Source organism: Salmo trutta, chromosome 15 (assembly GCF_901001165.1).
Source record: "Salmo trutta chromosome 15, fSalTru1.1, whole genome shotgun sequence".
Taxonomy (NCBI): Eukaryota; Metazoa; Chordata; class Actinopteri; order Salmoniformes; family Salmonidae; genus Salmo; species Salmo trutta.
Window position 1 is genome coordinate 51,336,370 of NC_042971.1, and position 72,089 is coordinate 51,408,458.

A 72,089-nucleotide genomic window follows, 5' to 3' on the forward strand; every position below is an offset into this window, starting at 1 on the left:
GCCTATATACATAATTACAATAATAAAAACAATACAAAACACATAACATAGAACCCAGACAACATACAGAACGATATATAGGTGTCATTAGAGGTCCTTCAAAGCTTTTCTGAACAGCACGGTCTTGAGCTGTGGTTTAACGAGAACAGAGACTGCAGCCCTGATCGTGTCTGGAAGTGCGTTCCATAGCCGCGGAGCCGCGCAACTGAAAGACCCGTCACCCATAGTTTTTAGTCCGCTGCTGAAGGGAGACGGACCTGGAGGAGCGAAGGGTGAGTGTGGGGCAGGAGTGAACCAGTAGGCCAATATTGCCGTTAGAGAGGTCTCTAAAGGCCAGAATGCTCCGAATGTTAAAATATTTATTTGATCAGCAAATTTACATTTACATTTTAGTCATTTAGCAGACGCTCTTATCCAGAGCGACTTAGCAAATGAGTAATTCCTACTATGCCATGCCTTTTCTGTCCCCAGGAAATATCACATCTTATTTAGTGTAAAATGTGGATTCTAAAATGATTTAAATATAAGGGCAGGTGTCATTTATCTTAAAAACACAAAAATGTGGCTCTAGAAAGGTCATTTTATGTATTTTGAAAACTGGATGTAGGCGTTTTTGCCATGTCCCCGGGTGTTATAGAGAGCAATAGTAATGTGTCTTTTTGCAAGCACTAACTCTTATAGTTTGTTGCAAAAATTGGAAAATACATGGAGTTTTGTAGGGCTTTTGGATAAACGCTTTAAATAAGGTCCGTGGTAAACACAAGCATATGAGGTTTTATAGGCTTACATTTTGTTCTATGAGATAATCTTGATCAGCTAATGTCACTTGTGAATTTTGAAGCATTTATGTAATCAAAGGCACACAAAGGCTTCATAATTCATATCGGCTGGGGGCGGGCAGGTAGCCTAGTGGCTAAGAGGGTTGCTGGTTCAAATTGCTGGCAAGGTGGGAAATTATTGGTTCTACCGTTGAGCAAGGCATTTAACCCCCACCAACTGCTCCCTGGGTGCTGATGACATGGACCTTGATTAACTCAGCACCTCTCTAATTCAGAGGGGTTGGATTAAATGCAGAAGATGCAGTCAGTTGTGCAAATGACTAGGTATTCCCTTTCCCTAAAGGCTTTAAAATTGGTAAAAGTCATGTTAACTGACTGATATTATCTCATAGAACAAAACATATAAAATCTCCTAAACCTGTGTTAACCTCAGACCTAAGCCTTATATTTATCCCTTAGGAATGGCTGAACGAACCAGGGGGATGACTCATTTCCGGGTTTTAGGACTACAAGCTGGCGAGCTCTATTCATCAACTTCTACAAGAAGTAACCAAAAAAGTGTTAAACAAATTAAAATATATTTTATATTTGAGATTCTTCAAAGTAGCCACCCTTTGCCTTGATGACAGCTTTGCACACTCTTGGCATTCTCTCATCCAGCTTCACCTGGAATGCTTTTCCAACAGTCTTGAAGGAGTTCCCACATATGCTGAGCACTTGTTGGCTGCTTTCCTTTCACACTGCGGTCCAACTCATCCCAAACCATCTCAATTTGGTTGAGGTCAGGTGATTGTGGAGGCCAAGTAATCTGATGCAGGACTCCATCACTCTCATTCTTGGTCAAATAGCACTTACACAGCCTGGAGGTGTGTTGGGTCATTGTCCTGTTGAAAAACAAATGATAGTCCCACTAAGTGGCAGGTAGCCTAGTGGTTAGAGCGTTGGACTAGTAAGCGAAAGGTTGCAAGATTGAATCCTCGAGCTGACAAGGTAAAAAAAACATGTTCTGCCCCTGAACAAGGCAGTTAACCCACTGTTCCTAGGCTGTCATTGAAAATAATAATTTCTTCTAAACTGACTTGCCTAGTTAAATAAAAACATTTTAAAAAGTGCAAACCAGATGGGATGGTGTATTGCTGCAGAATGCTGTGCTAGCCATGCTGGTTAAGTGTGCCTTGAATTCTAAATAAATCACAGACAGTGTCACCAGCAAAGCACCCCCACACCATCACACCTCCTCCTCCATGCTTCACGGTGGGAACCACACATGAGGAGCTCATCAATTCACCTACTCTGCGTCTCACAAAGACATGGCTGTTGGAACCAAAAATCTCAAATTTGGACTCATCAGACCTAAGGACATATTTCCACTGGTCAAATGTCCATTGCTTGTGTTTCTTGGCCCAAGCAAGTCTCTTCCTATTGGTGTCCTATAGTAGTGGTTTATTTTCAGCAATTTGATCATGAAGGCCTGATTCACACAGTCACCTCTGAACAGTTGATGTTGAGATGTGTTTGTTACTTGAACTCTGTAAAGGATTTATTTGGGCTGCAATTTCTGAGACTGGTAACTAATGAACTTATCCTCTGCAGCAGAGGTAACTCTGGGTCTTCCTTTCCTGTGGCGGTCCTCATGAGAGCCAGTTTCATCATAGCGCTTGATGGTTTTTGCGACGGCACTTTCAAAGGATACTAGGAATGACCCAAATATGAAGTTTCGTTGAGCAACTATCTTCATTTACTCCCATTACGGCTGGTATTAACTTCCAAAAAAGGTCTAAATCAAAACTTACAAGCAACCGCACAGGTCAGAAGTCTACAACAGCTCAATACATTGCAGGTACCGTACATAAAGGGTTGAGAGAGTTTGTTGATGCTGAGAATGAAATGTATATGTTTTTCAATAACATTTTTAGAATGTTCTTTGAAAGTTACTAATGTTTTCTTGTGGTTTTTATGGAACTTTTGTGGGAACATGACTTTAAATAGAACCATGAGGAAACCTGAAGGAAACGTTATGCTGAAGTACTGAAATTCCCACAGAAGAATGCCGTTTCTTAACGTTCTGAGAACATGACTTTAAATAGAACTAGGAGGAAACCTGAAGGAAACATTATGCTGAAGTACTGAAATTCCCACAGAAGAATGTCGTTTCTTAACGTTCTGAGAACATGACTTTAAATAGAACTAGGAGGAAACCTGAAGGAAACGTTATGCTGAAGTACTGAAATTCCCACAGAAGAATGTCGTTTCTTAACGTTCTGAGAACATGACTTTAAATAGAACTAGGAGGAAACCTGTAGGAAACATTATGCTGAGGTACTGAAATTCCCACCTAAGCAACATATGGTTTTCAGAATGTTATGTGCTAGCTGGGTATCAAGCACCATTCCCAGAACATTGTGCGTAGGTTGTATGCAAAATAACCATAGGACAACCACACTCTCACCAAGCTGTAAAAAACATATGGTTGTCAGAATGTTATGTGCTCGCTATGTTGGGTGTGGTGAGTGACAGTCGTTTTTGGTCTAGTAGATGGCTCAATGCTAGAAGAGATCCAGCTTTTGCATTTTAATTAACCCAAACCCTTCCTAATCTTAAGATAATTATCATAACCTGCTGTGTAAGTTCTCCTAACCTGCTATGAATAGTCAAATCTGACGTTAATTTGACAAAAGCTGGATCCCTTCTAGCCATGACCCAGTTGATGGGAGATCAGGATCTAGGAGGATCTTATCTGGTGTTTGAATCCAAACCATTAGCTAGTTGATTGGAAAGTTGTCAAATATGTTAACAAATTTTACACTGAACTAAAATATAAACGCAACCTGCAACAATTTCAAAGATTTTCTGAGTTACAATTCATATAAGGAAATCAGCCAAATTCATTTGGCCCTAATCTATGGATTTCACATGACTGGGAATACAGATATGCATCTGTTGGTTGCAGATACACTACATGACACAATCCTTGAGGGGCAATTTATACCACAGCGGGGGAGAAGTTGTCGAGCTAAGGAGAGGGTGACAGAGTCCAGGGTTGGAGCCTCCCAGTTGGCTCATTGATCCCCAAGGAGGCTTGTGACTTGGAATACTTGGTGTTGTTGTGCCAAGCAGTCTGCTGCCATTTTTATCTATCCATGCAAAGGTGTTTTGAGTGTGCAGTGCATTCGGAAGTATTCAGATCCCTTCACATTTTCCATATTTTGTTACATTACAGCCTTATTCTAAAATGGATTAACTTACATTTTTTCCCTCATCAATCTACACACAATACCCCATAATGACAAAGAAAAAAACAGGTTTTTAGAAATGTTTGCACATTTATTACAAATAAAAAACAGAAATACCTTATTTACATAAGTATTCAGACCCTTTGCTATGAGACTCGAAATTCAGCTCAGGTGCTTCCTGTTTCCATTGATCATCGTTGAGATGTTTCTACAACTTGATTGGAGTCCACCTGTTGTAAATTAAATTGATTGGACATGATTTGGAAAGGCACAAACCTGTCTATATAAGGTCCCACAGTTGACAGTGCATGTCAGAGCAAAAACCAAGCCATGAGGTTGAAGGAATTGTCCGTAGAGCTCAGAGACAGGATTGTGTCGAGGCACAGATCTGGGGAAGGGTACCAAAACATTTCTGCAGCATTAAAGGTCCCCAAGAACACTGTGGCCTCCATCATCCTTAAATGGATGAAGTTTGGAACCACCAAGACTCTGCCTAGAGCTGGCTGCCCGGTCAAACTGAGCAATCGGGGGAGAAGGGCCTTGGTCAGGGAGGTGACCAAGAACCCGATGGTCACGTTGACAGACCTCCAGGGTTCCTCTGTGGAGATGAGAGAAACTTCCAGAAGGACAACCATCTCTGCAACACTCCACCAATCAGGCCTTTATGGTAGAGTGGCCAGACGGAAGGCACTCCTCAGTAAAAGGCACATGACAGCCCACTTGGAGTTTGCCAAAAGGCACCTAAAGACTCTCAGACCATGAGAAACAAGATTCTCTGGTCTGATGAAACCAAGATTGAACTCTTTGGCCTGGATGCCAAGCGTCAAATCCGGAGGAAACCTGGCACCAACCCTACAGTAAAGCATGGTGATGGCAGCATCATGCTGTGGGGATGTTTTTCAGTGGCAGGGACTGGGATACTAGTCAGGATCGAGGGAAAGCTGAATGGAGCAAAAAACAGAGAGATCCTTGATGGAAACCTGCTCCGGAGCGCTCTCGACCTCAGACTAGGGTGAAAGTTAATTTTCCAACAGGACAACGACCCAAAAGCACACAGCCAAGAGAACTCTGGAGTGGCTTCGGGACAAGCCTCTGAATATCCTTAAGTGGCCCAGCCAGAGCCCAGACTTGCACTCGATCCAACATCTCTGGATAGACCTGAAAATAGCTGTGCAGCGACAGTCCCCATCCAACCTGACAGAGCTTGAAAGGATCTGCCGAAAGAAACTCCCCAAATACAGGTGTGCCAAGCTTGTAGTGTCATACCCAAGAAGACTCAAGGCTTTAATTGCTGCCAAATGTGCTCCAATACAGTACTCAGTAAAGGTTCTGAATACTTCTGTAAATGTAATATTTTATTTATTTTAAATTTTTTATACATTTGCAAAAAATATCAAACCTGTTTTTGCTTTGTCATTATGGGGTATTGTGTGAGGGGCAAAACCAATTTAATCCATTTTAGAATAAGGCTGTAACGTAACACAATTTGGTAAAAAGGAAGGGGTCTGAATACTTTTCGAATGCACTGTATATAGTGGGCATACTGGATTCCTAACGTGCTGTACCTTAAAAATTAAGTAGGGGAGTGGATCAGAAAACCAGTCAGTATCTGGTGTGACCATTTGCCTCATGCAGCACGACACATCTCATTTGCAGAGTTGATCAGGCTGTTGATTATGGCCCATGGAATGTTGTCCCACTCCTCTTCAATGGCTGGGCGAAGTTTCAGGATATTGGCAGGAACTGGAACACGCTGTCGTACATGTCGATCCACAGCATCCCAAACATGTTCAATGGGTGACATGCCTGGTGAGTATGCAGGCCATGGAAGAACTGGGACATTTTCAGCTTCCAGGAATTGTGTACAGATCCTTGCGACATGGGGCTGTGCATTATCATGCTGAAACATGAGAATGGCGGCGGATGAATGGCACGACAATGGACCTCAGGATCATGTGACGGTATCTCTGTGCATTCATATTTCCATAGATATGCAATTCTGTTCGGCTTATGGTAGAGAAACAAACATTCAATTCTCTGGCAATAGCGCTGGTGGACATTTCTACAGTCAGCATGTCAATTGCACGCTCCCTTGTGGGAGAACTGCACATTTTAGTGTGGGCTTTTAATGTTAATTTTTCTACCATAAGTCACCTCACGTCGTTTTAGAGTATTTGGCAGTATGTCCAACCGACCTCACAACCGAAGACCACGTGTAACCATGCCCGCCCAGGATCTCCACATCTGGCTTCACCTGCAGGATAGTCTGACGGGGGAGGGTGTGTGTGCTGAGGAGTATTTCTGTCTGTAACAAAGCCCTTTTGTGGGGAAAAACTCATTCTGATTGGCTGGTCCTGGCTCCCAAGTGGGTGGGCCTACAACCCTCCCAGGCCCACCCTTGGCTGAGCTCTTGCACAGTCATGTGAAATCCATAGATTAGGGCCTAAGGAATTTAATTCAATTGACTGAATTCCTTATATGAACTGTAACTCAGTAAAACCATTGAAGTTGTTGCATTTCTATTTCTGTTCATTATAGATAAAATGACACTCACACGAACTGGGGTTTATGGTTCAGTACTTTATCACAATACAACAGTCCAATAAAAAGACTAGTAATGGAACAGCTCTTTATCATCCCATTGGTCTGAAATGCATGTCCTGTTAGCCATTACAACCTACAGTACAGAGCTCTGAACACTGATCTTTTTTTACCATGAACATGTGTGCACCAAAGTTGAAAAATGTAAGCACACAAAGAAATTAATACGCAAAATGAAAAATATTTGAAGTATTAAAGCTAGAATCCTTTACATGTTTCTAGGTGCACTGGTACACCTACATTAAAACTCCAGGTCACACAGCACAACATTTAGGCGCATATGTAAGTAAAATGGTTACACTGTAGAGCCCTGAAATACAGTACACCGTAATATACTTCATATGTCCATTTTTACTCATTTAGCAGACACTCTTAACCCCAATTGCTCCTGTAAGTCACTATGGATAAGTGTCTTGCTCATGGGCACATCGGTAGATACCTCACCTAGTCAGCTCGGGCATTCAAACTAGCGACCTTTCGGTTACTGGCCGCTAGCTGCCCTGCCGCCCACATTATATTACAAACGTTCTCTGTAATACATACATGGATGTTTAAGATGAAATACCCTAAGTAAAATAATAATTACAACATATCCATTCAGATCAAAAATAATACATACCATCTAATCTAAAATGATAGATGTAAGATGAATTATCTTTACAGACTACCAAGTAAAATATCTTCATAAACAGAATGGTTTCTGAAGCGATTATGACAGCAATCTCATATGTTGACACACATTAAGAAGGTAACATCTAGCATAACATCAGAGGAGTATAGTTGTCATGTAATACTACCCATCTGTTTGTGCCAAGGTTTAGAGAAATGGCTTTTTGGGTGTTCATCGTCATTGTAAAATCACCACCACCATCGTAATACTAAACACAAATCCTGGAGATTCAAGTACAGGATTGAAGGTGAATAAAATCTTTCTTTGTGCAGAAAGAGGAATGGCTCCAAACAGAATCTCTCACACACCTGTTTAAGAACGCTATTAAATCCATGTTACTACTAGAAGGTCTGGTCATGAGACATGCAGAGTTAGTGGGTAAACAACTGGTTTATTCTGTACTGGACCCACCAACCTTGGAGCGGATACACACACACTATGTGACTGACTCAAGACAGATATAGTCACCAGCTCCAACCATTAGAAATGTCCCCAGAGAAAATATCTACTCATCGCTTTTTGACTACAGGACGGGGACACTCACTACGTGATTGCATCAAGACATTGATACATGATATGTATTATGATCGTGGGATTTGCTGATTGTATTGGAGTTCAGTTACAGGTTGTGTGATTGGTTGTTTAGTTGATTGATTGGTTAGTGTGATTTCTCTAGTCTAGCATAACAGCTCTTGATCAGGGTCCAATCAGGTGGGTGAAATACAGCGATCTATAAAGTGCATAAGTTGCTGGACGCTAGCTGGCTAGCAAGCCGAGGATAATTACTTTGTATATAGGACAACCTCTGACCTTACATAGAGTCTAAAGAAGAGGTTACTGCCTATATAGGGAATAAGAACTCATATCAGACAGGTCCCAGTATGTGATAATACTGCAGCAGGTCTTCAGTATGGGATCTGGTTCTGGTAATACTGAAGCATATCATAGGTCTTGCTCCTGAGGAAAGACAGAAAACAGACAGTCAGCATGTGTATATAGACAGTTAGCATTATGGATATTTCCTGTGGCCGAGTTGGGGCCATAGGCATCAGGAAAGGAGCGAGGGACTGGAATGGTACAGGGCCATTGGTGTTACCTGCTGCTGAGGAAGCAGCTCTGGATGACCTTGATGATGAAAGCAGCCGCCTCCTTCTCACTCATACTGGGGTTGAACCGCTGCCTGTGAACACAGACATGGTCAGAAATGGTCACGAGACTTGGCACAACCTAATTTATGCTCCCATGTGGTTTATTGATGTACTGACTTGAGCAGTTTGATGGTCTGTCCTCTGAAGCATGGTAGTCCAGTGTCCAGCATCAGAGTGACTAGAGACACCACTGCATCCATGTAGGGCCTGAGAGAGGTAACAAAAATAGAATTAACCCACAGAAAGACCATTTTTAGATGCAAATATGATTGAGACCCCACCCACACACTCTTACCTGACAGCCAGGTACCCCCTGACACACAGCTCCATGAACCATTTGAAGGGAGTGGCTTCCATCTTGCCTCCCATGATCATCACCATCTCATCAGTCAGCTTGATGTCTGGCTCCCAGCCCAGGTTACCACCAGGAGAACTCTCAAACATGAAGCCAAAGTCTGAAAGCAGATGCTGTTTTAGACAACTATTATAAATTAAATTCATACATTTATTGTCACAAAGAGATAAAAGATTTCCACCATTGCTGTATTAAATTAATGATTGATTGTGTGGATGATGTTTTGGATGAGGTTAAGGATGGTCGTGTTCCTATGTGGATGATGTTTTGGATGAGGTTAAGGATGGTCGTGTTCCTATGTGGATGATGTTTTGAATGAGGTTAAGGATGGTCGTGTTCCTATGTGGATGATGTTTTGGATGAGGTTAAGGATGGTTGTGTTCCTATGTGGATGATGTTTTGGATGAGGTTAAGGATGGTTGTGTTCCTATGTGGATGATGTTTTGGATGAGGTTAAGGATGGCCGTGTTCCTATGTGGATGATGTTTTGGATGAGGTTAAGGATGGTCGTGTTCCTATGTGAATGATCGTGTTCCTATGTGGATGATATTTTGGATGAGGTTAAGGACAGTTGTGTTCCCATGTGGATGTTTCGGACGAGGTTAAGGATGGTTGATTGTGTACCAATGTGGATGATTTTTACCTATGTGGATAAGGTGTCCCTTGCTGTCCAGCATGATGTTCCCGTTGTGTCTATCTTTGATTTGTAGCAGGAAGAGCAGCAGGCTGTAAGCAGCCATACTACGGATGAAGTTATACCTCGCCTGGAGAGGAGGGGAAAGAGAGAGGGAGAGATTAGGAAGTACCTTGTATAAACCATGTTGGTGAAGTCAAAGAGTTGACGTATGTTTATTAAGGCAACAGATCTATTTGAATGACATACTGTATGTACTCAAGAGTATTTATCTTTTTTTAATAATCCTGAATTCCTGATTAATTAAGAATAATGGCACAGACGAGGATCAGGTCAGGGGTCAGAGTTTAGGGGTCAGAGTTTAGGGGTCATAGGACAGCACAGTCATCTCACCTTCTGGAAGGCCAGAGTGGACTCATCTCCATACTGGTTTCTGAAGTAGTCATACATCCCAAAGTCTGTCTGTCTGCCCAGTTGGTCACGGGATTTACAGTCTGGGATACACTCAATCACACCACACTGGACACAGAGACAGGAAAACCATTACTGTGATGCTACACTGCACAGAACAAGACAAAGATGAAAGGTTTAATAAAGATTAGGGTGCAGGGGGTTAGGGTATAGGAGGTAGGGTAGAGGACGGAAACAGGCTGCCCGTGGGCCAAAACCTGCCCGCTAGTAATTATGCCCCCACCCAAAAAAGTGGGGATTTTAGTTTCTGCTCAAGACTAAAATCACCAGGAATTAAGCTAAAAATGAGTTTAATTTAGAAAATCTGTCCAAGTATTCCTACAAATACAAAAAGAAACATGTGATCGTGTCTCAATGTAATCAAGGTATGAAATTATTGTATTTGGAAATACAAATATCTTTTTGGGCATAGTTAGTAAATTTTCAGCGTACAAATTATTATAATAAAATTTTCCCTGGACCCCTGAACCATTCACTCCCAAGAAAAATGGGCCTGCGACTGAATCTAGCTGCCTGGCCCGGGTGTAGGGGATAAGTGTACATACCCCAGGGGCGGTAGCCACAACTCTGTAGGGAAACACAAACAGGTCCAGACCCACAAGTTGGAAGATGTTCTTAAACAGACCAATGATCTGGAGAGCCAGCATGTCCTGGGGAGGGAGGGAGAGGTTGAGAGAGAAAGAGAGAGGAAAAGAAAATACAAAAAAATGCTGATTGAAACATAAAATAGTTTATAAGTGCTGAGTATGTAAAATATGCTTGTGGTGTGTGTGCGCGCGCATGTGTTGGTCTATCTATCCTACCTGTCTGCAGTCGTCTCCCACTTTAAAGATGGCGGCCTGCCAGACGATCCTGCGAGCTACATCTTCACCCGACTCCACGTCCTGGGAGTCAGTCTGACAACGCAGACCCTCTTTCTCCAGCTCACTGACCCCACATCGCTTCACCTTGAACTTAGCCAGGTACGGGGCCTTGGCAGCACTGGGAGAGACCGGAGACAGCAGTCAGACATAGATCCTGTGAGAAGGGTTTCTATTCCGGTTTTAAAATAGCAGAAAGGAATAGATATCCGCACACCATTGAACACTCCTGTGTACTTTATTGCAACGTTTCAACTGGAAGGTCTTTGTCAGGCATGAAATCAATCAATCAAATGAATACAATCAATCAGTGAGTGAGTACCTCTGCATGGGTGTTCCAGACTTGTAGTCGATGTCCAACACGATGGCCTCTGGGTTACTGGGCAGGTAGCAGCCTGGAGGATGGCCACCGGGGGAGGAGATGGACAGACACACACAGTGACTACTGCTTCCACATAACACAAATAACTATTCACATACACCTCACTGTGCTCAAACATGCCCCTGCACCCACAGACCTCTCCTAGCTGTTGTTACCTTGCTGGACTTTGATGTCAGACAGAGCTTTGAGACAGGCCCTCTTCCTCTCATCTCCCTTTGGGGTGGGCCTAATAAAAACACCAACACTTTAATATCCAGAAACTAATTGGTAGACAGTAGTGGACTATATCGGGACTGGAGTTCTGATTGGGTGTTAGTCTTACTTGATGATGGCAGATACGTTGGTGATTTTGTCGAAGAAGTCAAACTCTCTCTGGAAAAAGTCTTTAGCTGCACCAGACTGAGCACCTATTATCTCCTCTACCATCTCCTCCAACAGATCCCCGATGTCGGCTTCACAGAGGGAGAGGGAAGAGAGAGGAGGGAAGCGACAGTGTGCGGAGTGGTAAGTGTGTGAGTGCGCACGCAAGTAAGTGTAAGTGAGTATGAGAGTGTGTACGTATGTGTCTCACGGTCTTTATGGTGTGCCTCCTCGTCCAGGTAGATGTTAGTCTTCATGTTCCAGATGAACTGGTGGGCCAACAGCTGAGACTTCTGGGCCGCCCACAGGATGTACTCCCTCACATACCCCATCTGCCAATCAAATACACACACACACACTTGTTTTACTAAACAATTGATACCCTATTTTTCCTTACCCCTACACCTAAACCTTCAGCTAACCCTGACCTCTAAAGTAGCATTTTTCCTAGTGGTAAAATATCCCCACCTGTCCAAATGGTACTTGCTTTACTATCCTTGTTAGGACTTCTGTTCCCCACAACGATAGTAAAACCAAACACACACGGTAATGTAGAAATGCAGCAGCTAGTTAAATGTAGTGTCACTCACCTTGTCATAGCGCAGGGCCTGAACAATCTGAGGAATGTAGAACAGGATGGCATCCTAGAGATTGAGATAGATTAGTGACGGTATAGTGTGTGTGTTTCGTGCCAGAGCAAACGGCCATAGTGTGTGTGTGTATGAAGTGTGTGTCGTACCGGAGGAAAAGACCGTAGTACTTTGACCCCATACTGAGCAGTGAGGGGGTGCGGGGGGTACATGGAAGAGAAGTAGGACAGGCCGGTGGGAGGGTCTGCAGGAGCCCAACACAGGATATGACTCAGCTCTGGAGAATCTGCATCAATGGTGTGCCATGTCACCAGGAACTGGAAAACATAAATACATTTTGGTAAATTGACTAACAACTTTCAATTAGAAACACCATCACTTTTAATCCTGAACCGTGTGGCTCTGAGATAAAAAAACCACGTCTTTCATAGAAAACCTATTTGAGGTATCATAAGCATTGGCCACTCCTGTGTTGCAGATTCACTGTTGAACTACAGGTTCTCACCTTGACGGCCTCAGGTACGTCGCTGACCACTCCAGGGTCCAGCCTTACCAGCCGGGTCACCTCAGCCACGATCACGTCATTCTTAAACCTGAACACACAGACACGAGAGGGTTAACCCAAACGCCGTTCTTAAACATGACAACAAAAGTTAGAGGTGGAATGAATCCAAAGCTTTTCCCCAAAAACTTGTAACCAGGGTGTATGTGTTGGTGTGAGACGGTGTGTACCTGGCAGGTAGCTGCATAGCCAGGTAAGGAGATATACCCCAGGCCAGGTTGACGTTGTCTTTCCACTGTTTCTCACTGAGGCTGATGTACTTGGACCTCCAGTTGGCGATGCTGGTCTCCACTGACTGTTCTGTAGCGATGGCCAACTCCTGGGTGCACAGAGGGTTGTACCAGGTCGTCAACCGCTCAATCTCACTGGCCTAGAGAGGGGAGGAGAGAGGACGTCAGTCCTAGCAACAAAATGTAATTGAATAGCAAGGAGGGAGAGTCAATGGTAACGTCTTTGTCAAGGTCTCCAGAAAGTTAACTAAAAAATGAAACCTTCCACAGTAAAAATCCCCTCTAGGGCTCACCAGTAAGGCCAGCAGCAGGGTCCGACGCTTCATGTAGTACTTATGAAGCTGAGTCCCTCTGTTACTCTTCTTAGACAGGCCTGGGGACATGAAGGACATGGTCAGATCTCAGTGTGTGTGTGTGAGCGCATTGCGTCTGTCCGTGTGTGTGTTGTGTTACCAGACTTCTTGGAGGCGGTGGACATGCCGGAGGACAAAGGATAGGTGTTGATCCAGCCACTCTGGCCACTCTGCTGGGAGCGGGAGTCATGAGACATGGTGCTCCTGGGGTCCTGGGCCGTCATCACTGACAGACTGTTCAACGACGGGTCCTGGTTGTCTACACACACACAGACAGACACACACACAGGGACACTCAGCAGGCTGACACACACACACTCCCTACCTCGTTCTATCCCTCATTATTTGGGCCCCGAGATTTTCCTGACTGTGATCTTATCAGGAAAAATTCTGGTCCTTCATTTAACTCTATCCGTTATCTCTTTCCATCTCTTTCTGCAATTATGTCTGTCCGTCTAACTCTGAATTTCTTCACATTCTCTCTGCATTCAAGTCTAGATCAACACTGGTAGGCATCACTTTCTTTCAATGCATTTATTCTCAATCGAGACTGACATGCATCACCATCCATATGAAAAGAAATTGTGAACCAGAGGAAAATATAAATGAGGTAGCGAGCATTGTCTCAGCATTCGATGGAGGGGGAGTTGACCTGCCATATGGTGAGCTTTATAGTGTTAACCCTGTCTTATATGAGATGGAGGGGGAGTTGACCTGCCATATGGTGAGCTTTATAGTGTTAACCCTGTCTTATATGAGATGGAGGGGGGAGTTGACCTGCCATAAGGTGAGCTTTATAGTGTTAACCCTGTCTTATATGAGATGGAGGGGGAGTTGACCTGCCATATGGTGAGCTTTATAGTGTTAACCCTGTCTTATATGAGATGGAGGGGGAGTTGACCTGCCATATGGTGAGCTTTATAGTGTTAACCCTGTCTTATATGAGATGGAGGGGGAGTTGACCTGCCATATGGTGAGCTTTATAGTGTTAACCCTGTCTTATATGAGATGGAGGGGGAGTTGACCTGCCATATGGTGAGCTTTATAGTGTTAACCCTGTCTTATATGAGATGGAGGGGGAGTTGACCTGCCATAAGGTGAGCTTTATAGTGTTAACCCTGTCTTATATGAGATGGAGGGGGAGTTGACCTGCCATATGGTGAGCTTTATAGTGTTAACCCTGTCTTATATGAGATGGAGGGGGAGTTGACCTGCCATATGGTGAGCTTTATAGTGTTAACCCTGTCTTATATGAGATGGAGGGGGAGTTGACCTGCCATATGGTGAGCTTTATAGTGTTAACCCTGTCTTATATGAGATGGAGGGGGAGTTGACCTGCCATATGGTGAGCTTTATAGTGTTAACCCTGTCTTATATGAGATGGAGGGGGAGTTGACCTGCCATATGGTGAGCTTTATAGTGTTAACCCTGTCTTATATGAGATGGAGGGGGAGTTGACCTGCCATATGGTGAGCTTTATAGTGTTAACCCTGTCTTATATGAGATGGAGGGGGAGTTGACCTGCCATATGGTGAGCTTTATAGTGTTAACCCTGTCTAATATGAGATGGAGGGGGAGTTGACCTGCCATATGGTGAGCTTTATAGTGTTAACCCTGTCTTATATGAGATGGAGGGGGAGTTGACCTGCCATATGGTGAGCTTTATAGTGTTAACCCTGTCTTATATGAGATGGAGGGGGAGTTGACCTGCCATAAGGTGAGCTTTATAGTGTTAACCCTGTCTTATATGAGATGGAGGGGGAGTTGACCTGCCATATGGTGAGCTTTATAGTGTTAACCCTGTCTTATATGAGATGGAGGGGGAGTTGACCTGCCATATGGTGAGCTTTATAGTGTTAACCCTGTCTTATATGAGATGGAGGGGGAGTTGACCTGCCATATGGTGAGCTTTATAGTGTTAACCCTGTCTTATATGAGATGGAGGGGGAGTTGACCTGCCATATGGTGAGCTTTATAGTGTTAACCCTGTCTTATATGAGATGGAGGGGGAGTTGACCTGCCATATGGTGAGCTTTATAGTGTTAACCCTGTCTTATATGAGATGGAGGGGGAGTTGACCTGCCATATGGTGAGCTTTATAGTGTTAACCCTGTCTTATATGAGATGGAGGGGGAGTTGACCTGCCATATGGTGAGCTTTATAGTGTTAACCCTGTCTTATATGAGATGGAGGGGGAGTTGACCTGCCATATGGTGAGCTTTATAGTGTTAACCCTGTCTTATATGAGATGGAGGGGGGAGTTGACCTGCCATATGGTGAGCTTTATAGTGTTAACCCTGTCTTATATGAGATGGAGGGGGAGTTGACCTGCCATATGGTGAGCTTTATAGTGTTAACCCTGTCTTATATGAGATGGAGGGGGGAGTTGACCTGCCATATGGTGAGCTTTATAGTGTTAACCCTGTCTTATATGAGATGGAGGGGGAGTTGACCTGCCATAAGGTGAGCTTTATAGTGTTAACCCTGTCTTATATGAGATGGAGGGGGAGTTGACCTGCCATATGGTGAGCTTTATAGTGTTAACCCTGTCTTATATGAGATGGAGGGGGAGTTGACCTGCCATATGGTGAGCTTTATAGTGTTAACCCTGTCTTATATGAGATGGAGGGGGAGTTGACCTGCCATATGGTGAGCTTTATAGTGTTAACCCTGTCTTATATGAGATGGAGGGGGAGTTGACCTGCCATATGGTGAGCTTTATAGTGTTAACCCTGTCTAATATGAGATGGCCATGCGTTGTTCCCACAGGTGGTGTTAGAATTGACCCATAACCGCTGATACAGGGTCAGGGGTTATTTCACCCACCTAATGGTAAATGGTTACCATTGAGGGTAGATCAGTAATCAGTAATCTGATTCTAGATCTGTGCTTAGGGCTAGTTTCTACCTGGTGCGATCCGATGGGTTATGAGTGAGATCATGTTGTTCTCGGGGGTGCCAGGGACGGAGAGGAGGAAAGGTGCGGGTTGTCGAGAAGAAAACCTTGAATTTCTCAATTTGTGTTTTGTTTTTGTTGACAAATCAAGCTGAGGTGGCGGATCGGCATGATGTGTAGAATAATAATAAATCATGCATTTTATCACAAGTGGCAAATCTGCACCTAGCTCCACAGCAGCTACAGATGGATATATTGAAATAAAAGAGATACACACAGAACCACACACACACACAGAGAGAGCACCCCCCCCCACACACACACACACACACACACAGAGAGAGCCCCCCACACACACAGAGAGAGAGCCCCCCACACACACACACAGAGCGAGCCCCCCACACACACACACACAGAGAGAGCCCCACACACACACACACACACACACACAGAGCCCCACACACAGAGAGAGCCCCACACACCCACACAGAGAGAGCCCCACACACCCACACAGAGAGAGCCCCCCACACACACACAGAGAGAGAGCCCCACACACACAGAGCCCCACACACACACACACACACACACACAGAGAGAGCCCCCCCCCCACACACACACACACACACACACACACAGAGAGAGCCCCACACACACACACACACAGAGAGAGCCCCACACACACACAGAGAGAGCCCCACACACACACACACACACACACACAGAGAGAGCCCCACACACACACACACACACACAGAGAGAGCCCCACACACACACACACACAGAGAGAGCCCCACACACACACACACACACACACACACAGAGAGAGCCCCACACACACACACAGAGAGAGCCCCACACACACACACACAGAGAGAGCCCCACACACACACACAGAGAGAGAGCCCCACACACACACACAGAGAGAGAGCCCCACACACACACACACAGAGAGAGAGCCCCACACACACACACAGAGAGAGCCCCACACACACACACACACAGAGAGAGCCCCACACACACACACACAGAGAGAGCCCCACACACACACACACACAGAGAGCCCCACACACACACACACAGAGAGAGCCCCACACACACACACAGAGAGAGCCCCACACACACACAGAGAGAGCCCCACACACACACAGAGAGAGCCCCACACACACACACAGAGAGAGCCCCACACACACACACACAGAGAGAGCCCCCCCCACACACACACAGAGAGAGCCCCCCCCCCACACACACACACACACACACACACACACACACAGAGAGAGCCCCACACACACACACACACACAGAGAGAGCCCCACACACACACACACACACACACACACACACACACACACACACACACAGAGAGAGCCCCACACACACACACACACACACAGAGAGAGCCCCACACACACACACACACACACACACAGAGAGAGCCCCACACACACACACACACACACACAGAGAGAGCCCCACACACACACACACAGAGAGAGCCCCACACACACACACACAGAGAGAGCCCCACACACACACACACACAGAGAGAGCCCCACACACACACACACAGAGAGAGCCCCACACACACACACACACAGAGAGAGCCCCACACACACACACACACAGAGAGAGCCCCACACACACACACACACAGAGAGAGCCCCACACACACACACACACACAGAGAGAGCCCCACACACACACACACACACACACACACACAGAGAGAGCCCCACACACACACACACACACACACACACACACACACACAGAGAGAGCCCCCCACACACAGAGAGCCCCACACACACAGAGAGCCCACACACACAGAGAGCCCCACACACAGAGAGAGCCCCACACACACAGAGAGCCCCACACACACAGAGAGCCCCACACACACACACACACACACAGAGAGAGCCCCACACACACACACAGAGAGAGCCCCACACACACACACACACACACACAGAGAGAGCCCCACACACACACACACACACAGAGAGAGCCCCACACACACACACACACACACAGAGAGCCCCACACACACACACACACACACAGAGAGAGAGCCCCACACACACACACACACAGAGAGAGCCCCACACACACACACACACAGAGAGAGCCCCACACACACACACACACACACACAGAGAGAGCCCCACACACACACACACACACAGAGAGAGCCCCACACACACACACACACACACAGAGAGAGCCCCACACACACACACACACACACACAGAGAGAGCCCCACACACACACACACACACACACACAGAGAGCCCCACACACACACACACACACACACAGAGAGAGCCCCACACACACACACACAGAGAGCCCCACACACACACACACAGAGAGCCCCACACACACACACACACACAGAGAGAGCCCCACACACACACACACAGAGAGAGCCCCACACACACACACACAGAGAGAGCCCCACACACACACACACAGAGAGAGCCCCACACACACACACACAGAGAGAGCCCCACACACACACACACAGAGAGAGCCCACACACACACACAGAGAGAGCCCCACACACACACACAGAGAGAGCCCCACACACACACACACACAGAGAGCCCCACACACACAGAGAGAGCGAGCGAGAGAGACGGGGGAAAAGGAGAAAAAGAGATTCTACAGACACAGATGTATGAATCCATCAGCAGCGTAGGAGAGTCTGTTCAGGCGTCAGATTTGACCTGTGTAAAAACCTAGTCCTGTAGTCTTGTAGTGCGGTTGTTAAATCAGCCAGCCCCACCGCTGTAGGCTTACTTAGCATCGATATCGGAGAAGTGCTGGATGCGAATACCCCGGCAGAGAGGGTGCTGGGGGTGGGCACGGCGCATAGCTCACCGGGAGAGACCAGCTGGCACGCCGCCAGGTACTTCTTGTCCGACAGGATGCTGGCGTAGAAACGGATCATGAAGCTGATGTCCTCACGCAGACGCTTGTCCCCCTGAGTAGGGAACTTAGGGGGGGCGCTAGAGGGGGGAGAGGATAAAATGATTTAAAAGATGCCGATTTAGAGAGGGAAGTTATTTCCCACGTTAGTAGTGAGTTGGACTGTGGAGTAGAACAGGTGTGTACCTGAAGTAGTCGAAGGCGGTGGAGTAGATCTTCTCTCGGAGGACATTCCTGATGGTGGCGTTGGTGACGACGTCAGAATGGAGCAATGCTAGTCCCAGAGTTAGGAGCCTAAACACACACAATGATTCGTTCATTTGTTCTGAATCAGAAACTGGATCTTGTGTGTGTGTGTGTGTGTGTGTGTGTGTGTGTGTGTGTGTGTGTGTGTGAGAGAGAGAGAGAGAGGACCTGAAGCGGGGTCCAATGGCGGCTACGTGGCGGTTGAGGTTGCTCTTGGCTCCGCCCACGTTGAGGGAGAGCGAGCGTTGTAATAGGCTGCCGAATATCTCCACCTGGTCTTCACTGGAATACTTAGCTATCTCAAACCTCTGGACCAAGAACTGGAGAGAGAGAGAGCGGAGAGAGAGAGCGGAGAGAGAGAGCGGAGAGAGAGGAGAGAGCGGGGAGAGAGGAGAGAGCGGGGAGAGAGGAGAGAGAGGAGAGAGAGGAGAGAGAGGAGAGAGAGGAGGGAGAGGAGGGAGAGGAGGGAGAGGAGGGAGAGGAGGGAGAGGAGGGAGAGGAGAGAGAGGAAGAGGGAGAGGGAGAGAGAGGAAGAGGGAGAGGGAGAGAGAGGAGAGAGAGGGAAGAGGGAGAGAGGGAGAGGGAGAGAGAGAGAGGAGAGAGAGAGAGGGAGAGAGAGAGAGAGAGAGAGAGAGAGAGAGAGAGAGGAGGGAGAGAGAGAGAGAGAGAGAGAGAGAGGAGAGAGAGAGGAGGGAGAGAGAGAGGAGGAGGAGAGAGAGAGGAGGGAGAGAGAGAGGAGGAGAGAGAGAGGAGGGAGAGAGAGAGGAGGGAGAGAGGAGGAGAGAGAGAGAGGAGGGAGAAGAGAAAGGAGGGAGAGAGAAAGGAGGGAGAGAGAAAGGAGGGAGAGAGAAAGGAGGGAGAGAGAAAGGAGGAGAGAAAGGAGGGAGAGAGAAAGGAGGGAGAGAGAGAGAGAGAAAGGGGAGAGAGGAAAGAGGAGTCCGGGAGCGAGAACGATGGGAGGAATAGAGCGGGGAGAGCGAAATAGATGAAGAGAGGGGCGAGGAGAGGAAGGAAAGAGAGAGGAGACGGAGAGTAGAGGACGGAGAGAGAGAGAACGAGGACGAGGAAAGAGGAGAGAGACGAGGGAGAGAGAAAGAGCAGGGGCGGAGAGAAAGAGGATGACCGAGAAAGAGAGGGGAGAGAGAAAGAGGAGAGGAGAGAGAAAGAGGAGGGGAGCAAGAGAAAGAGGAGGGGAGCGAGAGAAAGAGAGAGGCGAGAGAGAAAGACGAGGGGGAGAGAGGAAAGAGAGGGGAGAGAAGAAAGAAGTGAGGGGAGGAGAGAGCAGAGTGAGGAGAGAGGAGTGAGGGGAGGCGTGAGGGCGAGGTGAGGGAGAGGGGCGCGAGAGAGGAGAGAGAGAGGAGAGAGAGGAGGCTGCCAGAGAGAGGAGGGCGAGAGACGGAGAGGGAGCGAGAGAGAGAGGAGGAGCGAGCAGAGGAGGAGAGGAGAGAGGAGGGAGAGAGAGAGGAGGGATGAGAGAAAGGATGGGAGAGAGGCAAACAGGACGGAGAGAGAAAGAAGAGAGAGAGACGAGAGATGAGAGTAGGAGGTGAGATGAGAGGAGAGGAGAGAGGAGAACGAGAGAAGAGGGAGGAAAGAGACGAGGGCGACGAGAGAAAGAGGGTGACGAGGAAGAGAGAGGGGAAGAGAGAAGAGAAGAGAAGAAGAGAGAGAAAGAGATGAGGGAGAGATGAGAAAGAGAAGAGAGAAAGAGAGGGGAGAGAGAAAGAGAAGAGAGAGAAAGAGAGGGGAGAGAGAAAGAGGAGAGAGAAAGAGAGGGGAGAGAGAAAGAGGAGAGAGAAAGAGAGAGGGGAGAGAGAAAGAGGAGAGAGAAAGAGAGGGGAGAGAGAAAGAGGAGAGAGAAAGAGAGGGGAGAGAGAAAGAGAGGGGGAGAGAGAAAGAGAGGGGAGAGAGAAAGAGAGGGGAGAGAGAAAGAGAGGGGAGAGAGAAAGAGAGGGGAGAGAGAAAGAGAGGGGAGAGAGAAAGAGAGGGGAGAGAGAAAGAAGTGAGGGGAGAGAGAGGGGAGAGAGAGGGGAGAGAGAGAGGGGAGAGAGAGGGGAGAGAGAGGGGAGAGAGAGGGGAGAGAGAGGGGAGAGTGAGGGGAGAGTGAGGGGAGAGTGAGGGGAGAGTGAGGGGAGAGAGAGGGGAGAGAGAGGGGGAGAGTGAGGGGAGAGTGAGGGGAGAGTGAGGGGAGAGTGAGGGGAGAGTGAGGGGAGAGAGAGGGGAGAGAGAGGGGAGAGTGAGGGGAGAGAGAGGGGAGAGAGAGGGGAGAGAGAGGGGAGAGAGAGGGGAGAGAGAGGGGAGAGAGAGGGGAGAGAGAGGGGAGAGAGAGGGGAGAGAGAGGGGAGAGAGATGTCCTTGAATTGAAAGGGAGAGAAAGCAAACAAGGCCATTTATGCAGTAAAGTCCTCTTACTCTAGTATTTTAACTAAAATGAACTAATGCTGCCAGAGACAGAATACACACACACACCTCTATCCAAATGCAGTGAGGTGTGACGGCGGGGGGACAAGGGACAGGCTGACTCTCCTCCGAGGCTGCTAGGGGATCAGCCTCCACCTGAGCATCAGAGAACAAGCCCATCTTCAGCTCCACTGTCATCTGCCACGCCCCCGCCATCTCACGCATGAACTGCAGAGAGAGGGGGGGGGAGGAGAGCGAGAGGGAGGTGGGGGAGAGCGAGAGAGCGGGGGAGAGAGGGGGGTGGGGGAGAGCGAGAGGGAGGTGGGGGAGAGCGAGAGAGCGGGGGAGAGAGGGGGGTGGGGGAGAGCGAGAGCGAGAGAGATACCCATGTTAGTGAGGGTTTGAATACCGGTCCCACACAAATACACAATGGTAGTTGAAGCACAACAACAGATGTCTCCATACTTACCGGGACCTCCACTCCTGTACGAGCAGCCAGCAGCCACTCCCAGCAGGCGATAGCCGTCTCCATGCCGTGTTCTGTAAACATCTTCAGAGGAGACCAACACAGGTGGTGCAGCAGCTGAGGATCACATTCTACACCCCGACAGAGAACACAGAAGACTTCAGAAGGACAGGTAACAGAGAGCTACAACACTTCAGTAGGACAGGTGACAGAGAGCTACAACACAGAGAAGACTTCAGCAAGACAGGTAACAGAGAGCTACAACACTTCAGTAGGACAGGTAACAGAGAGCTACAACACAGAGAAGACTTCAGTAGGACAGGTAAGAGAGCTACAACACAGAGAAGACTTCAGTAGGACAGGTAAGAGAGCTACAACACAGAGAAGACTTCAGTAGGACAGGTAACAGAGCTCCAACACAGAGAAGACTTCAGTAGGACAGGTAAGAGAGCTACAACACAGAGAAGACTTCAGTAGGACAGGTAACAGAGCTACAACACAGAGATGACTTCAGTAGGACAGGTAACAGAGCTACAACACAGAGAAGACTTCAGTAGGACAGGTAAGAGAGCTACAACACAGAGAAGACTTCAGTAGGACAGGTAACAGAGCTACAACACAGAGAAGACTTCAGTAGGACAGGTAACAGAGCTACAACACAGAGAAGACTTCAGTAGGACAGGTAACAGAGCTACAACACAGAGATGACTTCAGTAGGACAGGTATCAGAGCTACAACACAGAGAAGACTTCAGTAGGACAGGTAAGAGAGCTACAACAGAGAAGACTTCAGTAGGACAGGTAACAGAGCTACAACACAGAGAAGACTTCAGTTCAGAACTAATTCAGGCTTGCTTAAACAAAGGGGTGACATCTATAGTTGTTGCATACGTTTTTAGTTATTTAATTTGTATTACATTTTTTTTAATGTGTAGAATTTTCTTTTCACTTTGACATTATGGAGTATTTTGTGTAGATCAAAAAGAAAAAGAAAATCTATTAAATGCTTTTCAATCCCACTTTGTAACAGAACAAAATCCAAACGGGCGTGAATACTTATGATGCATCCCAACAATGGGCTCTTTGGTACATTTATTCCATTCCAAATCAGTCTTCACTTTTCAGCACACACACCTTTAGTGCTGATGAGCAGTGCTGCCAGTTTGAACATGTTCTCAGTGAAGGCCTCAGGGTTCTGGGCATCTAGAGCCTCTGTCGTCTGTCTGACCATCAGCCTGGACAGGTCTGACTGGCTACGCACTGCCTTACTGAAATGGATCATACCTGCCACCTGGAGGGAGAAAACACACACACACACACACACACACACACACACACTGATGTGAACCACTGGGGACAATATTGTTCTGTTGAAGGAGAACTATGATAAAGTGTATAAAGGAGAAGTGAGTAGAGTCCTGTCTAGACCTGTAGCCGTGTCTCTGTACCTCTCCAGCATAGCGGGAGTCCTGTCTAGACCTGTAGCAGTGTCTCTGTACCTCTCCAGCATAGCGGGAGTCCTGTCTAGACCTGTAGCAGTGTCTCTGTACCTCTCCAGCATAGCGGGAGTCCTGTCTAGACCTGTAGCAGTGTCTCTGTACCTCTCCAGCATAGCGGGAGTCCTGTCTAGACCTGTAGCAGTGTCTCTGTACCTCTCCAGCATAGCGGGAGTCCTGTCTAGACCTGTAGCAGTGTCTCTGTACCTCTCCAGCATAGCGGGAGTCCTGTCTAGACCTGTAGCAGTGTCTCTGTACCTCTCCAGCATAGCGGGAGTCCTGTCTAGACCTGTAGCAGTGTCTCTGTACCTCTCCAGCATAGCGGGAGTCCTGTCTAGACCTGTAGCAGTGTCTCTGTACCTCTCCAGCATAGCGGGAGTCCTGTCTAGACCTGTAGCAGTGTCTCTGTACCTCTCCAGCATAGCGGGAGTCCTGTCTAGACCTGTAGCAGTGTCTCTGTACCTCTCCAGCATAGCGGGAGTCCTGTCTAGACCTGTAGCAGTGTCTCTGTACCTCTCCAGCATAGCGGGAGTCCTGTCTAGACCTGTAGCAGTGTCTCTGTACCTCTCCAGCATAGCGGGAGTCCTGTCTAGACCTGTAGCAGTGTCTCTGTACCTCTCCAGCATAGCGGGAGTCCTGTCTAGACCTGTAGCAGTGTCTCTGTACCTCTCCAGCATAGCGGGAGTCCTGTCTAGACCTGTAGCAGTGTCTCTGTACCTCTCCAGCATAGCGGGAGTCCTGTCTAGACCTGTAGCAGTGTCTCTGTACCTCTCCAGCATAGCGGGAGTCCTGTCTAGACCTGTAGCAGTGTCTCTGTACCTCTCCAGCATAGCGGGAGTCCTGTCTAGACCTGTAGCAGTGTCTCTGTACCTCTCCAGCATAGCGGGAGTCCTGTCTAGACCTGTAGCAGTGTCTCTGTACCTCTCCAGCATAGCGGGAGTCCTGTCTAGACCTGTAGCAGTCTCTGTACCTCTCCAGCATAGCGGGAGTCCTGTCTAGACCTGTAGCAGTGTCTCTGTACCTCTCCAGCATAGCGGGAGTCCTGTCTAGACCTGTAGCAGTGTCTCTGTACCTCTCCAGCATAGCGGGAGTTCTGTCTAGACCTGTAGCAGTGTCTCTGAACCTCTCCAGCATAGCGGGAGTCCTGTCTAGACCTGTAGCAGTGTCTCTGTACCTCTCCAGCATAGCGGGAGTCCTGTCTAGACCTGTAGCAGTGTCTCTGTACCTCTCCAGCATAGCGGGAGTCCTGTCTAGACCTGTAGCAGTGTCTCTGTACCTCTCCAGCATAGCGGGAGTCCTGTCTAGACCTGTGGCAGTGTCTCTGTACCTCTCCAGCATAGCGGTTTCTCAGGTTGAGTGAAGCCATGAAGTTGGAGTAGTCCTTCTTCACACAGGCTGGCCTTTCTGTCAGCTGGGTGATCTAGAGCGGATGACAGAACTTGGTTAGTGTGTGTGTGTAATTGCGTGTGTGTGTGTGTGTAATTGCGTGTGTGTGTGTGTGTGTGTGTGTGTGTGTGTAATTGCGTGTGTGTGCGCGCGTCTGTCTCCTCACCCCTAGCGTAGTGCTCTGTCTGTTGTAACCAGCGAAGTGCAGGATGCTCTCTGTAGCCATGGCCAGGCCAGTGTGCTGGGACAGACCTGACACCCAGTTCTGATGCTTGTTCAGGTACTCCTGGAGAACAGAGAAAACATCCAAAACAGGGGATCGGAGAAGATTCATCTGAAACCTTGAGTCCCTCAGAAAGACAATCGAGAAGCTCTTGTTAGTTGTCTACTTGAATAATGATTTGTCAGAACACCTGCAACACGTCGTCATAGAGATGGGTAGGCTGACGTCACCAAAACGATGCGCACGCTTCAATGAGGCAGAAGTCTGAGTTGTTGTGATCCTGGATGGCCAGATACCGAGCAACAGTGACAAGCTGCTGCCACGTGGGGAATCGGAAGGGACTACTTTTATCTTGTTCTTAACACCATGTCTTGTTTTGAGGTGTTTTAACTGATTTCATGTCAATGCTAATATGGCTAAAATTAGCTAGCTAACCAACAACTGTAACGATGTTTCAGAGACAAGTGTTCATTGTGCAAATATATTTATGCATTCAATAAACATTGGAAACTGAATATAGTTTACATGTTGTCAACAATCTAATCCAAACCAGTATATTTTGCCCCATAGTTGCGCACGCATCGGTTTTGTTGCTAAACAACCAACTCGTCTATGCTTTTCCTTTACGAAATGCAGTGTGTGTGTGTGTGTCTCTCTCACCTGTAGGTGTGACTTGGTGACAGACGGGGCCCACTTCATGGCCTCCTTCAGGATCTCCCCACAGCGAGCAGCAAAGTCCTTCACTATGCTCTACAACCACAGAGAAACATACACCATTATTTAGAACACACACACACACACACACACACACCCCTACCTCTCTGGCCTCGTATGTGTCTGGTACAGTGATCCTGTAGGGGGTGTCTGGGATGTCATAGTAAGGCTGGTCTTTATGGATGTCCTGCAAACAGGGTAGGAGCACGACACATCAGAACACAATATGTTGTAATAATGACCCCTTTCAGGGGCCACAGAGAATAACAGTAGCAGGTAGAAAGAAAGTGTGTGAGTGTGTGTCCGTACTGCACTGAGGGAGAGGGAGAGGGTCTGCAGGATGTCCAGCATGGTCTTCAGTACACGGCCACTCCACAGCAGGTGAGGGAACGTTTCGGCCAGACCTGACAGGTATTTGTCGGCCACCCTACGGATCCTCTTGTGGACGTGGTTGAAATTGACCAATAGGAACTGAGCGTGGCGCTCCAACTCCTCCTCATGGGCTTTAGTCTTCGGCTGGGGAGAGAAACACAGAGACAGCACTCAGGCAGCCAATCATTGTAGAGGACACGCTCCACAGAAGGGAGTTCGCTCTCGACTTCTCCTAGAGACACAGTTTCTCTGTTTTGACCGATGACCTTTACCTTCTCAGCCATCATGTGTAGGAAGACCTCAAACACCTTGTCCCCCACTGCTATCACACACTGCATCATACCTGGACAGACATAAAGAGACATGCTCTCACTGTCTACCGCGTGAAATATGTAGGAAGACCTCAAACACCTTGTCCCCCACTGCTATCACACACTGCATCATACCTGGACACAGACATAAAGAGACATGCTCTCACTGTCTACCGCGTGAAATATGCGCACTGCACCTGTCTACCGCGTGTGTAATACAAAGTAATCCTTCTAACCCCCCCCCAAAAAAATAATATAGATGTACTACTGTAAAGTGGTTGTTCCACTGGATATCATAAGGTGAATGCACCAATTTGTAAGTCGCTCTGGATAAGAGCGTCTGCTAAATGACGTAAATGTAAATGTGTACTGCAGCTCACCAGACTTGTCCTTCTGGATGGCTCTGTCCTCAAAGTAGCGGAACATCACCTGGAAACGGTCAGAGTCCAGAGCACGCAGCATCCTGGTGAGAGAAGAGAAACGGTCAGAGTCCAGAGCACGCAGCACCCTGGTGAGAGAAGAGAAACGGTCAGAGTCCAGAGCACGCAGCATCCTGGTGAGAGAAGAGAAACGGTCAGAGTCCAGAGCACGCAGCATCCTGGTGAGAGAAGAGAAACGGTCAGAGTCCAGAGCACGCAGCATCCTGGTGAGAGAAGAGAAACGGTCAGAGTCCAGAGCACGCAGCACCCTGGTGAGAGAAGAGAAACGGTCAGAGTCCAGAGCACGCAGCATCCTGGTGAGAGAAGAGAAACGGTCAGAGTCCAGAGCACGCAGCACCCTGGTGAGAGAAGAGAAACACTCCAGACCAGGCCTCACCAACTGCTACAATCCAGACCAGGCCTCACCAACTGCTACACTCCAGACCAGGCCTCACCAACTGCTACACTCCAGACCAGGCCTCACCAACTGCTACACTCCAGACCAGGCCTCACCAACTGCTACACTCCAGACCAGGCCTCACCAACTGCTACACTCCAGACCAGGCCTCACCAACTGCTACACTCCAGACCAGGCCTCACCAACTGCTACACTCCAGACCAGGCCTCACCAACTGCTACACTCCAGACCAGGCCTCACCAACTGCTACACTCCAGACCAGGCCTCACCAACTGCTACACTCCAGACCAGACCTCAACAACGCTGTTCCTAGAGAGCTGCTGTTCAGTAGGGTTTTGTTCAAACCCTACGCTAGTACACCTAAATAAGCTGAATTAGGTTAGTTACAACTGGGTTTGGAGTGAAAACCGGGGGGTAACTCTCCGGGAACAGGGTTGGAGTGAAAACCTACAGGACTGTAGCTCTCCAGGAACAGGGTTGGAGTGAAAACCTACAGGACTGTAGCTCTCCAGGAACAGGGTTGGAGTGAAAACCTACAGGACTGTAGCTCTCCAGGAACAGGGTTGGAGAGCCCTGGTCTAGCAGGGGTGCATCTCAATAGTCCTAAGTGGTTTCCTTTTCCTTACCTCATGTACTCCAGCCTGTAGACAGACAGTAGGTAGGTCGACATGGCGAAGTCTAGTTTGTTGATGAGAGCAGAAACCTCAGGAGGAGGATCTAGCAGGTTTATAATGGTGCTCCTCAGGTCATTTAGCTCCGCCTGAAAACACACCCACCCAGGGAACATCAGTTGTGTGTGTGTGTGTGTATGTCTGTACACACGTGTGTTGTGTGGGCATGCATGTGTACTGTACCGCTGTGACGGTGTCGTTCTTCAGGGCAGAGTTGTACTGTAGTTCAGAACGTAGGGGTTCTCCACTGGGGAAGGTGAGGAGGGGAGACTTGGTGGCAATCTCACACACTCCTTCATACCACTCCTCTGGCCACAGACCTACACAACACACAATGCCCTTAATAAACCTACAGACTTCTACAGAGCAGAATGACTGTTAGACTGACAACTCACTTCCCTTTTATCTTTCCATCAGTCCACCATTTCAACAATGTTTAGTCAATTCTTTATATCGTTTCCAATCCTGGTGGAATATTGTAGTACATGTTAACATTGTTAAACAGCCACCTGATCCCTCAACAGCGAAGCCCATCACCACAGAGTAGAGCCAGAAGTCTCTGAACAGCTTCTGCAGACGAGGCTTGGCTTCCTTGATGGGCGGTAGACGCTTCGTCAGCTACACAGAGAGAGGGGGATCTAAATCAACACTAAGCATATAGATTATATATGGAGTACTGTATAGACACTCGGGCACAGAGGCACTACTGGACAGACTGTTGAAAGTGAATCATGTATAGAGGCAAGCCACATACCACAGCAATAACAGGAACGAGTACTCCCAGGTTTCCAGCACTGCTTGACGCCTGCAAATACAAATAATAAACAAAAGTCAACAAGAAAAAAACAGTTAACCTCTAAAGGCTGCTACACATTTCACCCAAACAGAGCGACGGAGTGCTGTATACGGCCCGTTTCCAAATTTGAACCCCACAAAAGTACGTAGAACTAGGTGTGAATACCACGCTGCGTTTGCGTAGTTTGAATGAAGTGTGTAGGGCCCTTAACACAAGCCTATTGTCGCTGAACTCTATAGGTCTATCGGAAGTCATGGCTGCTGTAAATGGAGTTTACCTTCAGTGCAGGGCCCTTGTCCGAGGCCCTCTCGCTGGCCCTCTTTCCCTCCAGTCCCAGCTGGACAAACAGCTCCAGTAGGTTGACCAGCAGCTCATCAACCATCTGCTCTGTTGCCAGGTTGGCAGCTATGTTAGCTAATGCATTGATCACAGCCAGGGAACAGTGTCTGGAACACACAAGATTAACACAGTAGTCTTTAGCAGAGTGGGTGGTGGAGCTGGTTATGGGTAGGGAATTGGGGTTAGGGGTAAAGGTGTAGGGGCTGAGGACACCTGTATCCGTGGTCCTTGTAGTCCTTGGTGGAGTAGACCATGGAGGAGGCCTTCACACTGATCTGCTGGAACAGGTTCCACACCTCCTGGTAGATATATTGCTGTGAGGAGAGAGAGAAACGGATGAGTTTACTGACAGGAGAGAGAGAGAGAGAGGAGACTTTACTGAGGGACATATTGCTGAGGGGAGAGGTAAAATAATTAAGTGTATACAGGATCAAGTGTGTGTGTGTGTGAGACTCACGTTCCCAGTGATGACCATGCATCCCAGCTGATCTATAATGAGTACGTCTAGCTGTGAAGGCGGCTGGCAGAACTTCTGCTGTAGGATCTGCAGGATGGGCTCCATGACGCGGGGCGTGTCCCTCAGAGCCACCGCGATGTGACCCAGCGCTCTGATGGTGTGGTCTGGGATCAGGTGGGCCTCCCTGGGGGAGAGAGAAACACGCGTTGGTCAGAGGGGCTGTCAGTCATTGCCACGGACCTGGGGATTGGTCAGAGCAGCTGTCAATCACTGCAGGAGAGTCTTTCTAACTAGCGAGATCACCTGAGGTTTCACTGACAGTTATTTCTCAGAGGTAAGCCAGCCTGTCAATAAGTAAAGTACACTAACTGGTAATATTGGAGGGCTCAGGTATGAAATACTTACTTGTCATTCTCCTGAGAGATGTAGAGACGGTTGGACAGGCTGGCTAGGAAAGCCTCCACTATAACACTGTCCATAGTCAGACCTGCCTTCAGACACCTGAGAAGCAGAGAGAGAGGGGGAGGGGGCAGATAGAGAGGGGGGGGAGGGGGCAGATAGAGAGGGGAGGGGGCAGAGAGAGCAGGAGGAGACAGAGAAAGAGAGAAGGGAGAGGGAGGAAACAGAGAGAGCAGGAGGAGACAGAGAGAGCAGGAGGAGACAGAGAGAGCAGGAGGAGACAGAGAGAGCAGGAGGAGACAGAGAGAGCAGGAGGAGACAGAGAGAGCAGGAGGAGACAGAGAGCAGGAGGAGACAGAGAAAGAGAGAAGGGAGAGGGAGGAGAAAAGAGATGGCATAATTGGTTACCACGGAGCAAACACTGCTCATATTTCTCTCCTTTTCACATACAATATTTTGTCTTTCCTCACCTGCAGATGTTGTCAATGGAGATGTCTCGGAGCTGTTCGTACATGGAGGGCTGGCTCTTCTTATTAGCGTGAGCACTGAACGTAGACTGGGAGTGCTCATTGGTCACATGGATCTTGATCTCTCCAGTCCCTGTGGTGTTCTGGCTGTGGTACTTGTACAGCTTGACAAGGACAGGAGAGGGGACCACCAGGAAGTCTCTGAGAGACGTGGTGACAGAGTGGGCCACCACCGGGAACCGCTCGCACAGACGACCCAGACCCTACACACACAAAAAAATGTGATTAGGTATAATAATACTGGTATTATGGCGCTCTTATCAACACAGTATTGTGAAGACATTACAGGCCCGACCTGTAGACAGCAGACGAGCAGGGGAATGTGAGCGATGATAACTTTACTGGACGTCTTGGACTGCAGTTTCTCTGACAGCTTGGTACACAAGTTCTCAGCTCCTGATCAAAGCAAAACACGTGAACAACAGTTGGTTTGGTGTTCAATTCAAATGAATGACCCAATGTTTTTCAACACATGGCAAATGCATTCCAAATGAATGACCCAATGTTTTACAACACATGCGCACGGATAGCACACACACACACACACACACGTTTGAACACAAACACACTCGTACCCTGCTCCTCAGTGACAGCCCAGACCATGAGATCGACACAGGCAGCGTTAGCCTGGCAGCGTAGCTTCAGAGGACTCAGCTCACTGTGGAGGTGATCTACATCATGTAGGATCCTCTGCAGCTCTGACTGGCTACTACTGAACTGCTTCAGCACAAAGTCATGAACCTCTTTCACATAGCCTGTCTGCAGGTCTGGGAACACCATCACACCAACATCAAAAACATGTTAGTAGCACAGTAATAAACACATGTAATAAACTCTACTGAACTGCTTCAGAATAATCAGGTGATAGTAAAGGTTAAAGTGAGAGACCAGTGTATTTGTTACCTTTCAGGTTGTACAGCGTGTCTCTGAGCATCTTGAAGATGGTCACATACAGAGGATCACTGAAGGTCCTATAGTGCAGGTGCATACCTGGGTTCAACTAGATGGAGAGAACACAACAAACATGATGTAACATTGAGGAGTACACAGGACAGCACTTTCATTCAAATAGAGGGGAAATGAACCTACCTCCAGAAGTTCCTGCAGGGTGTTATCCAATGTTTTCAGAAAGGATTCAGAGACAAACTGCTCAACCTGCAAAATGCAAACAGAACACTCAGAAAGGAATTCTGATAAACGATGTTCTAACCATTCTAATTCTATAGTTCTATTCTATGTACTGACCATGTTGAGGAGTTGGCGCAGAACGTCCAGAGGGACGTCGAACTCTCCCTGGGCACTACCCGTAAACAGAGGAGACACAGAGAAACTAGAACTGATGGTGGAGAAGTAATAGTCTGGGTCCACAGCACTACCATCAGGGAGATAGGAGCCTGGAGAGAGAAAGCAGGAGGGGGAGAGTGAGAAAAGGTACAAGTCAAAAAAGAGAGACACAGGCTACTTAGTAATAAACTGAAGTACTTCAGAAATATATTACCTGTCTAATATATTCTTACCTTCAAAGTACTGTGCTGAGGGGTCAGCTGGGGAGCTGGGGGTGAGTCCTGCTCTCTCTGGACTGGCCTACAGACAGAGGAACAGATCATTTTCAGACATTTCAAATAACAGCTTCCTTTGCCCTCTAGTGGCAGGCTATGGTAGTACAGTTCTATTCTCTGTAGTGATATAGAAATAGTAAAGGAGGAGCCCTTGCATCTTATGGTGTCTCCCTGATGAGAATGAATGGTAGTAATATGGTGTAGTAGTAGTAGTAGTAGTAGTAGTAGTAGTAGTAGTAGTAGTAGTAGTAGTAGTAGTAGTAGTAGTAGTAGAGTACAGTGCTTCCCAACAGTACACCATTCTTGTTGCAGCCCTGGACAAGCACACCTAAATCAACTTGTCAACTAATCATGAGGTCCTCAATGAGTTGAATCAGGAACGTCTGTCCAGGGCTACAACAAACCTGTGTGCTGTTGGGAGTACTGGAGGACCGGAGTTGGGAACCACTGGTCTAGTATAGTAATAGTACCTGTTGTGATATGCTGGACACGGAGCTTCCTTTGCGTCTGATGGTGTCTCCCTGACAGACTGTGAGCAGTGAGGCCGGCATGATGGAGCGGAAGTCGTTGAAGGAGCGCCGTCGTGATGGGTCGACATCATTGCCAGTGGTCACTGGCTGGGCTTCCGCCCGCGGAAACAGCTTGGACAGCAGGGGCTCCTCCGTGTTGCTATAGCGACCAAAGGCCCGGGCCACACCCAACAAGCAGGGCACAGTGTACCTGCACAGGTATTCTTGGGAGGGAGGGAGAACAAAGAAAGCCAGAATGACAATGAAAAGGGCAGCCTTTCACCTGTCTCCACATACTGGTATCAAAGTTTGTGAGGACAAGAGACAACAACAAGATAACTAACCAGTAACTAGCATATTCATGAAACACTGGGGAACATGAAATGGTGGAACAGAGAGCATGCTGGTACCTTTATCATGTCCCTCTGAGTTCAAGCAGATGTCCAGCAGGACCTGCATTATGTCCATGACGGCCTCCAGGATTTGTCCTCGCAGGGTGTCATCTCGCTGAGCCACGTCTGAGAGAAGAGTGACCAGACAGAAGCAGAAGTTCTCTGCCACCGGAAGGATATCTGTAGGACAAGAAGAAAGATCAACCAGTCAGAAAGGTGGAATTAGACATCATATTGACTGGTGTGAGAGACAAAATGCTGGCATCTCTCCTTACTCCGCCCTTTGCTTCCAGAGCTTTCTTCGATCCACTGGACTCTGGGAAGTCCCTTCAGCAGCCCCAGCAGGTAGGGGACGATCGAGTCTTTGTGCTACAATAAAAACATAATTCACAAACCACTCGAGCAAAGGCCATTAAACAGCTAAGGGGAGCACAGAAGGTACTATGGATAGGAGCCAATTACTGGTCCTGAGGTGGTCAGGGAACATCCATCCCGTAAAAAGCAGGATATAAATGCAACCCTTAACAGTGTCAGAGAGAAGGCCTCGCTGCTCCAGTTCAATGTACCTGTAGGTCAGACTTGACCAGGAAGATACCCAGAGCTAGGACCGCATCCCTCCTCCTCTCGTCCAGTTGGAACACCCCTCGGAAGTCCACCGGACACATGCATTGGAGCTTTTGGACCTGAAACAAAGAATAAACAGCAAACAAGTGGCTTGTGGCTGACTAATCAAACCATCAGTCCTAACCTTCACAAATACCCTAACTGCTAATACAGGGCAAGGTGACTTCTTCCAAGGCCAACTGACATTCACGAGAGGCTAACCGCTTGCCTCTGCTCCAGCTTTACAGATAAAGATAGTAAAGTACCCCTGGATTCCATGGCCTTCAGGAAAAACAACACGAAGAATCCTATACCGCATAGTAACCATGGCATTGACAGCTTGACTGCACTCCTGGCGAGGAGCCAAACAACTAGCCCTTAGCATTAATTAGCTTAGCTAACGAGGATCAGCCTTTAAGCTCAGTGAGGAGGATTACAGCCTAATGTCAACTCACCACCACAGCAGAGAGAGATACAAATCCAGTGATAAAATCACACAGTCACACATACAGTTGAAGTCAGAAGTTTACATACAGCTTAGCCAAATACATTTAAACTCCTGACATTTAATCCAAGTAAAAATTCCCTGTCTTGGGTCAGTTAGGATCACCTCTTTATTTTAAAAGAATGTGAAATGTCAGAATAACAGTACAGAGAAGGATTTATTTCAGGTTTCATTTCATTCATCACATTCCCAGTGGGTCAGAAGTTTACATACACTCAATTAGTATTTGGTAGCATTGCCTTTAAATTGTTTAACTTGGGTCAAACGTTTAGGGTAGCCTTCCACAAGCTTCCCACAATAAGTTGGGTGAATTTTGGCCCATTCCTCCTGACACAGCTGGTGTAACTGAGTCAGGTTTGTGGGCCTCCTTGCTCGCACACGCTTTTTCACTTCTGCCCACAAATCTTCTATAGGATTGAGGGCAGGGCTTTCTCCAATACCTTGACTTTGTTGTCCTTAAGCCATTTTTCCACAACTTTGGAAGTATGCTTGGGGTCATTGTCCATTTGGAAGACCCATTTTCGACCAAGCTTTAACTTCCTGACTGATGTCTTGAGATGTTTCTTCAATATATCCACCTAATTTTCCAGCCTCATGATGCCATCTATTTTGTGAAGTGCACCAGTCCCTCCTGCATCGAAGCACCCTCACAACATGATGCTGCCACCCCCGTGCTTCATGGTTGGGATGGTGTTCTTCGGCTTGCAATCCTCCCCCTTTTTCCTACAAACACAACGATGGTCATTATGGCCAAACAGTTATATTTTTGTTTCATCAGACCAGAGGACATTTCTCCAAAATTACGATCTTTGTCCTCATGTGCAGTTGCAAACCGTAGTCTGGCTTTTTTTAATGGTGGTTTTGGAGCAGTGGCTTCTTCCTTGCTGAGCGGCCTTTCAGGTTATGTTGATATAGGACTCCTTTTACTGTGGATATAGATACTTTCGTACCCGTTTCCTCCAGCATCTTCACAAGGTCCTTTGCGGTTGTCCGGCGCTTGATTTGCACTTTTCGCACCAAAGTACATTTATCTCTAGGAGACAGAACGCATCTCCTTCCTGAGCGGTATGACGGCTGCGCGGTCCCATGGCGTTTATACTTGCGTACTATTGTTTGTACAGGTGAACGTGGTACCTTCAGGCATTTGGAAATTGCTCCCAAGGATGAACCAGACTTGGAGGTCTACAATATTTTTTTCTGAGGTCTTGGCTGATTTCTTTTGATTTTCCCATGATGTCAAGCAAAGAGGCACTGAGTTTGAAGGTAGGCCTTGAAATACATCCACAGGTACACCTCCAAATGGCTCAAATGATGTCAATTAGCCTATCAGAAGCTTCTAAAGCCATGACATCATTTTCTGGAATTTTCCAAGCTGTTTAAAGGCACAGTCAACTTAGTGTATGTAAACTTCTGACCCACTGGAATTGTGATACAGTGAATTCTAAGTGAAATAATCTGTCTGTAAACAATTGTTGGAAAAATTACTTGTGTCATGCACAAAGTAGATGTCCCAACCGACTTGCCAAAACTATAGTTTGTTAACAAGAAATTTGTGGAGTGGTTGAAAAACGAGTTTTAATGACTCCAACCTAAGTGTATGTAAACTTCCGACTTCAACTGTATAATATATCATTCTAACCTCGGTGTACATAAGTGTACAAAGTTTTCTACCCAGAATTCTGGACCTTTAGGGCACAGTAGTAAGACTAGTGTACTTGCCATGGTTGCAATAGCAAGGTCATTTAATAGGATCTCTATGGTTTTATCATACCATTCTGAATGTCCGTGGAAAACGGAATGCATTGCAATTAACAGGTGTGCCTTCTTAAAAGTTAATTTCTGGAATATCTTTCCTTCTTAATGTGTTTGAGCCAATCAGTTGTCTTGTGACAAGGTAGGGATGGTATGCAGAAGATGGCCTTTTACCAAATAGGGCTAAGTCCATATTATGGCAAGAACAGCTCAAATGAGCAAAGAGAAACAACAGTCCATCTTTACTTTAAGACATGGTCAATCCTGAAAATTTCTGGAAATTTGTTTCTTCAAGTGCAGTCGCAAAAACCACCAAGCACTACGATGAAACTGGCTCTCATGAGGACCGCCACAGGAAAGGAAGACCCACCTCTGCTGCAGAGGATAAGTTCATTAGAGTTACCAGCCTCAGAAATTGCAGCCCAAATAAAATTCTTCACAGAGTTTAAGTAACAGACACAACATCAAATGTTCTGAGGAGACTGGGTGAATCTGGCCTTCATGGTTGAAATGCTGCAAAGAAACCACTACTAAAAAGACACCAATAAGAAGAAGAGACTTGCTTTGGCCAAGAAACATGAGCAATGGACATTAGACCGGTGGAAATATGTCCTTTGGTCTGATGAGTCCAAATTTGACATTTTCGGTTCCAACAGCTGTGTCTTTGTTAGACACAGAGTAGGTGAACGGCTGATCTCCACGTGTGGTTCCCACCTTGAAGCATGGAGGAGGAGGTGTGATGGTGCTTTGCTGGTGACACTGTCAGTGCAGCGATATGCCATCCCATCCAGGGCTGGGCAGTATACCGTTTTTACTTTACCTTCTATACCAATATTTGAATGTTTGGTTTGTTAAATGTGATATGCAGTGCATAACGCCCATTTTTATAGTTTACTTCCCAGCTTGAGTCATATCTCTCCACTTTCTCTATGCCGCTTTCCACGCAGACATAGCCACGCCCCCTGTCACTCAAGGAGCGCATTTGATGTTCCTCAACTAAAGGACGCGTTCAGTCTGCATGGTCAATGCAGCATATGTAACACTGTTGATGACAACAATGCAGTTGTCACTTTGCTTCTTAATATAAATCTAATAGAATTCTATAATTACACTATTAGCTCGTGTTTCTTACATCTGCAAACAGCTAGTTTGTATTTTCTTAGCAAGCTGTTCCTAAATCGTGTTAGCCGCTGATGCTAATCGCTAGCTAGCTAATAAAATGTACTAAGAGCAAGCATAATTAACTATACAGCCTGATAATACCAGTGATTGTGTAGACCTAAATCAGCATGTTTGTGCAACAGTGTCTTCTAAATTAAAGAGGTAAACGCAAAGCAAGAATAGGTTAGCTACATGAAGTAGCTTAGAGAAAACATTCAATGTAGCCAAAGATTATAGGGTCCTTTCGGAAAAAACTATCAACACATTAGTACCTATCCTGTCACAATAACTCCTCCCTGGCATTTTCATTCGTTGTCATGTCAAACACTATTAAAAGTGCCTACTATTATATTCCAACTATATAATTAGAATATACATTCTTCCCATGATTCCAACAGTTAACCCAAGTGTTTTGCTCTAAATCGCAGGTCAAATTGCAACATTAGGTTAAAAATAAGGCCCATATTACTTGCCCATATCGTGCATCCCTATGTGGCAATGTGGAAATGATCTTAAATGCAGAAATTGATGAAAATGATGACTTTTTTGGAGTTGAACAGTATAAAGCAATAAGAATGGAGAAAGATCCATTGAAATCACTTAGAATAATGTGATGCCACCCTAGGGTCACGCACTACTCAAAGAAAAGGTAGAACTTTTATTATTAAAAAACATAAAATACCGTAAATTTTTAATCACCCAGCCCTAATCCCATCAGGTTTGCGCTTAGTGGGACTATCATTTGTTTTCAAAAGAACAATGACCCAAAACACCTCCAGGCAGTGTAAGGGCTATTTGACCAAGAAGCAGAATGATGGAGTGGTGCATCAGATGACCCGGCCTCAACCCAATTGAGATGGTTTGGGATGGGTTGCACCACAGAGTGAAGGAATAGCAGCCAACAAGTGCTTAGCATATGTGGGAACTCCTTCAAGACTGTTGGAATAGCATTCCCGGTGAAGCTGGTTGAGAGAATGCCAAGAGGGTGCAAAGCTGTCAAAGGCAGGCGACTTCGAAGAATCTCAAATATATTTTGATTTGTTGAACAAATTGGTTACTACATGATTCCATGTGTTATTTAATAGTTTTGATGTATTCACTATTATTCTACAATGTAGAAAATAGTACAAATAAAGAAAAACCCTTGATGAGTAGGTGTCCAAACTTTTGACTAGTACTGTATATACAGTATATGCGTTTGTACACAATTTAAAACAGAGACCATTCAGAGCAACATCATTGATGACTTCCAGTTTTGCCTAAAGTTTGGCTGAAAGTTCCTCCCAACACCTGAATCAACATGATGTAATGTGATATAAGGCAAATGAGCAAACTGTCTGTTGAAATCATAGACCTTATGATTGAAATAAAGAACACAAAACATTCCAAGTAAATAGTGACCAATCAATGACCAAAAATAAATTGGGGCGTTACCTTGGTTGAGGTTTGAGAGCTGGCTAACTAATGGAAATGCCAACTTCCTCATTCTGATGGAATGACAATCCACCATATCATAATCGACAGGACAGATAGCTAAACGCGTAGTTAGCAAGTGATTTGTTACAGTTATTAAACTAGGTTGTCAGTATGTAAAACTGCCTAGTTGTTGTGTCGTGTTCCGGTGTGAAATTACAAGCCAATTAACTAAGGGCCTCTACTTGTGAATGAATGTCTACAGTTGCTAGCATTGCTGTCCAACAGCCGTGTGCAGCTCTTGGAAAACGAATAATTAGCTAGTAGCTAATTTCGATAGCATCGCATATCACTGCCATATAACGTTATCCATAGCGAAACGTTTTTTTTGTAAATGTATATTTTTCTGTGGCGATACTGTAAAAAAAATAATGTTTACGGAACCGTATAGACAACTTAGCTAGTTAGCATACGTTTACTTTACGGCAACGCTAATAACATCACTCACCTTATCTATCGGCGCTGGGCGGTGTGCGGCCAAAGAGCGCGCCAGGGACAATACAGTGTTGAAATAAAAACCCCTCGTTCCTGCTCCTTTTGCAGACATGTTTATGAATCAAGACAAACGGGTAGTAAGAACATTATACAGCTTTTACCACTGCGAAGAGGACAAGCTAGCTAGCGACCAACGTTAGTGCAGACGGCTGTCATTAGTTACCACAGCCACAAGGTCATAATTATGGCTAAACCCCGCCTATTTCCAATAGGTCCCCGAGGGTCTCTGTGCTGCCACCTACTGATATGTAATCTCTCAGTGCAGAGCATCTCTTAGGAAAAGTGGGGGCTTTCGAAACGAACCACATAACAAGTGGGGATTTCGAAAGGAGAAGTGGGGATTTCGAAAGGAGTATTTTAACACTAGAAGCGCTGGAATTACATTACATTTACATTTTAGTCATTTAGCAGACGCTCTTGTCCAGAGCGACTTATAGTAGTGAATGCATATATATTTTTTCGTACTGGTCCCCCGTGGGAATCGAACCCCCAACCCTGGCGTTGCAAACACCATGCTCTACCAACTGAGCCACACGGGACTACTGGAACCGCAATTACTTGATATTTCAAATACATATTATTATTTCAAATATTTAAGCGATAAAGCCGGTGTTTGGCGGATATATTGGCACGGGTGTTGTTCGTCGAGGGCCGGTAAACCGTGCCAATATATTCTCCAAACACCGGCTTCTCGGGCATTATCACATTTATACAACGGGTTATAACGGGTTACCCCGTTGTACATATTCAAATAATGATTTACATATTTTCATTAAAAACGTAATTTTTATGAATTTATTCATACTATAGCTTCCTTCCACAAGATATAGTCCGGCTAACCTAGTCCTTCGTTCTATAGGTTCAGTTTCCAAAGTTGCGACCCATTCGTTGTCTTTTCGTTCTGTATGGACGCGACCCAGTCGTTCATTCCATACTGGCTGGCAACGTTCTTATCCCTTTGCTAGCTAGCCAACTACAACTAACTTACATTCGCGTCAAACAGTGCAGCTAGAATAACAGAAAAAAGTAGATACATTTGCATTTACTCAAGCTGTTTTCTCGTGACATTTATTTGAATACATTCATAACAATGAGTTAATGATGTGCGATTTCACCTGGCATAGAAAATGTGCTCTCTCATCAAGACACTGTTGTTCAGAGGATCGAGCCAACAACACAGCTAACACCATCACTTCAAATGGAAGCTGGAAAGACTGCAAACTATCTGCACTTCGTTTTGTTTGACCTGTTTTCTATTGATATTTCTTCATATAGAAATACAAATTATGCTGATTCATGATTTTGACTGGCTGAGAAAAGCTGCCTGCCTGTCTGTTTTTTTTTTTTTTTTTCACCTTTATTTAACCAGGTAGGCCAGTTGAGAACAAGTTCTCATTTACAATTGCGACCTGGCCAAGATAAAGCAAAGCAGTTCGATAACATACAACAACACAGAGTTACACATGGAGTAAACAATAAACAAGCCAATAACACAATAAACAAGTCAATGACACAGTAGAAAAAGAAAGTCTATATACAGTGTGTGCAAAAGGCATGAGGAGGTAGGCAATAAATAGGCCATAGGAGCGAATAATTACAATTTAGCAGATTAACACTGGAGTGATAAATGAGCATATGATGATGTGCAAGTAGAAATACTGGTGTGCAAAAGAGCAGAAAAGTAAATAAAATAAAAACAGTATGGGGATGAGGTAGGTAGATTGGGTGGGCAATTTACAGATGGATTATGTACAGCTGCAGCGATCAGTTAGCAGCTCAGGTGGCTGATGTTTAAAGTTGGTGAGGGAAATAAAAGTCTCCAAATTCAGCGATTTTTGCAATTCGTTCCAGTCACTGGCAGCAGAGAACTGGAAGGAAAGGCGGCCAAATGAGGTGTTGGCTTTGGGGATGATCAGCGAGATATACCTGCTGGAGTGCGTGCTACGGGTGGGTGTTGTTATCGTGACCAGTGAACTGAGATAAGGCGGAGCTTTACCTAGCATAGACTTATAGAGGACCTGGAGCCAGTGGGTCTGGCGACGAATATGTAGCGAGGGCCAGCCGACTAGAGCATACAGGTCGCAGTGGTGGGTGGTAACAGAGAACACAGGTATAAATACACTGGGGATAATGCTGAAGATAGGCAACAGCAGGATGGGGGTGGAGACAAGCACAAAGACAGGTGAAACAGATCAGGGTGTGACACATGCAGTTTCTCAGTGAGGTCAGTTCCTCTCTGCTTACCTTATGTCAAAATAAAAGTCATCCACAAGTTCTTGCTTTTTTTGTGCAGATATGGCGCAAGTAGATCTGAAGCAAGGCATATGTGTCACACTCAAACATCTTTATAATGTAAGACATTAATGGAGGTACTGGTGAGGTAGGAGGATTCCGCTGGTAGGACCTAGAGGATCACTGCTGCTCCAGTTTTTTATTTATTTAACCTTTATTTAATAACTAGGCAAGTCAGTTGAGAACAAATTCTTATTTACAATGACGGCCTACACCGGCCAAACCCGGACGACGCTGGGCCAATTGTGTGCCTCCCTATGAGATTCCCAATCACAGCCGGTTGTGATACAGCCTGGATTCAAACCAGGGTGTCTGTAGTGACGCCTCAAGTACTGAGATGCGGTGCCTTAGACCGCTGCGCCACTTGTTATAAGACGCAGAGTAGACACACTTGTCATAATAGACACAGAGTAGACACAATCCTGTCATAATAGGCTAAACAGACTCATCTTGTACACAATCTTTTATACTCTTTAATGCACACATGGCATATTCACAATCCCAAAGGCAAATGTTCCAAATGTCTCTCTTCAGGCAAATACAATCTGCAATGACTGTGTACGTCATCTTTCAATAAAACATGCTTACACAAGATCTTGTCTAAGAGCATCAAAAAAGGATGTATTTTACATTGGGTAGACATAACAGTGGCAAATGTCTTGTTTCATGCAAAACATCTATTAGGTTTTGCTAAATATAAACAGGGTCAGTTCTTGCCTTTTGGGGGCTAATTGCCTTTTGGGGGCTAATTGCTAACAGTGGAGCAGGTTGAACTAACATAATCTAAGCACACCAAGACAGTCGTGAAGAGGGCACGACAAAACCTACTCCGCCTCAGGAGACTGAAAAGATTTGGCATGGGTCATCAGATCCTCAAAAGGTTTTACAGCTGCACCATCGAGAGCATCCTGACGAGTTGCATCAGTGCCTGGTATGGAAACTGCTTGGCCTTCAACCGCAAGGCACTACAGAGGGTAGCGCATATGGCCCAGTACATCACCGGGGTCAAGCTTCCTGCCATCCAGGACCTCTATACCAGGCGGTGTCAGAGGAAGGCCCTAAAAATTGTCAACGACTCCAGCCACCCTAGTCATAGACTGTTCTCTCTGCTACCGCACGGCAAGCGGTACCAGAGTGCCAAGTCTAGCTCCAAGAGGCTTCTAAACAGCTTCTATCCCCAAGCCATAAGACTCCTGAACAGCTAATCAAATGGCAACCCGGATTATTTGCATTGCCCCCCCCCCCCACGCTGCTGCTACTACTACTCTATTATCTATGCATAGTCACTTTAATAACTCTACCTGCATATTACCTCAATTACCTCGACACCAGTACCCCGTGTATATAGCCCCGCTATTGTTATTTACCGCTGCTCTTTAATTATTTGTTATTCTTATCTCATACTTTTTTTGTTGGTATTTTCTTAAAACTGCATTGCTGGTTAAGGGCTTGTAAGAAAGCATTTTACTGTAAGGTCTACACCTGTTGTATTTGGCACACATGACAAATAAAATGTGATTTGATTTGAGTGACTGTCAGTGACTGACATAACAGATAAATTGCTGATGCTCAACCAAACTTCGACTTACACCTACTGTATTCTACTATTCTAACTCAACAGTAAATTGAGACCTCGACTGAGTAAAAAAATGTTTTAAAAAAATGTTGTCGTTTTAAAGAAAGTTTTCTTCAGTTCTACATATTTTGCTATGGGGCGGAGAGAAAATGTTACAATTTTATAAAACATTTCATGCAATTCTACTCAATTTGCAATGAGAGAAATAAATTGCAGTTTCAGAGCAAATTTCCAGCAATTCTACCAATTTTGCCATGGGGTGGAGATACATTTTTTTCTCTGTTTAAAGCAAATTTCCTGCAATTCTACAGGGGGAGGGGGGTGGCCTGAAGGTCAGGGACCCTGGGCAGGGTCGGTATTCAACATGATTATTACAAGTTTAGATAGCTGGTTAGAATAATTTACCAACCTGCTAATTGTTATCTGACATAGCTAATTGAGTGACCGTCAGTAACCATGTTTCAATCCAGTTTTCAAGCGAATCTTATCATATAAAAAATTATCACGACAGCTGTGATGGAAAAGGGAAGTTTCGGTGTAATTTAATAAATGCCGACACATAATTTGTTCGTTCGACATAGTGGGATCTTTTTGTGTCTGTAAAATGTATTATACTGGAAATGTCAGTGGAACGCCTTTATGCCCAAATATTGATATAATAACCATCATATCGAAGTAAATTTGGAGTCACGCTCCCACTACGACTCTGGAAACTATGCAGTTTATTAGGCTACAGATGACATTAGTTAAGATGAACTTCACAGGGTGGTGAAAGTACAAGGTGATGAGCTTGATGCTCCTTTCCATTAAATATCGAGGGTCTAATTCTGGTGATACGATGATCGATGCTTGGCTGCCGTTTGACAAATAAAAATATTCTCGCTCTTATCCATAATAATCTCATCATGTAGACTATACTAGATAGTATACTATCTTATTACATTAAATTAAAAATAAATATCTTATTGTTCGTCTATTACGGTTCTGTACTTTGTCATGTATTTGTACGTTTAATGTGGATCCCAGGAAGAGTAGCTGCTGCAGGCTAAACTAAACTAGAAAACCCTCACAGCCAACCCGCACTGTAGCTGGATCCCAGGAAGAGTAGCTGCTGCAGGCTAAACTAGAAAACCCTCACAGCCTACCCGCACTGTAGCTGGATCCCAGTAAGAGTAGCTGCTGCAGGCTAAACTAGAAAACCCTCACAGCCTACCCGCACTGTAGCTGGATCCCAAGAAGAGTAGCTGCTGCAGGCCAAACTAGAAAACCCTCACAGCCAACCCGCACTGTAGCTGGATCCCAGGAAGAGTAGCTGCTGCAGGCTAAACTAGAAAACCCTCACAGCCAACCCGCACTGTAGCTGGATCCCAGGAAGAGTAGCTTCTGCAGGCTAAACTAGAAAACCCTCACAGCCTACCCGCACTGTAGCTGGATCCCAGGAAGAGTAGCTGCTGCAGGCTAAACTAGAAAACCCTCACAGGCTACCCGCACTGTAGCTGCAAGCTGTTGGTCAGAGCGCATGTCTCAAGACCAAAGCAGGCACATTCGCTATTTAATGCAACAGTTTTTTTGACAAACCTATCGGTAGAGTTGAAAATGCTATGGAAACAAAACGTTTCATTCAGTACATGAAAACTTAAGCGAAAAGGTACATTTTGTGTGCACGACGTCATCACACACTGATTTTTATCCGCCCATTTAGTGGAAATACACCACCGGTGGGAAAATGAGCATATTTTATTTATGCAGATTCTGGAATATTCACATGAAAATCTGTCGCCGATTGAATGGAAACATAGCTAGTGACTGACATAATAGAAAAATTGTTGATGCACAACCAAACTTCGAACTTGCACCTTGTGAATTCTAACTCTCAACAGTAAATTGACAGCTGGACTGAGTTTATGCTGCTTATGCCTGGAGCCGCCCTGAATATAAATCTAGTCATTTTAAATTAAAATCAGTGTCCCCACCCCCTCCACACTACCAAGAAAATCTGGAATCATAAATTGTAAATCAAAGACATTTATACATACTCTATAACTGACAGGGAACATTACCAGACAACATCTCATTGAATTACTCAAGGCTGCATTATGACAGTCTCTGGTCAGCCATACTGCCAACCAGTACCAGTAGATCTAATCATGTCTGCCAATAAAAACATCTCAGCAAGGCCTCATTGCACTGTGTTACTGTCTATATTAAATAAAAACAATGAAGTTATTATACTGTATGACAGTAATGAAGAACTGACCCAGCTAAACATTCAACTATAGACATTAGTAACACTAGACATCTTATACCAGATTTCTAAAACAATCATGAGATACACTTGCAGGCACTTTCATACAACATTCACCCCCCCCCAAAAAAAAAACAATCATTATGTAAATATATTTCACATTTGCAAAGTTCATCACCCTCACCAGCATCATCTCAGTCTTGGTCATTGTTTTTATGGAATTAACTTTAAAAAGTGTTGGTGCATTCTGCAGAATGTCTGAGTATACTGTATGACATGTACATCTCTGTATTTGACGGACACCAAAAACAGGCTATTCACCACTACAGAATTAGTAGAATGAGTAGCAATTAAACACTGAGTTCTAATTCTATGGTCACAACAATTATGGTTACTACATATAGGGTGTGTTCGTAAATTCACTTTGGCCATCTACTCCGATTTCAGAGCACTCTGGTCTGAGTGTGCCACAGAACAGAATAACTGACGAATTTACGAACGCACCCATAATATCGTTCTACCATAAAGATATCTCTGAATATAACAATCTATAAGGCATTGTGATGTAATAGCACTCAGGTATGTAAAGCAGCTAAAACATTTCAGACCTGCATTAAACCTGGACAATAAGACTCATATGACCCGTGAACAAACAGACATGTCTGTTATACTGCTATTAGGGGAAAACGATGGTCTCTACCAGACCCATTTCCCTGGGTAATACCATTTCCTGTTAAATGTACACCGTGGCCCTTGGAGTTAAAAACCTCTGTGATCCTCCTCTATCATTTCAAGTGTTTTCTGTTGATCTACATCCCATTATTTGGGGTTTTCTAAGTATCATTTCATTTTTGATTAAGTCAAGTATGTTAACGTACAACATATGATAATAATAGCCATTAGTGAACTGAAGCACCGTCCGTCTACAACACTTCTCTGGAATGACACAGCGTTCCCATATTTCACTCACAGTGGCCCAATCCCTCACCCTACCCCCTGTGCCCTTGCTAAATCCCACTTGCGGATTTTAAGAAGATCAAAGACAGTAGGTATAAACAATATGATAGTAGTGTCCCCAATAGGATCCTATAGCACCCTAGGTGAAGTGCACTTAACTATCAAAGTAAACAAGGGTAGGGGACAGAACAACTTTCTGGAATGAAATACAGAGAGTCATGTCAGATCTGTGAGGAGGTTGCTAGTCATGGATAACCTAAGGAAAGGGCAAAAGGATTGGGTTTGGAATCAGGCCCTAGTTATGATGTCAACAGGCCTTCCGGGCCATTCCCTGCTCCGCTGGTCGTCACAGAAATGTGGTCTTAGTCCGTCTTCCAGACTTTGTTGAGGACCTTCACCACCTCCTCATAGATGATGAAGACGATAGCTACATCCATACACACCCTGCCCAGCCTGGGGACTGTACCCTTATAGAACCTGGGGAGAGAGGGAGGAAATAATGAAGGAAGGTAGGAGGCGAAGCACAGACACAGGGTCAATACCATTATCGGTCTGATAAAAATTGATGAAAATGAGACAGAAGGTCACAAAGTTAGTGTGTACAGAGATACTTACGCTTTAGGTCCCTCATGCTTCATGATCTTGACGGCACAGTCCAGGGTGCTTTTGTACTTGTGAGCCTCCAGACCCTGTTAGAGGAGAGACAGACAGGGTTTACTTAACAATATGATACAATACATGTATAGAGAAAGATCTACAATTCACTGCATGTGACCAGGTCATTGATCATGGCAGTGTCTACCTGCATCCTGGTTTTGATGACATCCAGAGGAGTGTTTCCAAACACACTGACAGCTCCAGCGAAGGCTCCGAATGCTCCCGTGACCAGAGGGTTAATGACCTTGTTAGGGTCATCACCTAGGAAACGGACAGGGAGAGACAGAGCAGTGAAACTCTCTGGATACACACACAGGTAAACAACACACACATACGCACAGGAGACAAGGATTCAAACTAAGTCGGTCACACACACACACACACCTTTGTACCAGTTCCTTAGAGAGGTCATAACATAGAAGCGGATGGCCTGGTTGGATCCCTGTTTCAGTACCGTGGCTGTCAGACCCTGGTACGTCCCCCTCAGGCCTGGAAGAGACAGACAGCACAACACCATAACACATCAACACACAGCCAATAACCATCCCACAACCTTCCGTCCAATTACCATAAAATAACCATCCAACGGCCATTTCAGTTATGGTGAGACCAGAGCAAATAACTGTCCAGCAGATGGCAGTAACTACTCCCTCTTCCCTTCACTAATCTCTTTCAACCAGGGGAGAATGACTCCCCTCCCATTGAAGCCAAAAAATGCAGTTGTTTAGAAAGAGTGCAAGGGCGAATTGAGTTACTGCACTTCACAGAGTAGACGTTCCCTAATGGAAATATGCAAATATATGCTAGAACGCACCAATAGGATCTCGCTAGCTCGTGCTTGGCTCTGCACCCCTCCTTGCTTGTTCTGCCCACTATGACTAATTTGTTCCCATTGGAAACGACAGGCTGTGGTGTATCTTGGATTAGTTATAAAAATTGGCGGTACTGCAGGCATTGTTAGCAGAAAACAGGATCCCCCTGTTAGGTGAATGGAAAAATGTCAATCATTGTGTTACCTTCTGTTCTGATGATCTCCCTGACTCCATGGAAAAATCCCCGGTACTTTGGGTTGGCTGACGACTGGTCATGGATGAACTTTACCTGAAATGACAAGTGGACGACACGGATTCAAATGATATGCAGATCTTTATTGACATCGACACCAACAAAAGCAAATAAAATGTTTTAGGAAATCTTAAACAGTTAAGACACACATACCTTGACCGTCTCCATGGGGCAGACCACCACCACAGCCTCAGCCATTCCTGCCCCCAGGCCACAGAAAAGACCCCGGGTACTGTCCAGCTTCCCATTCTCATCACGCATCTTATTACTGAGGAACTCAAACATACCAAACCTGATAGAGAGAGCGGTTGTCAGGGACATAGAAAACAGAGACAGAGACAGATAAACAGTGTGTGGTGTAGTGTGGTGTGGTTGAATGTGTGTGTGTAGTACCTGACAGCTGCTTTGGGTATGGAGCCATAGAGCAGTGAGCTGAGCCCTCTGTACAGACCCCTCACCCCATGACCGTCTACCGTCTGCTTCACACAGTCAACTACAGGGAGGGACAGAGAGAATCAGGGTGAGAAAGGACAAACATACACAGTCAACTGCAGATATTTCAACTCGGCTTGAGGTATTTTGTGCACGTTACATGTGGAACATTCAATAGTATTAACAAAAAGTAATGCATGGATATAGGAAAGTGTTAGTGACAGTCATGGTGCTTGCATCTACATAGGTTGGCATTTGTTGTCTTGACTCGTGTACTGGAGGCAGCTCTGCAGAGTGGTCACTACCTGGCACAGCCACAAAGTCAGCAAATCTGATTTTATCCCGAGTGGTGCAGCGGTCTAAAACAATGCATCTCAGTGCTAGACGCGTCACTACAGACCCTGGTTCGATTCCAGGCTGTATCACAACCGGCCGTGATTGGGATTCCCCATAGGGCGACGCACAATTGTATCAGCTTCGTCCGGGTTAGGGTTTGATCGGGGTAGGCCGTCATTGTAAATAAGAATTTGTTCTTAACTGACTTGCCTAATTAAATAAAGGTTAAATAAAATACATATTAAAAAAATGGTTTTACCACACTGCTAACCTAACCTTAAATTAAAACCAAAAAGCAACCTTTCATCTTCAAAAATGTTTACAATTTAGACAATCTTAACTTTGAAGCCGGCCCATCTAGCAGAAGCCGATCAGTTCTGCCTTCAGGGTAAAACTCATGACAATAAACATCAACTTGCAGCTTCTACAGTTAACAGTTCATGAGTATGAACTCAGAACTGACAAACAAACATGTTGCTCCAGAGCAACTCCAGGCCAAAGTCCACTGACTCTAAACACACAGACAACACAGCTAGGCACGCACACACACACACACACACACACACACCTCAGGAAAGTGTAGACCCATTTAGTACAGATCCCTGGCTCAAGGCTTTTCATTTATCTGCCATGTAAGGTCTACTGCAAACAGCTCTCTCTGTTTCAATGTGTGCCAATGATGGACTGTTACTGCTATTACTGGTAACAATATAGGAAATCATGTAAAAGTAACAAAATAATTCCCTTTCCTGTTTGGGAGAAACTGTTGGAACAGATACCCACCAATGCCTTTATATCTGGGAGGGTTGGCCTTCTCATCCAGCTGCAGCTGAGTCTTCACATACTCTGTAGGGAATGTAATACAGATCTCTATTCCTCCAGCAATACCACCTAGAGAGAGAGGGAGAGACAGAGAAACTGTTAGGGTTGGGCTGATCCCTATACCCTCTGCTCAATCTGAAACAGACACAAGTTCTCAGTTAAAGGTACAGCCTCCCAAAAAGTATTCATATCCCTTGACTTATTCCACATTGTGTTACAGCCCGAATTCAAAATTGATTAAATCAAATAAAATTCTCACCCATCTACAAACACCCCATAATAACAAAGTGAAAACATGTTTTTAGACATTTTTGCAAATGTATTTAAAATGAAATAGAGAAATATTTAATTTACATAAGTATTCACACCCGAGTCAATACTTTGTAGAAGCACCTTTTGGCAGCGATTACAGCTGTCTTTCTGGGTAAGTCTCGAAGAGCTTTCCACACCTGGATTGTGCAACATTTGCCCATTATTCTTTTCAAAATTCTTCAAGCTCTGTCAAACTGGTTGTTGATCATTGCAAGACAACAATTTTCAGGTCTTGCCATAGTTTTTACTTGAAACTCTAACTAGACCACTCAGGAACACACCGTCTTCTTGTTAAGAAAATCCAGTATAGATTTGGCCTTGTGTTTTAGGTTATTGTCCTGCTGAAAAGTGAATTCAACTCACAGTGTCCGGTGGAAAGCAGACTGAACCAGCTTTTCCTCTAGGATTATGCCTGCGCTTTGCTCCATCCAGTTTCTTTTTTATCCTGAAAAACTCCTCAGTCCTTAACGATTACAAGCATACCCATATCACGATGCAGCCACCACTATGCTTGAAAATATTGAGAGTAGTATTCAGTAATTTGTTGTATTAGATTTAACACTTTGTATTCAGGGTAAAAGTGAATTGCTTTGCCTCATTTTCTGCAGTTTTACTTTAGTGCCTTGTTGCAAACAGGATGCATGTTTTGGAACATTTTTTATTCTGTACAGGCTGTCTCTCTTTTCACTCTGTCAATTTGGTCAGTATTGTGGAGTAAGTATCATGTTCTTGATCCATCCTCAGTTTTCTCCTATTACAGCCATTAAAAACTTTGTAACTATTTTAAAGTCACCATTGGCCTCATAGTGAAATCCCTGAGCAGTTTTCCTTCCTCTCCGGCAACTGAGTTAGGAAGGACGCCTCTATCTTTGTAGTGACTGGGTGTATTGATACACCATCCAAAGTGTAATTAATAACTTCACCATACTAAAAAGGGTATTCAATGTTTTTTATTAATCCATCTACCAATAGGTGCCCTTCTTTGCAAGGCATTGCAAAACTTCCTTGGTCTTTGTGGTTGAATCTGTGTTTGAAATCCACTGCTCAACTGAGGGACCTTACAGATAGATAATTGTATGCGTGTGGCACAAAGATGAGGTAGTCAATCAAAAATCATGTTAAACACTATTATTGCACACAGAGTGAGTCCATGCAACTTATTATGTGACTTGTTAAGATATCTCCTCCCCCCCACAAACTTAAGGCTTGACACAACAAAGGGGTTGAATACTTACTGACTCTAGACATTTCAGCTTTTCATTTTTTATTCAATTTCAAAAAACATTATTCTACTTTGACATTATTGGGTATTGTGTGTAGGCCAGTGACAAAAAAAATCTCAATTTAATCTATTTTAAATTCAGGCTGTAACAAAAGGTGGAAAAAGTCAAGGGGTGTGAATACTTTCTGAAGGCCCTGTAGATGGGTCTTCTCTGCTAGCTGAATGGATGTCATCCTTTTATGTATAGCATGTGTTATTACTGCATTCACAAATGAAATATGGAAGAATATTCTAAAGAATCAAAGTGTTTCAATAACTTAACAATTTTAAAAGATCAACAGTGTAGGAGGACTTCTCTCTGTAACTGTAGTTTTATTGGTAACCTCGTGGTTCCACCTTAACAGCAGTAGCTCCACACATCTGCAGTTGAACAGCAAACAGAAAGAAGGTCTCTGATTGGTTAAACTGGGATTCTGCCCACAGGATACTCCCCTCTGTGCTGTTCCTGATCAGTGGGGGTGTGACTAGTCGTCACTAGTTACCACAGCCACGGTCATAAACCTGCCTATTTCTACAATGTAGTCAATTTAAACCTAACAATAACCTTAACCACACTGCTAACCTTATGTCTAAGCCTAACCTTAAATTAAGACCAAAAATCTCACTTTGGTTTTCATTGATTTTTACAATAAATCCAATTTTGACTTTGTGGCTGTGGTAACCGGTGTTCTCCACTGGAACAGAGAAAGTAGTACACACATAGGGTGCGTTCCTCTGCCCGTGCGTTAGTGACGCATGCCAGATCTTACAACGCCTGGATAGGTATTTTACATATCAGCTAACCACATCATGCTGTATGTTATAGCAATCTGGTGCCCGCGGCACAGTCAATGATGTGGCACACAACCAGCAACAGCGCTTTTTCAACCTCAGGAGGCTGAAGAAACTCGGCTTTGCCCCCGAGCCACAGCCTGTTCCTCCCGCTACCATCTAGAAGGCGGAGACAGTACAAGTCCATCAAAGCTGGGACCGAGAGGTAGCTTCTATCTCCAGGCTATCAGACTGTTAAATAGTCACCACTAGCCAGCTTCCGCCCAGTACACTGACCTGAACTTTAGTCACTGTTACTAGCCGGCTACCACCCGGTACTCTACCCTGCACCTTAGAGACTGCTGCTCTGTGTGTATAGTCATTGAACTGTATTCTAGTCAAGGCTTATCCTGTATAACTACTGCTGTATACAACTTTTCTATTCATATACTGCCAATACTGTCTATACAAACCATCAAATACATACAGTTGAAGTCGGAAGTTTACATACACCTCAGCCAAATACATTTAAACTCAGTTTTTCACAATTACTGACATTTAATCCCAGTTAAAATTCCCTGTCTTAGGTCAGTTAGGATCACCACTTTATTTTAAGAATGTGAAATGTCAGAATAATAGTAGAGAGAATGATTTATTTCAGCTTTTATTTCTTTCATCGCATTCCCAGTGGGTCAGAAGTTTACATGCACTCAATTAGTATTTGGTAGCATTGCCTTTAAATTGTTTAACTTGGGTCAAACGTTTCAGGTAGCCTTACACAAGCTTCCCACAATAAGTTGGGTGAATTTTGGCCCATTCCTACTGACAGAGCTGGGTAACTGAGTCAGGTTTGCGGGCCTCCTTGCTCGCACATGCTTTTTCAGTTCTGCCCACAAATTTTCTATAGGATTGAAGTCAGGGCTTTGTGATGGCCACTCCAATACCTTGACTTTGTTGTCCTTAAGCCATTTTTGGCTGATTTCTTTTCATTTTCCCATGATGTCAAGCAAAAAGGCACTGAGTTTGAAGGTAGGCCTTGAAATACATCCACAGGTACACCTCCAATTGACTCAAATGATGTCAATTAGCCTATCAGAAGCTTCTAAAGCCATGACATCATTTTCTGGAAAAATACCACGCTGTTTAAAGGCACAGTCAACTTAGTGTATGTAAACTTCTGACCCACTGGAATTGTGATACAGTGAATTATAAGTGAAATAATCTGTGTAAACAATTGTTGGAAAAATTAATTGTGTCAAACACAAAGTACATGTTCTAACTGACTTGCCAAAACTATAGTTGTTAACAAGAAATTTGTGGAGTGGTTGAAAAACGAGTTTTAATGACTCCAACCTAAGTGTATGTAAACTTCCGACTTCAACTGTACTTGTATATATTTATATTCCGGACTCTGACATTGCTCATTCTAATAATTTAGATATTTCTTAATTCCTTTATCTTTTGGGGGGGATTTGCTTATATCGTCAGGTATTTTTTTTTAAAATAGCCTAGTGGTTAGAGCGTTGGGCCAGTAACCGAAAGGTTGCTGGATCGAATCCCCGAGCTGACAAGATAAAAATCTGTTGTTCTGCCCCTGAACAAGGCAGTTAACCCACTGGGGAACAGTGGGTTGTCATTGTAAATAATAATTTGTTATTAACTGACTTGCCTAGTTAAATAAAAAGGTTAAATGTATTAATTAATTCAACCTTTATTTAACTAGGAAAGTCAGTTAAGAACAAATTCTTATTCACAATGACGGCCTACCCTGGCCAAACCCGGACGATGCTGGGTCAATTGTGCACCGCCCTATGGGACTCCCAATCACAGCCGGATGTGATATAGCCTGAATTCGAACCAGGGACTGTAGTGATGCCTCTTGCACTGAGTTGCAGTGCCTTAGACCACTGCGCCACTCGGGAGCCCAGTGGCACTGCACTGTTGGGGCTAAGAACATAAGCATTTCGCTACACCTGCGATAAAATCTGCTGAATATGTGTATGCGACCAATAGAATTTCATTTGATGCATGCAACGTCTTAGCAGGGGACCGCGAGCTAGAGCTACACACACTCAGTGACACAAAGTCATCACAGACATATAGAGTTTGTTGCCGGTAGCAACCTAAAAGTTATATGATAATTTAGCATTCTCAACTACTGATCTCTAACCAGTTGTAACTATGCTAAAAACTCACCCTGGGAAAAAAAAAATCGGTTAGATTTGGAGTTGGGAAAGCTGACCCTAAACCTGTGTGTGTGTTTGGGAAACGTCCTGGCTGAACCTCAACCCCATGCTGCTGCTTCTGAAAGAGACATTTGTTGAGGCTCTGGACTTCAGCATGCATTTCACCTAAAGACACAGACATGCTGGTCCGTCAGTCCCACACAGGAATGGACATGCAACAATCTCCACAAACACACACACGCTCATGCAAATGATCTTGTTATTACACAATAGGCTCAAAATTCTGCCCGGTACCTTCCGTCATAAAGTTAGATATTTATAATTAGACGTGTCTAAGTTTCCTCATAACAGGACAGGAGAAAGACAACCAGTTTGTCAGGTCTGACTACTGAGATTGTAATCGTCTCTGGGCTAATAGACAGCTTTGCTGACTGGTCTCTGGTGGGAGGGAAACATTCGAGCACACACACACTTATTTTCTTGCAAAGGAAAGTGTGCAAGCAAAACACGCTGAAATAAATGATTGTGCAACAATGATACTTCAATATGAGTTGACTTTTGAACTGACCTACTACAACTCTCTATGTTGAGAAAGAAGGGCTCAGAGTTAAAGATAAGGAGCAGCCAAAATACAGCATAGCCAGATTTAACGTAATCTGTGTAGATGAGGGTGTTGAAGACCATAGTTTATGCTCAACAACATTACCAACTAATTGATTTACATTTATGGCACATTTTACTGGGTCTCAGAGTGCTTTGCATTCTATGGGGGTAGTCAAGTGCAAAAATTGCACTAAAAAGTGAACAGTGAAGAAAGAAAATTGAAGAAAAAAAAAAAAACCTACCTTCAGCATGGGACCCTGGCCCTGGTCTGATCTGGTCGGGTGAAAGGATGTTGTAATCCAGCTGCACGTGTGCTGTGTGTGTGTGTGTGTGTGTGTGTGTGTGTGTGTGCACTCTCTGAACTGCAGAAGTGTGTGGATTTATGCTGTGTCATCATGGTTCATGGACTCAGTAACACAGCACTGCACTGCAGGCCCCAGCTCCCTGCCAAGCACTCACATTATTGGGTGAATCTCAATGGTAGTGTAAAGATGGATTCCTTTTATCTCCTTTCCTTCATTTCGGTTTGACTGTGAAAGCACTTCCTGGTAGACATTAGAGGTCGACCGATTCATCGGAATGGCCGAATAATTAAGGCCGATTTCAAGTTTTCATAACAATCGGACATCGGTATTTTTGGACACCGATTTGGCCAATTTTTTTTTATTTTATTTTTTTAACACCTTTATTTAACTAGGCAAGTCAGTTATGAACACATTCTTATTTTCAATGACGGCCTAGGAACGGTGGGTTAACTGCCTTGTTCAGGGGCAGAACGACAGATTTTTACCTTGTCAGCTCGGGGATTCAATCTTGCAACCTTACGGTTACTTGTCCAACGCTCTAACCACCTGCCTTACGTTGCACTCCACGAGGAGCCTGCCTGTTACGCAAATGCAGTAAGAAGCCAAGGTAAGTTGCTAGCTAGCATTAAACTTATCTTATAAAAAACAATCAATAAATCATAATCACTATTTAAACTAGTAATATCATCAACCATGTCTAGTTATCTAGCGTGTCCTGCGTTGCATATAATCAATGCGATGCGCATTCGCGAAAAAGGACTGTCGTTGCTCCAATGTATACCTAACCATGAACATCAATACCTTTCTTAAAATCAATACACAAGTATATATTTTTAAACCTACATATTTAGTTAAAATTGCCTGCAAACATGAATTTATTTTAACTAGGAAAATTGTGTCACTTCTCTTGCAACAGAGTCAGGGTATATGCAGCAGTTTGGGCCGCCTGGCTCATTGCGAACTGTGAAGACTATTTCTTCCTAACAAAGACAGCCAACTTCGCTAAACAGGGGATGATTTAACAAAAGCGCATTTGCGAAAAAAGCACAATCGTTGTACAACTGTACCTAACCATAAACATCAATGCCTTTCTTAAAATCAATACACAGAAGTATATATTTTTAAACCTGCATATTTAGCTAAAAGAAATCCAGGTTAGCAGACAATATTAACCAGGTGAAATTGTGTCACTTCTCTTGCGTTCATTGTACGCAGAGTCAGGGTATATGCAACAGTTTGGGCCGCCTGGCTCGTTGCGAACTAATTTGAAAGAATTTTACGTAATTATGACATAACATTGAAGGTTGTGCAATGTAACAGGAATATTTAGACTTATGGATGCCACCCGTTAGATAAAATACAGAACCGTTCCGTATTTCACTGAAAGAATAAACGTTTTGTTTTCGAGATTATAGTTTCCGGATTCGACCATATTAATGACCTAAGGCTCGTATTTCTGTGCGTTATTATGTTATAATTAAGTCTATGAATTGATAGAGCATTCTGACTGAGCGATGGTAGGCACCAGCAGGCTCGTAAGCATTCATTCAAACAGTGCTTCAAGCGTTGGGCTGTTTATGACTTCAAGCCTATCAACTCCCGAGATTAGGCTGGTGTAACCGATGTGAAATGGCTAGCTAGTTAGCGGGGTGCGCGCTAATAGCGTTTCAAACGTCACTCGCTCTGAGACTCGGAGTAGTTGTTCCCCTTGCTCTGCATGGGTAACGATGCTTCGAGGGTGGCTGTTGTCGATGTGTTCCTGGTTCGAGCCCAGGTAGGAGCGAGGAGAGGGACGGAAGCTATACGTTACACTGGCAATACTAAAGTGCCTATAAGAACATCCAATAGTCAAAGGTATATGAAATACAAATGGTATAGAGAAAAATAGTCCTATAATTCCTACAATCTAAAACTTCTGACCCGGGAATATTGAAGACTCATGTTAAAAGGAACCACCAGCTTTCATATGTTCATGTTCTGAGCAAGGAACTTAAACGTTAGCTTTCTTACATGGCACTTATTGCACTTTTACTTTCTTCTCCAACACTTTGTTTTTGCATTATTTAAACCAAATTGAACATGTTTCATTATTTATTTGAGGCTAAATTGATTTTATTGATGTATTATATTAAAGTTAAAATAAGTGTTAATTCAGTATTGTTGTAATTGTCATTATTAAAAAATAAATAATAATAAAAAAAAAAATGTAAACGTCCGATTAAATCGGTATCGGCTTTTTTTGGTCCTCCAATAAATCGGTATCGGTCGACCTCTAGTAGACATCCATCATATTGCTCTCATCTATTCTGTGAGTTAAAATGAGTGTGCCCCTATAACTCACGTTTCACTCCAGGTGAAAGCATAGTAGTTGACTGATACCGATACACCTTTAAAAAAAAAAAAAAAAAAAAGAATTGTCCTGAAAAATGTGCCAGAGAACTGAGAGACAGACAAATTATTTCAATCACCTAAAGTAGAGAGTGATATTTCCAGTCAATCAGGGCATTGGAATGGATCTGTGTTCACTTGTTCTGAAATAGTTTCTGTAGTTAAAAACAGATAAGATAAGCATTCCGGAAACATTATTTTGTTGAAATATAATTTGATCTGAGAAATTAAGCTAAATGATTGCACCCAAATTGGCCATATTCATTTATAGGACTTACAGGAAGTTTAAATACACCTTAGCCAAATACATTTAAACTCAGTTTCACAATTCCTGGCATTTAATCCTAGTAAAAATTCCCCGTCTTAGGTCAGTTAGGATCACCACTTTATTTTAAGAATGAAATGTCAGAATAATAGTAGAGAGAATGATTTATTTCAGTTTTTATTTCTTTCATCGCATTACCAGTGGGTCAGAAGTTTACATACACTCAATTAGTATTTGGTAGCATTGCCTTTAAATTGTTGAACTTGGGTCAAACGTTTAGGGTAGCCTTCCACAAGCTTCCCACAATAAGTTGGGTCAATTTTGGCCCATTCCTCCTGACACAGCTGGTGTAACAGTCAGGTTTGTGGGCCTCCTTGCTCGCACACGCTTTTTCAGTTCTGCCCACAAATGTTCTATAGGATTGAAGGCAGGGCTTTTAGATGGGCACTCCAATACCTTGACTTTGTTGTCCTTAAGCCATTTTTCCACAACTTTGGAAGTATGCTTGGGGTCATTGTCCATTTGGAAGACCCATTTGTGACCAAGCTTTAACTTCCTGACTGATGTCTTGAGATGTTGCTTCAATATATCCACATTTTCCATCATCATGATGCCATCTATTTTGCGAAATGCACCAGTCCCTCCTGCAGCAAAGCACCCCCACAACATGATGCTGCCACCCCCATGCTTCATGGTTGGGATGGTGTTCTTTGGCTTGTAAGCCTCCCCCTTTTTCCTCCAAACATAACAATGATCATTATGGCCAAACATTTCTATTTTTGTTTTATCAGACCAGAGGACATTCTCCAAAAAGTATGATCTTTGTCCCCATATGCAGTTGCAAACCGTAGTCTGGCTTTTTATGGCGGTTTTGGAGCAGTGGCTTCTTCCTTGCTGAGCGGCCTTTCAGGTTATGTCGATATAGGACTCCTTTTACTGTGGATATAGATACTTTTGTACCTGTTTCCTCCAGCATCTTCACAAGGTCCTTTGCTGTTGTTCTGGGATTGATTTGCAGTTTCGCACCAAAGTACGTTCATCTTTAGGGAGACAGAACACCTTCCTGAGTGGTATGACGGCTGCGTGGTCCCATGGTGTTTATACTTGCGTACTATTGTTTGTACAGGTGAACGTGGTACCTTCAGGCATTTGGAAATTGCTCCCAAGGATGAACCAGACTTGTGGAGGTCTACAATATTTTTTCTGAGGTCTTGGCTGATTTCTTTTGATTTTCCCATGATGTCAAGCAAAAAGGCACTGAGTTTGAAGGTAGGCCTTGAAATACATCCACAGGTACACCTCCAATTGACTCAAATGATGTCAATTAGCCTATCAGAAGCTTCTAAAGCCATGACATCATTTTCTGGAATTTTCCAAGCTGTTTAAAGGCACAGTCAACTTAGTGTATGTAAACTTCTGACCCACTGGAACTGTGATACAGTGAATTATAAGTGAAATAATCTGTCTGTAAACAATTGTTGGAAAAATTACTTGTGTCATGCACAAAGTAGATGTCCTTACCGACTTGCCAAAACCATAGTTTGTTAACGAGAAATTTGTGGAGTGGTTGAAAAACTAGTTTTAATGACTCCAACCTAAGTGTATGTAAACTTCCGAATTAAATTGTATATAATATTCAATAATTATAGTACCTAACATCCAATTTGGACCAAATGTTTTGCTAACAGTGAGTAAGACATGAGGAGTGCAAAGAAGTGGTCAAAAGCCATACACCCCCACACCAATCCGACCCCAACAATGAGTATATAGTATCATTACTCTATCTTTGACAAGTGGTATGGAGCTGCGGTTTGGAGTATTGTTTCTTCATCCTATGTAATGTATTCTCAGCAACAACAAAAAAATATGTTTTATTCATGTTTAGAGAAATGAGTCATTGAAGTTGTTGGGTTTATGTCCCAAATTACATATTGGTTTTCTTACAGGGTAAGTCTTTGAACCAGGTATGACAGCAACCCATTCTTTGGTTTTGTTTACCTGGCCACTGCTTCAAATGCTAACTTTATATAATTTGTGGCACAAATCCAATGCAAGTCAATGGTACCTATGTTAGCATTTTTGTGCTTTATATCCAAATCATCTATAAGTTACACAATACATTTTTAGATACTTTAGGAAGATTTGGACATGAAGCATGAACAACAGAAATTATTTCAGAAGAATCTGAGATGGTGGGTGTCAAAATCATTTTTTTTCGTGCCTTTTGAGGTTGAACAACATCCTTGCAAAAAGCAAGATACAAAAGCAATATAGGCAGTTTGGCACAAATGAATGCCCACAACTATCACCCATGAATTCCCACAGCTATCACCCATGAATGCCCACAGCTATCACCCATGAATGCCCACAGCTATCACCCATGAATGCCCACAGCTATCACCCATGAATGCCCACAGCTATCACCCATCACCCATGAATGCTCTTAGTTATGACATAAAAGAGACAAAACAAGTAGTAGAACTGCATTCAAGGGTTCCTTGATTTTTTTTAATCTGTTGCATGTGCAGCAATGTTTCCATCCAAGGACCTTCCTCCTCAGGCTGCATAAGCATACATAAGTATTTGCTGGACCTGCGATAACACCTGCAAAATTGTGTACACGACCAATAAACTTTGACTTGATTTGCATGTAAACTTACTATGACCACAAATATCTACACAGCCGTGCAACACAAGGCAATAGCCAGGTTCAGCGTATACAGTAGTGGCCAAAAGTTTTGAGAATGACACAAATATTAATTTCCAAAATTTGCTGCTTCAGTGTCTTTAGATATTTTTGTCAGATGTTACTATGGAATACTGAAGTATAATTACAAGCATGTCATAAGTGTCAAAGGCTTTTATTGACAATTACATGAAGTTGATGCAAAGAGTTAATATTTACAGTGTTGACCCTTCTTTTTCAAGACCTCTGCAATGCGCCCTGGCATGCTGTCAATTAACTTCTGGGCCACATCCTGACTGATGGCAGCCCATTCTTACATAATCAATGCTTGGAGTTGGTCAGAATTTGTGGGTTTTTGTTTGTCCACCCGCCTATTGAGGATTGACCACAAGTTCTCAATGGGATTAAGGTCTGGGGAGTTTCCTGGCCATGGACCCAAAATATCGATGTTTTGTTCCCCGAGCCACTTAGTTATCACTTTTGCCTTATGGCAAGGTGCTCCATCATGCTGGAAAAGGCATTGTTCGTCACCAAACTGTTCCTGGATGGTTGGGAGAAGTTGCTCTCGGAGGATGTGTGTGGTACCATTCTTTATTCATGGCTGTGTTCTTAGGCAAAATTGTGAGTGAGCCCACTCCCTTGGCTGAGAAGCAACCTCACACATGAATGGTCTCAGGATGCTTTACTGTTGGCATGACACAGGACTGATGGTAGCGCTCACCTTGTTTTCTCCGGACAAGCTTTTTTCCGGATGACCCAAACAATCGGAAAGGGGATTCATCAGAGAAAATGACTTCACCCCAGTCCTCAGCAGTCCAATCCCTGTACTTTTTGCAGAATATCAGTCTGTCCCTGATGTTTTTCCTGGAGAGAAGTGGCTTCTTTGCTGCCCTTCTGGACACCAGGCCATCCTCAAAGTCTTCACCTCATTGTGCATGCAGATGCACTCACATCTGCCAGCTGCCATTCCTGAGCAAGCTCTGTACTGGTGGTGTCCCGATCCTGCAGCTGAATCAACTTTAGGAGACGGTCCTGGCACTTGGTGGACTTTTTTGGGCACCCTGAAGCCTTCTTCACAACAATTGAACCACTCTCCTAGAAGTTCTTGATGATCCGATAAATGGTTGATTTAGGTGCAATCTTACTGGGAGCAATATCCTTGCCTGTGAAGCCCTTTTTGTGCAAAGCAATGATGATGGCACATGTTTCCTTGCAGGTAACCATGGATGACAGAGGAAGAACAATGATTCTAAGCACCACCCTCCTTTTGAAGCTTCCAGTCTGTTATTCGAACTCAATCAGCATGACAGAGTGATCTCCAGCCTTGTCCTCGTCAACACTCACACCTGTGTTAACGAGAGAATCACTGACATGATGTCAGCTGGTCCTTTTGTGGCAGGGCTGAAATGCAGTGGAAAAGTTTTTTTGGGGGGGGGGATTCAGTTCATTTGCATGGCAAAGAGGGATTTTGCAATTAATTACATCACTCTTCATAACATTCTGGAGTATATGCAAATTGCCATCATACAAACTGAGGCACCAGACTTTGAAAATTAACATTTGTGTCATTCTTGTGTCCCACCCACCAACCCCTCTTTTACGCTACTGCTACTCTGTTCATCATATATGCATAGTCACTTTAACCATATCTACATGTACAAACTACCTCAATCAGCCTGACTAACCAGTGTCTGTATATAGCCTCGCTACTGTATATAGCCTGTCTTTTTACTGTTGTTTTATTTCTTTACCTACCTATTGTTCACCTAATACCTTTTTTGCACTATTGGTTAGAGCCTGTAAGTAAGCATTTCACTGTAAGGTTTACACCTGTTGTATTCGGCGCACGTGACAAATAAACTTTGATTTGATTCTCAAAACTTTTGGCCACAACTGTACTCTGAGAAAGGGATAGAACAGCCAAACATTATCTGTGTTGGCACCAAGTGTTCTACAAAATTCAAACAAATTCTTTCCTAGATTGGAACTTTGAAAATGTTTTGTGTCTGAAACCAAGTTTGCCAGATTCTGTAACTTTAGTGTTACAGCACACTCCACTCAGCCCCCATTCCTGTGAGAGGAAAGCCTGCCTAACTTCCATTCATAAGCCATGTTAACCAAGCTCTGCTGGACTGAGGGGGGATTCAGTAGGATCATGGGGTCAGAAATTATCAGAGAAAAAGGACCATGACATGCATCTAATTAACTCTATACACCCTGGAACTTTCAGCCAGAGCATGTGTCCTTGATTAGAACAGACACACCGTTCGTTCACACACACACACACACACACACACACACACACACACACACACACACACACACTGAAGTAAAGGCTCAAAGGGCAAATTGATAGTAGTAGTTCAGATGGAGCCAGTTCCATAGTCAAAGTGAGTAGAATTTCGCTGAACACTTCGAGGTTACTACAGTTTAAAGACAACCCTGGCTTAGACATGGTAGACACTTGTTTTAGGTTTAATTTCAAACTATTTAATACTGTCTTGTATTCCTTAAGTCTCATATGCGTTCAATAATTCTCATATTGCAGCACCCTGTCAAGAACAGCACATGATACGGGTTGCTATATTGTAATCAAAGTCCGACTCTCGAAGATACCTTCATGAATTGACGCTAAAGGTGGTTAGCGTCTATGAATTGGCTACTTACTCCCTAGCAACTGATTGACATGTAGTTCATGACTAAATGAATAAGACATGTCTGAATGGATTAGTAGACTCTCAAATAACTCACCACACTAACAAAGCTCACCTCACCACTCCCATAGCAAGCACTATAGGCAGGCAATCGTGTTTAAATATATTGCTACAATATAACAGACTGCCACACGACAAAAGTAAACAGAAACCCATGTAGAATAGCCTGCATTGTCACAGTGACAATGACTTGCTGTGTTAGAATGTAGCAAGGCGCTGGAATGAACACTGTATGAAAATGTGATACAAAGTATCAGCAGCTTACACAAGGAAAGATGAATGACTTCATCCTTACCTGCTAGAATGGCTTTGCCCGGGTGGGTGAGTTTGGCTTTCCCTGCTGGCGCGGCTGCGGCCAAACAGCGGGGTCTGTGGAAGGGACTCACAAATGTGGGATTCCCGGACATATTGGCAAAAAACAACCTAGAACTTGTTCTATTCTACGACGACACTCGTTCTCTCTCGCGATCGTCAGCCTCCGTGCACTCTATTGCTCTGTGCACGAATTGCTGTGCGATCACTTACAAAGGCAGTGTTGATCATTGGACTTGGCACAGTACAAAAGCTAATGTTGAATCTGCACTTTTGACAGGCGAAGTTTCCTCACTCCTCCATTGCCAGCAGGCTAGTGTATCTGCCCATCGTGGTCAGTGTTTTTAGGGCGGGGCGCGGGGTTTTCACCCAGATAAAAGCGCCATATTTTTCACAAACGCAAATCCGATTTAAGGTGGAAGGGGACTTGGTTTTATATTCACACATTCAACAGACATTCAACAGACATTCAACAGACATTCAACAGACATTCAACAGACATTCGCCGAAAGCAATTTAAAAATGTATACATTTATAACTAATTCACCGTTTGTCACAGAATCGTCAAACTAGATATGATTTATTCTATAAATGTCTAGCATACTTTTACAACCTTTGTTTTGAGTAGAAATTCCAGTTTTGACTTGATAGAAATACATAAAATCTATAAAATGGCATTTAAAGCAGTATAAATCAATACTTAATTCACCGTTTGTCACAGAATCGTCAAACTATGTATGATATATTCCATAAATGTCTAGTATACTTTTACATCTTTGTTTTGACAAAAAAATCCAGTTTTGATTTGATAGAGGGCATGTAGTCCATCTAGAGGGCGTGTGGTCAAAGTTCTAACCAGTCTGTTATACTCTATTAGAAGGGGCCTCTGCATCTTCAGTCATATTAAAATAGATAACTGGAATAAACTACGGGATGAAGGGGTCAGGCCTGACTAACAAAGACAGGTGGATGGACCAAGAGGATCAACAGGGACATTCCACAGTGGAGATAAGGACAACTAAGATTGAACCATAACATACACTACCATTCAAAAGTTTGGGACCAATTAGAAATGTCTTTGTTTTTGAAAGAAAATACAAGTTTTTGTCCATTAAAATAACATCAAATTGATCAGAAATACATTGTAGACATTGTTAATATTGTAAATGACTATTGTAGCTTGAAACGGCAGATGTTTTAAAATGGAATATCAACATAGACGTACAGAGGCCCATTATCAGCAACCATCACTCCTGTGTTCTAATGGCACGTTGTGTTAGCTAATCGAAGTTTATCATTTTAAAAGTCTAATTGATCATTAGAAAACCCTTTTGTAATTATGTTAGCACAGCTGAAAATTGTTGTTCTGATTAAAGAAGCAATAAAACTGGCCTTTAGACTAGTTGAGTATCTGAAACATCAGCATTTGTGGGTTCGATTACAGGCTCAAAATGGCCAGAAACAAAGGACTGACTTATGAAACTCGTCAGTCTATTCTTGTTCTGAGGAATGAAGGCTATAACATGCGTGAAATTGCCAAGAAACTGAAGATATCGTACAACGCTGTGTACTATTGCCTTCACAGAACAGCGCAAACTGGCTTTAACCAGAATAGAAAGAGGAGTGGGAGGCCCCGGTGCACAACTGAGCAAGAGAACAAGTACATTAGAGTGTCTAGTTTGAGAAACAGACACCTCACAAGTTCTCCCAACCAGACTGTAAAAATAGCTCCCAATGCTACCTCTCCAAACATCCTACTGTAAACTTTCTTAGGGTGGCCACTGGCCTAAAGTGCAGGTGTAAATGACAACAGCAATTGTGTTTTTCACCACTGTGGCCCTGACACAAATAATACTTTTGACCCTAACACAGCCATTGGGCCCTATGTAAGCATTACATTCCCCAGTGAGCACAATACTATTTTCAACGTTTTTTCAACAGAAAATACGTATTATCGACGTATTTTGCTCATAGGGGGGCTACAGTGATGATGACTTATCGTTCTCATCTTATTATTTGGCACAAAAAAAAACAATTTTCGTCCGAATATAATGTTACAAACTGTAGGCAGTATAAAGGCTGTAAATTGCTGACATTTGAGATGCACTTCGACTAATATAAATACATTCATTGAATCTACTACTGTATTAGAAAATGCTGGAATTAATTGAACAAATGTGTATTATGTACCGGTAGGTAAATTGCATATTTCTGCAGTCATTCATACAGTCGCCTCTGTGAATTGCGCATGCTCTCTGTATCTCCTTCTCTGTGCCCTATCTTTGCCAGGCCGGCAGATGCTAGTTTTGACAGGGTGAAAAAGGAACAGTGTTCAGACGCTTTGCAGATATCCATCCTTGCTTCACAACATCAAATCGGTAGCTATGAACATTCAACTGTTGATGTAGCTAATATAAAACATGAATGTTTTTTTATGCCATTCATCGTATGGATGATTAATTGACAGTAAATGTCACTACACTAGTTATCCAAGGTTAGCCACTGCACCAACTGGGCAACTAGCTAATGTTAGGTAGCTCGCTACAAGGGCCTATTCCAATGTCCAATCTGTTTTAGCTAATGTGGTTAACATGCTAACTTGTTAGCTAGCAAATATTACATAATGTTGTTTGGCAAAGTGCTGTATAATCCCAGGTAGAGTTTTGTTGCATTTAACGATATTAAACTATTTATTTAGCGTTATTTTAACGTTTTAAAGGATTAATAGTTTTTTTTAAGAAATAGGGGGCGTATACCATGGTTTTTCCACTATTAGCTACTGTTAGCTAACGAGGCTAACTAGCTGCAATATTTATCTAATTAAGTAATTAACTTTAATATATGATACATTTTGTCGTTGTTGGCATATTTACTCATACTGATTCCAGTCATCCCCAATGCATCTTGCAGGTGTAACGTTATCTACGCTAGCCAACATTTCAGATGGCTAACGTTAGCCAGTTTGACTAGCCTGGCTAACCACCACAACTGACTCTTAAACGGTCCCATCTGCAGTCCTTTGTCAGAAATAGACCGTGTACAAAACATGTTCGCCCGCCACTCGTCTTGCAAACAATAGAACAATGAAAATGTAGCTGTGGAAATATATAAACTAGCTAGCCATCTAGGTACTTTCATTTGTGCTGGTGGCGTTAACTTACAGTTAGGACCCTCACCTTGGCAACTGATAGCTATGACCCTCACCTTCAAGATGAACACACCTTTTTCTGGTTGAGTCTATCTAGCTAAACTAAGTTGCGTAGTTAACGTTAGTTGTCGTTGCGTGCTGAAATTAGAAGATAATCAGCCAAGTGAATTAACCAGTGCCTTACTGTTAGCTGGTTGGAAGGATGACATAACATTACACGTTTTTAAATGTATTCATTATTAGATGCATCTAGCTAGCTATCTACAATTGGCTCATTCATCCCCCCTCCTCTACCCTGTGTGTTCTGTCAACTTACCTGGTAAAATAAGGGTTAAATAAAAAAACAATTATTACTAACCTGACATATTTGGGCTTTGTGACAGATCAAGGTAACTCAAAATCCACCTGAAAATAAAATTCTATGTAAAAATCAGCTAGCTATTTGTTTTCTTAGTTTGGTATTGTGTTAACTGCAGATATTGTTACAATATGTGCCTATGTAACAGTTTAACTTCCGTCCCTCTCCTTGCCCCTACCTGGGCTCGAACCAGGGACCCTCTGCACACATTGACAACTGACACCCACGAAGCATCGTTACCCATCACTCCACAAAAGCCGCGGCCCTTGCAGAGCAAGGGGAACAACTACTTCAAGGTCTCAGAGCGAGTGACTTCACCGATTGAAATGCTATTAGCGCGCACCACCGCTAACTAGCTAGCCATTTCACATCAGTTACACACAGTCCTGTCAACCCACAAGGGCCTAGATTTGTAAATACTGCAGCCTGTTCTGCAAGCTCCAGTTGTCCCCAGTCAAGACAATACATGCCACCTCTGACTTCAGTTTATCCTTGAGATGATAGGTTTGGAAACTTGCCTAGAATGCCATGTAAAGCATCCCTTACGGTTATGTAGGTTAATCAAAGCTATAGGCTAATCCAGTGCTGTGTGTGATGCTGGTGTCGGCCTAGCTAGCTTCCTGCCAAGAAGAAACAATCTGTTCTCCAGTTGAGCTCACTCACTGGGAAACCAGTCACATGACCTAGGTACCCAGCCTCCCAGCACTCTGGTTGCCAAGGATATGTGACAGGGCGTCTATTCTACACTGATGATTCACTAGGAAAATAATGTCTGCTGCAGGAAAGTCATGCTGCAGAATAGTCACTGGCACACTGCAGTCCTTCTGGTCCTGAGATTTCTAGTGACAACTTCCAAATCAGTCCTGAGGGAATCATGTCAGCTGTATGCAACGTTCTAGAACATCACACACTGAGTCAAGTATTGCAGTGGGACATAGTTACGGCCAAATATATTGGCAGCCTTGCACTTTTCTTAAATCATTTCCTATTTCTTCTAAAACAAGTTGTAATTTAAAAATAAACTTTGGTCACCACACAATGTTATTGGATTTTCAACATTGCAGAACCTATTTTTGCAAATATAAGTTTACAATTTAAATGTTGAAAATGAAGACATGGCATGGGCAAAATTATTGCCACTCCAGAGCTAGTACTTGGTTGCACGGTCTTTGGCCAATAACTGCGGACAAACACTTCTTGTAGCCGTAAATGAGCTTGCTGCACCTTTCTACTGGTAATTTGGACCACTTCTCGGCTACAAACTGCTCTAATTCTTTTCACCATAGGTTTTTGGATGTGATTCAGATCTTGACTCTTCCCTGGCCACTCCAGAGCATTCCAACATCTCTTCTTGAACCATTCCAGGGTGCTTTTTGATTTGTCTTTGGGGTTGCTGTCCAGCTGGAAGAAGACCAAGACTACAACATTCAATGGAGACCCAGTTTTTGGACACTGGGTCCAACATTGGACTACAAAACACCTAATAATCTGCTGATTTCATGATGCCTTGTGCACGTTCAAGGCCCCCCGTACCAGAGGCAGCAAGGAAACCCCACAGCATTATCAAACCGCCCCGTCTTTGATTGTAGGAGGGTGTTCTTTTCATTGACTGCTTAATTTGGTTGTCAATAAACACAGTGCTGATCTGTATTGCCAAAGATCTCTGATTTTGTTTCATTGGTCCACAGAACATTTCCCCAGGATTTAGGCTTGTTTAGGTTTTTGAGAAGTTCAATTAGGCTTTCTTGTGTCTCCTTCAGCAGTGGGGTCTCATGTTTACCAACAACCAAATGAAGCATTCAAAGAAAAGAACACCCTCCCTAAAATCAAACGTGGGGAGTTTTGGTAATGCTGTTGGGTTGCTTTGCTGCCTCTGATACTGGGGCCATTGAATGTGTGCAAGACATAAAATCGGCAGATTATCATTGTGTTTTGGAGTGTGATGTTCAACCCAGTGTCCAAAATGGTGTCTCTGTTGATGGTTGTGGGTCTTCCAGCAAGTCAACAACCCCAAAAATACAGCAAAAGCACCCTGAAATGGTTCAAGAAGTATCACTGGACTGTTTTGGAGTGGCCAGCGACGATCCAGATCTGAATCATATCCATAACCTATGACGAGAGCTGAAAACAGCACTTGGTGGAGGGCTCCCCTCAAACATAGAAGAATTAGAGCAGTTTGCTGCTAAAAAGTGGGCCAAATTGCCAGTGAAAAGTGCAGCAAGCTCATTGATGGCTACAAGAAACATTTGTTGGCAGTTCTCTTGGCCAATGGCTCTGCAACCAAGTACAAGCTATGGGTTGCCAATAAGGAGGCCATTTTGTCCATGCCATTTGTCTTTATTTTCAAAAATCGAATTGTTAACTTAAGTTTACAAAAATAAAAATGGTTCTGCAATGTTAAATCTAATAGCAAGGTCAGGAGGCCATTTTTAAAAATGTATTTCAACTTATTTTAGAAGAAATGGGGAATTATTTTTTTTAAAGTGCAAGGGAGCCAATATATTTGTCCACAACTGTATATGGCTTGCATGTGTTGCCTTTCCTGACTTGACTCCTCCTCTCCAGGTGCAATGGCTGTTCCTCCTTCATACTCAGACCTGGGCAAGGCTGCCAAGGACATCTTCAGCAAGGGCTATGGTGAGTTACTAACTAAAATATCTTCAGCAAGGGCTATGATAGGTTACTAAATAGTAAAACCATTTGCACACCTGAACAGTTAGCTTACCTAGGAGAAGCCAAAATTCCACACATGACAATGAATGACAGTCAGAGGAGTTAGCTAAAGCATGAAATAACAGATGAAGTTACTGGTCGTGCTAGAATTTGAAACCCCAAAGTCACCTGGGAATCAGCCAATGTGAAAATGTTAAGTTGCACTTGGCTGGCGAGGTTATGGACTGTTAGAAAGCAAAGCAAATAGGGATGTAAGGATTCAGCAATATGCCTTGGTCCCTTTTTTAAGATGTTTAAGATGCAACTGCATTGGTCCGTGGACCCCAAACTGATCAAAATGTAATAGAGGTCGACCGATTTATGATTTTTCAATGCCAATACCGATTATTAGAGGACCAAAAAAAGCCGATACCGATTTAATAGGCCGGTTAAAAAAAATAAAGTTTTTCTTTTATACACTGCTCAAAAAAATAAAGGGAACACTTAAACAACACAATGTAACTCCAAGTCAATCACATTTCTGTGAAATTAAACTGTCCACTTAGGAAGCAACACTGATTGACAATAAATTTCACATGCTGTTGTGCAAATGGAATAGACAACAGGTGGAAATTATAGGCAATTAGCAAGACACCCCCAATAAAGGAGTGGTTCTGCAGGTGGGGACCACAGACCACTTCTCAATTCCTATGCTTCCTGGCTGATGTTTTGGTCACTTTTGAATGCTGGCGGTGCTTTCACTCTAGTGGTAGCATGAGACGGAGTCTACAACCCACACAAGTGGCTCAGGTAGTGCAGCTCATCCAGGATGGCACATCAATGCGAGCTGTGGCAAGAAGGTTTGCTGTGTCTGTCAGCGTAGTGTCCAGAGCATGGAGGCGCTACCAGGAGACAGGCCAGTACATCAGGAGACGTGGAGGAGGCCGTAGGAGGGCAACAACCCAGCACCAGGACCGCTACCTCCGCCTTTGTGCAAGGAGGAGCAGGAGGAGCACTGCCAGAGCCCTGCAAAATGACCTCCAGCAGGCCACAAATGTGCATGTGTCTGCTCAAACGGTCAGAAACAGAATTCGCCACTGGCGCCCTGTGCTCTTCACAGATGAAAGCAGGTTCACACTGAGCACGTGACAGAGTCTGGAGACGCCGTGGAGAACGTTCTGCTGCTTGCAACATCCTCCAGCATGACCGGTTTGGCGGTGGGTCAGTCATGGTGTGGGGTGGCATTTCTTTGGGGGGCCGCACAGCCCTCCATGTGCTCGCCAGAGGTAGCCTGACTGCCACTAGGTACCGAGATGAGATCCTCAGACCCCTTGTGAGACCATATGCTGGTGCGGTTGGCCCTGGGTTCCTCCTAATGCAAGACAATGCTAGACCTCATGTGGCTGGAGTGTGTCAGCAGTTCCTGCAAGAGGAAGGCATTGATGCTATGGACTGGCCCGCCCGTTCCCCAGACCTGAATCCAATTAAGCACATCTGGGACATCATGTCTCGCTCCATCCACCACGCCACGTTGCACCACAGACTGTCCAGGAGTTGGCTGATGCTTTAGTCCAGGTCTGGGAGGAGATCCCTCAGGAGACCATCCGCCACCTCATCAGGAGCATGCCCAGGCGTTGTAGGGAGGTCATACAGGCACGTGGAGGCCACACACACTACTGAGCCTCATTTTGACTTGTTTTAAGGACATTACATCAAAGTTGGATCAGCCTGAAGTGTGGTTTTCCACTTTAATTTTGAGTGTGACTCCAAATCCAGACCTCCATGGGTTGATAAATTGGATTTCCATTGATTCTTTTTGTGATTTTGTTGTCAGCACATTCAACTATGTAAAGAAAAAAGTATTTAATAAGATTATTTCTTTCATTCAGATCTAGGATGTGTTATTTTAGTGTTCCCTTTATTTTTTTGAGCAGTATATTATTATAAATCAATATTTTCAAAAAATGAATAAAATAATAAAATATATATATATATATATATATATATATATATATATATATATATATATATATATATATATATATATATATATATATATATATATATATATATATATATATATATAATTTTATTTTTTATATTTATTTGTAATAATGACAATTACAACAATACTGAATGAACACTTATTTTAACTTAATATAATACATCAATCAAATCAATTTAGCCTCAAATAAATAAGGAAACATGTTCAATTTGGTTTAAATAATGCTAAAACAAAGTGTTGAAGAAAGTAAAAGTGCAATATGTGCCATGTAAAAAAGCTAACGTTTAAGTTCCTTGCTCAGAACATATGAAAGCTGGTGGTTCCTTTTTAACATGAATCTTTAATATTCTTAGGTCAGAAGTTTTAGGTTGAGGTTATTATAGGAATTATAGGACTATTTCTCTCTATGCCATTTGTATTTCATATACCTTTGACTATTGGATGTTCTTATAGGCACTTTAGTATTGCCAGTGTAACAGTATAGCTTCCGTCCCTCTCCTCGCCCCTACCTGGGCTCAAACCAGGAACACATCGAAAACAGCCACCCTCGAAGCATCGTTACCCATCGCTCCACAAAAGCCGCGGCCCTTGCAGAGCAAGG

At 44.2% G+C, this 72,089-nt stretch overlaps 3 protein-coding genes across 5 annotated transcripts in view; 1 reads left to right on the forward strand and 2 right to left on the reverse strand.

Moving 5' to 3' along the window:
* Nucleotides 1-6,572: 6,572 nt before the first annotated feature.
* Nucleotides 6,573-39,314, reverse strand: LOC115149282 (phosphatidylinositol 4-kinase alpha). The gene is made up of 51 exons (XM_029692002.1): nt 39,094-39,314; nt 33,718-33,834; nt 33,427-33,520; nt 33,170-33,331; nt 32,721-32,983; nt 32,209-32,275; nt 31,937-32,085; nt 31,781-31,846; nt 31,595-31,691; nt 31,267-31,458; nt 30,987-31,087; nt 30,635-30,894; nt 30,171-30,266; nt 29,766-29,949; nt 29,522-29,622; nt 29,247-29,415; nt 28,928-28,978; nt 28,683-28,791; nt 28,357-28,493; nt 28,129-28,262; nt 27,046-27,128; nt 26,627-26,697; nt 26,292-26,498; nt 26,086-26,169; nt 25,929-26,018; nt 25,212-25,331; nt 24,987-25,079; nt 23,298-23,454; nt 22,168-22,295; nt 21,768-21,926; nt 19,467-19,618; nt 19,239-19,346; nt 19,005-19,132; nt 13,329-13,487; nt 13,169-13,248; nt 12,816-13,015; nt 12,589-12,676; nt 12,233-12,400; nt 12,084-12,137; nt 11,705-11,825; nt 11,456-11,585; nt 11,289-11,359; nt 11,074-11,146; nt 10,695-10,872; nt 10,437-10,541; nt 9,814-9,939; nt 9,430-9,550; nt 8,727-8,886; nt 8,549-8,638; nt 8,380-8,463; nt 6,573-8,240 (listed from the first exon to the last, which is right to left on the reverse strand). Exons 1-51 carry the CDS (start codon nt 39,190-39,192, stop codon nt 8,189-8,191), a joined length of 6,288 nt encoding a protein of 2,095 aa, XP_029547862.1. The 5' UTR covers nt 39,193-39,314; the 3' UTR covers nt 6,573-8,188.
* Nucleotides 39,315-44,728: 5,414 nt separating this feature from the next.
* On the reverse strand, nt 44,729-63,647 carry LOC115149283 (tricarboxylate transport protein B, mitochondrial). The gene is made up of 9 exons (XM_029692003.1): nt 63,309-63,647; nt 49,484-49,591; nt 48,326-48,425; nt 48,086-48,224; nt 47,884-47,968; nt 47,252-47,356; nt 47,013-47,128; nt 46,826-46,899; nt 44,729-46,687 (listed from the first exon to the last, which is right to left on the reverse strand). Exons 1-9 carry the CDS (start codon nt 63,418-63,420, stop codon nt 46,573-46,575), a joined length of 954 nt encoding a protein of 317 aa, XP_029547863.1. The 5' UTR covers nt 63,421-63,647; the 3' UTR covers nt 44,729-46,572.
* Nucleotides 63,648-65,581: 1,934 nt separating this feature from the next.
* LOC115149285 (voltage-dependent anion-selective channel protein 2) overlaps nt 65,582-72,089 on the forward strand; it is a 22,153-nt gene continuing 15,645 nt past the window's right edge. For 2 of the 3 annotated variants that reach the window (XM_029692006.1, XM_029692007.1), the window contains exons 1-2: nt 65,582-65,703; nt 69,397-69,468. In XM_029692006.1, coding sequence (XP_029547866.1) covers nt 69,402-69,468 — 67 coding nt within the window. In that variant the 5' untranslated portion in view covers nt 65,582-65,703; nt 69,397-69,401. The remainder of the gene's footprint in view (nt 65,704-69,396; nt 69,469-72,089) is intronic. The other variant, XM_029692008.1, reaches the window with a different exon arrangement.

Coding starts and splice junctions, on each gene's coding strand:
- LOC115149283 (XM_029692003.1), bottom strand. CDS start 63,420: ATGTCCGGGAATCCCACATTTGTGAGTCCCTTCCACAGACCCCGCTGT. Junction 47,969..48,085: donor GCCCCATGGAGACGGTCAAG/GTATGTGTGTCT, acceptor TTGTCATTTCAG/GTAAAGTTCATCCATGACCA. Junction 47,357..47,883: donor GGAGATCATCAGAACAGAAG/GTAACACAATGA, acceptor TGTCTCTTCCAG/GCCTGAGGGGGACGTACCAG.
- LOC115149282 (XM_029692002.1), bottom strand. CDS start 39,192: ATGTCTGCAAAAGGAGCAGGAACGAGGGGTTTTTATTTCAACACTGTA. Junction 31,088..31,266: donor GGCTGTCACTGAGGAGCAGG/GTACGAGTGTGT, acceptor TGCTTTGATCAG/GAGCTGAGAACTTGTGTACC. Junction 29,416..29,521: donor TACAAGGACCACGGATACAG/GTGTCCTCAGCC, acceptor TGTGTGTTCCAG/ACACTGTTCCCTGGCTGTGA.